A 57,934-nucleotide genomic window follows, 5' to 3' on the forward strand; every position below is an offset into this window, starting at 1 on the left:
CGAGGGGTGGCCCTGTAAAGCCGCTTTCTGCGAGACGAGAGACGAGAGGTGAGACAGACAGTGACCACGGTCGCTCAAACATCCACGACAGAAATAACAAAGAGAAAGAGGCCAAGTCCGAATCCGATGTGGCCATTCTTAGGCCGTCAAAGAAGTGTCTTCGTAGTGCAGACCTCAAGACACGGAGGCACGTCCGGAAACATTCATGACCAATGTCGTTACCAGCCAGCAAAGGCCAGCAAGGGAGGAGGCAAGCCAACCTGAATGGAAGACCCTTGTCTTTGTTCTTGGTCTGTCGCAGGCTCAAAATATTGACTGCTCAAAGACAAGAATAGCATGGTATAAGGGAGCGTTACGTCGTGGCCATGGTCACCCCGTCATGGTAGGTACCCAGCCTCTCGTGGACAAAGGAACGCGGACAAAGGACGCATGATTCCTGTCCGTCCCAACAGAGCTCGATGCCTGTTCTTAAAACAGCTACGTGAGAACAGGGGAAAGGTTGAAGGGAAGTCAAAGAAAGGCGAGTGCGTCACGTGATGTCGAGATCGAGTTACATCACGTGACTTTCAGAAGAAAACCTTCGACATCATCACCAGTTGGAAGAAAAAGATCTTATCACTGGCTTGGTATTGCCGTCTATCTATCATCATCCGCATTTTGAATTCCCAACCTTAGGAATCTATAGTCCTCGCGTCCACAGGATCCTCCAATCCCATGGCGAAGATGCCATTCCGTACTCGTCAAGGGGGGAATCTCATGGATGCTCATCAGAAAGTCAAGAAAAATTAAGACCTTAGCAAATAAAAAACCCGCAACCATGCATAACCCAATAACCGGGATCAACTTTTCGTGTAAGGCTCATAACAAAGGAAAAACGGTAAAAGGTAGGCAGGCGATGTTCGTTCCAGTCGGTGGTGTTGTTGAGGGTAGGCATGCGACAGCTCTATTCATCCTCATCGGAGAACACCTCCTCACCACGCTTCCGGCGGGCCATGCGCTCTGTAAACACAATCGAGTCAGTAAATAGGATCTTCAAGGGAGTTGTTTCGGGTGGGGGGGGGGGGGGGGGGGGGGGTAGATCACGGGGAGCAAACATACCCTTCTTCTTCTTCCGTGCCTCAGACGACGAAAGCTTGGCCTTCTTCTTGGTCGTGACAATCTTATTGCCCATAGCATCAAACTTCTCTTCCTCGTCCTCCTCCTCCTTGAGGCGGGGACCGGCGCCCTGGCCCTGGACCCAGTTGTGGCCAGAGGGCGTCATCTTGCCGTCCATAACGGCCCAGACCTCCTCCGTCAAGTCCTTGGTGAACTCGGCGCTGTGGGTAATGATAATGACACCACCACCAAACTTCTTCAGCGCCTTGGACAGGGCACCGAGAGAGTCACGGTCCAGGTAGTTGGTAGGCTCGTCGAGGACGATCAAGTGAGGACGCTGCCACGAGCAGGCAGAGAGGACGACCTTGACACGCTGGCCACCCGAGAGACCGCGCATGCGCGAGTGGGACACCAGCTCAGCGTCGAGGCCAAAGTTGGCGCAGTGGGCCTCAATCTCCTTGCGGACCAGAGGGCGGAACTGACCAGAGGCGAGGGCCTCCTTCATGTCGACCTCGGCCACCAGCTTCTGGTGGGAGACGATGACCTCGCCACGAGGCAGCCAGGCGTTGTCGGCAGTCATCATGGGCGTCCAGCGCTCGTTCTTCATGCCAATGTTCTCGCCGAGCGCGAAAGAGCACTCGTACTCGTAGCTGTTCTTGAACTTGCGGCGGGAGTGGATGCCAATGATGCGGCGCTGGCTGCCATCAATGGTGTAGATCTTGTCCATGGCCTTCTCGTCGGCCTCGGTGATGATCTTGTTGGCGCGGTCCATCGTCTCGCGATCCTCACCCGTCTGGAAACGCCACTGGATGTACTCGGAGGGCGTCTTGTCGAGGTGGTTATCAATGTGCGCGAAAGCGTGCTGCTTGATGTAGGCGATACGGATGTTCTCGTGCTGGTAAATCTCACCCGCGGTGGGGATGAGCTCACCAGTGAGCACGTTAATCAGCGTGGACTTGCCAGCGCCGTTGGGGCCGATGACGGCGATACGAGAGCCCAGCGAGCACTGGAAGGTAATGTCGGTGATCTGGGGCTTGTCGGTACCCGGGTATTGGAAGCTCATCTTGTTGGCACGGAGAATGGCCTTGGCCTTGGTCTTGACACCCTCAAGGAAGCCAGGCTCGGGGAAGGAGAACTCCATGTCCGAGGCACCGAGCTCGTGGTAGGACTTGGCCTGGGGGCACTTGCGGATGAACTCCTGCAGGTTGCCGCGGTAGCGCTTGAGCTTGAAGCGCTCGTAGTGGATGACGTGCTGGACGACGTTGTTAAGGAAGTGGGTGTCGTGCGAGACGATGATAGACGTGCAGGGGGAGTTGATGAGGTAATCCTCGAGCCACTTGACGTTCTTCACGTCGAGGTGATTGGTGGGCTCGTCAAGGAGCAGGATATCGGGAGCCTCGAAGACGGCACGGCACAGAGCCAGCTTCATCTTCCAACCACCGGACAGCGCGGTGATCTCGCCAGAAATCATGGCCGGGGTGAAGCCGAACTCGCCCAGCTTGGCCCGGACCTCCTCCTCGGCGGTGTCGACGCCAGCATCCTGCAGCTTCTTCATGGTCCAATCAATGGTAGTCATCTCGGTATCGGCGGAATCGAGGTCGTGCTCGACGAAGACCGTCTTGACCTCGCTCTGCTTGGGGAAGCCCTCCACCTGCTCGTTGTCGATGGCACGCATCAGGGTCGACTTGCCAGAGCCGTTGGGGCCGAGGAGGCCGTAGCGCTGGCCGCGCTTGAGGCGGAGGTGGGTCTGGTTGAGGAGAATCTTGGCACCGTAGGCGAGGGAGAAGGTGCAGTTGCAGAGGTCCTCGCCCTCCTCATCGTCCTCCTCCTCATCAGCGGCGCTGGCGGCGCCGGGCGAGGCACGCTTGCGGAAAGCCTCCACAACGTTCTCAGCATCGGCATCACCAACGACCACAGTCATGTAGGGCTTGAGGGCCTCGACCCAGATCATGTTCTCTGTGGCCTTCTCGTCGATGAGCTGGCCAGCAATGGCGGCGATGTGGGTAAGGACAGCCTCCATCTTCTGGGCGTTGGGGTACTTGGAGCCAAGAACCTCCTTGAGCTTGGCGAGAACGATGGGGACATGACCATCGTTGCGGGGCTCGGGGATGACGCCGTCCTGGATGTCACCGACACGGATGAGGGTATCCAGGGCCTGGCGAGTCTTCTCGCGGGCCTCGGGATCAGCCAGGTTGTCGAAGTTCTTCTGCAGGGCCGGCATCATCTTGGGAAGGAAAGGGGCAACGATGTTGGGGTCGTCGACGAGCTTGCACATGTTGTCGACGATGACGGCGGACTTACGCTTGATGGCAGTCTCGCGCTCGGCGAGACCACGGTCAAGCAGAGGGACCATCAGGGCCAGGGTAGGCTCCGTCACCTCGGTGACGAAAGTGGTGGCACCAAGCAAGTGAACGGTCTCGGGGACGTTCTCAGGCTTGGCAATACACTTGATGACCTCGGGAATGAAGCGCTCGATATCCCTGTTGACAACGAGCTGGCAAAGGCTCTCCATGGTCTTGTAGGCGCGCTCCTTGACTTCCTTCTTGGTGTCCCACATGGACTCGGAAATGACGGGAATCAGGTCCGCGACGCGGAACGAGGTGTGGGCGGGGGCAGTGCGAACAATGATGTCGATGATATCGAGAGCAGCCATCTTCTCGGGCCACTTCTGGGCGCTGGTGATGGAGTGCATGACAGCGGGAAGGATGGCCTTGATGGCATTGGGGTTGATAGCCTCGCCGATGGCCAGGGCAGCAGCCGTGGCGGCGGTCTTGACGGCGGTGATCTTGTCGCCGACAGCAGATAGGACGATGGGAAGGAGCTCAACGAGGTAGGGCTCAACGTGAGCAGAGACTTCGGAATGTTGAGCAATGGCGGCAACAGCCAGAGCAGCCTTCTCACGGGCGGCAGCATCCTTCTTGTTGGCAAACTGCTTCTTGATGGATTCGATGGTCCTGGAGAGTGATTCGGTTAGCCAATTATTCATGCAAGTCCCGAGTGGGCGTAAAAGCGGCGGCTGTTTGGAATGGATGGGTTGTGGGTATTGGGCTGGGCGCCAAGAAAATAAAAAGTACAAAGTGGTGCCGGAAGGAGTGCCACCCAAAGCAAATTGCCCGTGGCAACTATCGGGGAGAGGGGCGGAAAGTGAAAAGAGGGAAAAAAAAAAAAGACTCACTTAGTGGGGACATCCTGGTCCTCGATGCGACCGTTGATGAAAGAAGCCAGGGCAGCAGAGGCCTCCTTGGTTTCAGCAGCGTCCTTGGAGACGGTGAGCTTCTGCATGAGCTGGTCAAGGACCTTGATCGACTGGGCGTTCTCGGCCATTTTGACGGTTGGTGTGGGTGAGAATAGAAGGGTGTCGGTGTTTTGGTGAATTGTAATGTGTTCCGAGTGTCGACGGTTTGGTTGTGCCGGCGACTCTGGTGGAAATCTGAAGCGATCTAAGCGTCTATCGAGATCTAAGACAAATGCTTGACCGTTCCGATTCTATGCTCTATCGCAATGGAAAAGACGAAGAAAAGGTGGAAAAGATGAGGCCCGCAGAAAAAAACGATGGAGGGGTCGTTTTCTGCTCTATCGCGGCACTCGAGATTGGCTGAACCACCACCGAAGCAGATGGAACAAAGACCAAAGAAAGGTTTTGCGGAGATACGTCTGGAGGAAGACGAACAACCGGCAGTAGAGTTTCGGAAGAGAGGGTTGAGGAGGGAGGGAAGAGTTGAAGGAGGGAAAAAAAGGAAACAACGAAGGAAGGGCGGCGTGGAGGGTTTTTTATCTAGTCTTTCTTATCGGTGGCCAAAACCCCTCCCCCTCAACTTTTTTTTTTTTTTTTTTTTTACTTTTTTTGCCTCCCCCATTGTTTAAGTGGGGCCCTGTACTATAGCAGGGTACCTAGGCGACACACTAGCGTCGCGGCAAGGGTCAGGGCAAGGTTTGAGCCCCACTATAAAGAAAAATCAGCATCGATGTCTCCATTATGATTGGTCAGACAATTGTGTACCTTGGCCACGCCCCTTGCCATTTTCTCCATTCCGATTCACAGTTTTCGAATTTGCCTTCGTGCCCTGACCAGCTTTTTTTGTACCCCGAGAATCCTACCCTCACACACACACCGCCTTCCTGCATGGAGCGACCCCCTCGGTATCGAACGGCAATGGAGGGTGGGTGGTGTCCTCCAATGCGACGACATGATGAAACTCTCGTCGATTTTATGTGTTCTTTTCCTGCTCCACCCCCGGGACATATAGATTCTCGATTATTTTGCTACACTCTCGTGATATGAAAGAGACCCATGGCATTCTGCTACTCCGGGGTCCCGTGGGAACACCTGCCTACGCGGTACCCCATCTGCAATGTACCTACTTCGTAACTATCCGTCCCAACCTGTGCCGCTGTGCGCAATAGTGGCAGGCGCCAAGGATCACAACCAATTCCCGAGCCTGTTAGTGGATGGTGGGATCCGGCGCGGACTGTAATTCCATCTGATGATGGGATAGAGAGTGTAAAATATCCACGGAATTTAGATGTATTCTTTCCGCACGTACATGAGAATACCGTTCTTACTCTTGTGGAGGGCGAACCTCGGAGGGCTGTCAACCCTCCGTCATGCCTATTCTGTCAAATAGCATGAAAGAACATTGGTGGCTAGGCGATCCCGAAACACCATGATCCAAACATCCAGGAGATTTTTCAAGTCAAAAGGAGCCAAGCGGACGTTGTAGAGGGCGCGGCTTAGAATATCGACCAATGGAATAATCCTCACCAGGTATGGGCGGGGATATTATACCAGTTCCGGCCGGCTAAGACCAAAAAAAAAAAAAAAAAAAAAAAAAAAAAGAGAGAAAAGTGCGGAAAACGAAAAAAATATATTGTCCCCGGTGAGGATCGAACTCACGACCTTCAGATATCCAAATCTTGTGATTCAGTCATATGAAAATATGAGACTGACGCGCCACCGATTACGCCACGGAGACCTTATTCGTTGGAAGAGAGTATGTCTAGAGGCCTTAAGTGGCAAGGGGTAGCTCCCCTATTGCCACATCCCTTGTATTAATAATCCACAAATTCAACTTGTTGGATGACTCGGAACGCTGGAAGTTTCCCATGATAAATTACTTACGAATATTCGTATGTACGAATAGATGTTAGTAAAAGAAGAACATACCAGCTCATTCGAAAACAAGGCGGTGTAGGAACATGGAAGCTCGTGTGAGGGTGTCCCCAATCCGAGTCTACGTCTACCTGTTTTCCCTAATAATAGCCCACAGGACATCAAAAGTATCAAAACATGTAATTTCGGTATTGGACGTTGATTTTGGCAGGTAGAGACATGTACCAGGGTCCCATCGATTACCGGGACCGAGGGAGCAATGCACGACACCAAGCTACGACAGGTAGACCTTGCATGCAGTTCTAAGGCGGTGAGTGACTCAGGCCGTGGTTGGGTAACTTACCACGTAGATAGCTGCTCCGTACTACCCCAGGAATAGCTACCAGAAGACCATGGTGTGGCATCGCATATTCTGTGTCACACGGTGTACAGCAACTGACCAACCCAGGATGGCATCTACGAATAAGGATGAGTGTATTATGTACACCAAAGGCTGACAGGGCTGACTACTGTCTGAAAATAGCACAAGGAGAAATCCTGGCGCGGCCAACAAAGCACAAGTTTCTTCCAATGTTCTGGGCGAGTCGCTTCACTGCGGACCGACCGATAGTTCGAAGGGAGTCGGCATTCGAGACTCTGCCTTGAGGAGAAAGGTTCGATTTAGCGCGCTGTAGCTGCCTCTGAACACACCGAGGAGTGCAGCACGCCTCTGCATTGCAATTCGTTCCTCTGCCGTAAGCGTGGCGCGGTTGGAAGATGGTGGGGAACGCCCATTCCAACGCGACCACCAGTCCAGTCCACGTTGTGAGCGTCGTCTTTTTTTAGTGGTCGATCCGTTCATTGCCCTAAACTATTGTGTCGTTCCACGGGCTCGGAGGATGTGGGCATGGATGCGTGGGTCGGGATTTCTGATACTCGATGAAGGCTCTGGAACGTCAACGTCAAAGGTCGCTGGTGATGAAAGTGGATTGCTCCCATGTTCCCGCCGTCGCAGAATTCCGTTGGCCCCTTCGACGACGGCCTGGCAGGAATTCACAACACAGTATTATATCCGATTCGAAAATCATTCGGAACTGGGAGTACAAGGTAAGCTGTTGATTACTAATACTAAACGCGGAAAAATCGTGAGGTGGAGCCGTGTCGGATCGTTGCCGTTGCCACTGTGGGACCTTCCCACTCCTCGGGACCTCGCACAACGGCATACAACCTACACCTGCACACTTCGCACAAGCATGAATCATTTCTCTCGTGTGACATGGTGGAGAAGCATTCGTGTCGACATGATCCAATGACCTTACAAACCTGGAACGCGAGCTGGCCAGCTCTAGGCTAGTGGTTGTTACTTGACCAAGACCAAGAGTGAAAGCCTTGACGGGAGGCATCACCTCTTCCAGATTGGCTACTTGTCCATTTCGTGCCTTTCCGCTGATGGGAATCTCCATATCCATCAGAGATGGTGCTCGAGCATCATGCCGTCGGACCCTCGACGACTCGCGAGACCTTTCGATCAACTGCCCTGACATCGAACCGAAACCACCAAACCAAACTCGCCTGCCTACCCTAGCTCTGGAGCTCGATTCACCCCAATCAATTCAATCCGCCGTCTGCTGAAGATGCCGAAATTCGTTTCGAATGGCTGAGAGCCAAGCCGTGGCCCGTCGCTGCCTTGACCGACAGTCCTGCTCCCAGCCCACGCGGTGACCTGCCACGATCGAACACGTAACCTCCACGTTAGAGCGACTCCCAACGCGCGATAGAATGTGATCATGCGAATACCGGATGCCTCGTGCTCACGGGACATCATTGGCTTGTCGGTACAACAAAGCTTATATCCTCTCTATGCCTCGGACGGCGTAGAATTGCCACTGCTTCGAATGGCTCCTTCGGCCATCCCTTCTGCCAACCGCTTGTCCCTTCTCGGCTTCTCCATGGCGCGGAGTGTTGTCCTCCTGGACTGGTGCAATAATTGAGAGCTATTGCCCAATTCTTCCGGCGCTATATGCCAAGTGGCTTCCAGGTCTCAAGCCGGCGACAAGTACTCGGCGAGCCGAGTGGGATACAACGCCATATTCGACGGCGATGATTGCAATGCAGTGTGAAAATTGTCAAACTCATTTTCTCTCGACTGCGTCCCTGGCTCGGTCCTGGACACCAAAATCTCCGGATTTGGCATGGCTCTTTTATGTTTCTTCTCTTTGTTGGAACATTCCACCGAGCTGCTCAACAAGGAAACTCGTTCTTTATTCCAACGACCAAATGTGCCCTGGACCCTTGGTCTGCCAAAGCAGGGTGGTTTTCCTTTCTCTTTTTCTTTTTTTGATCAGTCTCGTTCCTCAGTTCCTCGACTTGATGGAGCCAGCTTCTGCAGTGCGCAGCCGAGGCCCAAGGCAGGGATTACCGAATCTACCATGGCTCCCTGGCTCAATCACGCAGTCTTTCAGCCTTGATAGTCTCGCGTGGCGACACTGCTTTGCACACCTACCGCATCTTGTGTCGAGTCCGTTTGGCAAAGACTGGTTCAGCACCCCGGTTGGCTGCTTTGTGCTCCTGTCTTTGTTTGTGCGCCTTTCGACATCCCATGCCCTCTTCTGGATATCATATAATCATGTCACGTCACCTCATAGCATCTCGGCCCTGGCAATCTGTAGTATCCTGCCTTCCACACCTCTCCTAATTTGCATCCCAGTTTCCCGACGACAACCAGTCCGTGCCAGTGCATCGCAACACAGCTTGACGAGATGGAGCTCGACTATGACTGGTGGCGGAATAAAACGGAAGAGTCGCCCCCGTCCTCGGAGGCCCAACAACAGAGGGAGGGCCTGTCCTACCAACCTTCCGCTCACGCCGGGTTCAATGAGGACCCGTTTTCCTATTTCAAGTTCCGGGACCGGTTTGGTTGTGTCCAGCTCAACTCGGAAAACTTTGACCCGCCCTTGAAAAAGAAGGACCCCACTGCGTCATGGCGCCACGTTCAGTACATACCAGAGTGGACAGACCCGGCTTGGCAGGACCCGAGTTTGTATGGGAGGGGAGAGGTGAAGGTGACGGTGCAGGAGAAGGGGAAGGAGCCGGCACAGGGGGGACAACAGGATCAGGAGAAAGAGAAGGAAACGGGAAAAACGGGAGACAGTCGGCCCTTGCGCAACATGGATCTACTGCGCATCATCAGACCAGCGCAACTGGCAAAAGATGCTGCGCGTAACCCGACCCCTTTCGCCAGGCGATTCGGCATCCACCCGGAACGAACAGACGGGCGGTCTCGTCTGTCGCCGACGAGCGATGTTAGGAGACAGCTCCCCCTCCCCGAAGGCTCAGGCCGACCGCCTACTTTTGTCACAGCGACCGCCGCCCTGGAACAGCTCAAGGAATTAGCCCGGGCGCAGGATCGAGAACCAGAGGACCTCCTGGAAGAGCTCGCCGAGCCGGCCAATTTCGCGAGACTCGGGAAAAACGACCAGTTCATGGTTCAGTTTCTCAAAGGCATCTACGATGATTATGACTGGCAATCCATCATCTTCCCCGAAATGACAACCGACGATGTACGTATGATTCTGTGCAAGGCGTCCTCCGTCGTACATGGGCCCTGGGGTCACCCACGTCTCATCAACCGCTAACTACCACGGCAGATTATTCGCGAGGACCTATTCACTATTGATAACCAGTTTCTGGGCCCCAACATCGACGTACCTTTACATCCGTAGGTTTTGAATCTGGTTCCTCAGTTCATGAACTTCACCCCTTTTTGATTGACAAGTGGTTAACTGGCTGCCAGTCTCGTCCAGCGGGAGAGATGGGTAGGCACTTTCGCTGGCCATACTACCACTCGCCCAAAATTCTTGTACAATATCGGAGGCCGAAAGGGCGTATTGGATCCACGAGTATGTTCAACCCCCGCGCCCAGCCGCATCCATCTGGCCTTCCCGTGCCATGCTAATATCGTGGCAGACGGACGATTTCGTATGGGAACGCATGCAGCCGGCCCTGAAACTGGTGACCAATATCATCCACCACGGCCTGATGCGTAACCGCACATGGGTCTCTTATATGAACGTGTTCCATCGAGAACGGGTCAGCGCGATGCGTGATCGCCGTCCCTTGGAACAGAGAACGAGGGACCCCGCGTGGACCTTCAGCACGAACAAAATAGAGTCCGACGACCTACCAGCCCATGCTGAAGACCTCGCGGAATTCATCAATCCTGTTGCACATACCTGGAGTCTGATGCAACGGCGCTTGATCATCCAGGTCGGCAGCATGTGGCATAGTGACTCGGGCGGAGATTCAAAAGGCCGTCAAATTCAGGGGTCGATGACCATAACTCAGAGGCTTAGCGGAATCTATATGCTGCTGAAAATCAACGCAGATGTCATATATCCCTTACTTGTCGAAGGATATAGCATCAGCGAGCAGGTCCAGTGTCAATTCAACTTTGCCAACACGTTCATACATGAACTTGCGGTTCGTCTCCCCGTCTTCGATCATGTCCGTCGGTTTTTCTTTTTCTTGGGCGCTTCATACTGACTTTTTGCCGGCCGGCGAGGATCTAGCATGCGGTGACCATGGCACATGTGATGTGGACTCACAACCCTGGCCCCAGGGTTTTCCCCATCACCCAGCTCCTGAAACCGTTCGCGGCGGACACATTAGAGTCCGTAGAGCGGTTTGGAAGGGCCATTTACGGGGAACGCGACGCACTGCGCGACCCAAAGCCCGAGCCATTCTGCGAGGACCTTCCTATTGCCGAAACCGGGTATTGGATACAGGGCCATGTGAGTAGAGGCAGGCCCCTTATGTTTGTGCTGCTGCGGCGAACTCGCTGACTCTTTTGTCTTCTTCCTTTTTCTTTTCAGCTCTTTGGCGGAAGCTCTTGGCCTCTTATCTGCCACGGCATCAATCCCCGGTTCCTATCGTCCGTCCCATCCGGCATGGCTATGGAGTTCGTCCCGAGGCGCAGTGGCTTGTCGACTGTCACTGCCGAACAGACAGCAGCGGACCCAAACAAAAACGTCCTCGCGTACCCCCCTTTGCCGTGGGAGGACGACCGCGTGCACATACGGGTATCCCAGCTGCGGGCCTACTTCAACCAGGACTTCTGGGCGGCTGAAGTCGCCAGGTACGGCCACGCGGCCCTTTTCTTTCGCACCGCTCGCAACACAAAGATCTATGCCTCGGACCCCGCGACCTATGCGTCGACCTATATGGCTGCCGCCATGGCTCGACACCAGTTGTCGAACGAGCTTTTTGTTCCCAAGAATTCCATCTCGTTCGTAAGACTGTTTCTGACAGTCCTCTTTGCGGAGCAATTTGAGGTGCACCTGATGCTCCAAAGATGGAACGCGGATCAGAAATCGAGGCGGTATCGGGATGAGGTCTTCAAGGCTCTGCTTATCGAGTGCCGCCTGCATGCCCTGGAACTGGCAATGTGTTCTCAGGATCTTCGCAAGGCGCAGGAGCTGTCTCCCGAGGAACATGAGAGATGGCGCAACGAGGCGTACGTGAATATGGTGGAGACTGTAGGGAGGTTCGAATCCCACGCCCAGGAGCATTTGAAGGAGACCTTTGTACAGTGGCCTCTCATGATGGCGTATATGGACGGCCGTTTTTCCGAGTTTTGGAACGACATCCGGCCACGTCTCGTGGCATCCAGGAGGCAATTAGAGCATCGACTACGGAAGGCCCACACGAACCTCATGAGGGAAGTGGCCACTTACCAGAATTTCCTCGGCGGGCTGTGGCGGATGAGCGACCAGCACCGAGCCCAGTTCCTCGCGCTTAGCACTCAAGGCTTTGGTGTTTATATCCGCGCATGGCTTACCAAGGTCAATGCGCACTGCGAGAACTTGATCCACATCAGCTCCCTGTCCCACGTGCGGGCGGTGGTCATGCCCATAGCGCACGAGTTTCTCCACGCCCGCGAGAAGATCCAGGCGTTGATGGAGTCGATGGTCGACCTGAACCGACGGCCGCCCGAGGACTGGGGCGAGAGTTTGTGTCTTCTGCCGAGGATTACGAGGTCCAAGAGGCCGACATCGATGCGGTGGCTCCGAACGGCCCAGAAGGAGATCAGACTGCTCAACAATGAGCAAATCCAGAATATTGACAGGTTGCTTCATGGGCTGCGGGGACAGGGCCACGCCGCAGCGGCGCTCGTCGATTCGAAGGTGACGGATCCTGTGGAAGCGGTCGGCCAGCTCGCCGAATACTGGGAATCGTCCGAGTACGCGTTCTTGGACAACCAGGAGCCGTTTCCCCCAAATTTTGGCATTGTCAATCCGGACGTGAATCCTCCGGCTTCGGATCCCCATGGTTCAGAGCCTCCTCTGAGTTTGCCTGCCCCAGGGCCATCTGCCTCGGGTATGTCCTCTTCGGCTTCACCTCCGGACGACGCTGCCCAAGACGACGCTGTCCAAGACGCCACTGCTCCGGACATCACTGCTCCAGACACTACTTCCCCGGATCCTTCAGCTCAAGACACTCCAGATCTAGTCGCCCCTGGTAAAAGTTCTGGGCAGCAAAAACACGGCGTCCACATTCCTCCCGGGCAAAAGAGGCTTTTCAAACTAAAGTCTCATGTCAAGGAGCTCCCGGGCCTCAACCACCCAGTCCTGCCCCACGCGCAGCCCTTTTCCGTCGGCCCCTCGGCGTCGCAAGATTCCCAGCCGACATACCCCAAACTCCCAACAGGTCTTTCGGGGAAATGGTCGGGCCCTCCCAGCGTACCAACACCCATTCCGCCGACAGTGCAGAGCCCCTGGCTAGACTACGGAACCAACGTACCTGCACACAGCGGGCTCTTCCCCCACCCATATGCCCTCAACGCCAGCGTGACCGATGACCTCGTGCATCAAGTGGCGCTGGTCGTGTATGGCGGTCAGGATTCATGGAATGTACCGGAGGATAACCCGGCGTTCCATACGCTGCAGGATAGTGAGGACGACACGAGCAGCTCGGGGAGCACTTCAAGCTCAGACTCGGATTCAGAGTTGGGCGACGGCTCGGATGGGGACTCGGATTCAGGTTCGGACGATGATGACGATGGCGGCGGTGACGAAGGGGGTGCTGTCACGGGTGCATCGGGCGACGCATCGAGCGGGGCCCCCGGACAAAATCAAGGGAGCAAGAGACGAAAGCGCGACGAGGATGACGAACCCGAGGGGAAGAAGAAGCGAAGAGTCAGTCCGAGTAGGAAACGCAAGCGTGATGACGATGGGTACCCAGGGGCGGGCAAGAAACAGAAAACTGCGAATCTGTTCTCTCCCGCAAGCTGGCCTTTCAAATGGCCGGTCATCAAGAAGACATAGAGCGTTTGGCGCCGGAGAAGAGGGTCAACGGCTTGGGTGTGCTGGGCTTGGGACTTGAGAATCTGGTTTGGTTTTCGTTTTTGCGTTTTTGCTTGTTTATTCTTTCGCCATACAATGCATCCGAGACTGTTTATTGTGTGGTCGTCACTGGTTCGTGATTCGGTGTTATACAGTAGAGCAGCGCAGTTTACCCTACATTGTGGTTCTTCACGAGTCATAGTTGCAGAGCAAATGTCACAATCCGCAGTCGTCTAGATAGATTCGACCGAACGTAGACTGAAGAGAATTGGTCCAAGTTCACTCTCGTTCAACTCACCTTGTAGCCTTGCTTGTCCTCGGGGCCGAGTCAGGGGTAATGCGAGAACCCGGAACAGACATATACAGGACATTGGAACACCAGCTCCGTTGCAATTCTTGCCGAACTCGTATAAGTAAACAAACTTCCATGGATCCATGTCCCATTCCAGAGGCGCCCTGGCAGGTGCATACACTCTGTCCAACCACTTGGTCGTACAGCGTGAAGGTGGGTGAAGATGCATGGGCCAGCTGCCTTGCCATGGAATATACCAGTAGACTTTGTATTCTCACACGCATCTTGGGCAAACCACGAAGCTTCGTTCTGTAAAGTATTCCGTGTAAAGTAACGCTGGACATCCGGGGGATCGCCAGCTCCTACGAAGTAGGCATAGACGCCCAACCGCCGCAAACGGCTAGACGCCTCAAGCCACATATACCCCGTTCTCTATTATGTCGACATAGGACTTGGATCCAATCGGTTTGTTTTGCATCTAGAGCCCACCTGTGCATGACTCGGACAGCCGAGGGTTTCGTGGCGGGGAGCTTGATCTTCCCCGTGAAGCTGTGAGGACTGAGAAGCTCACATACCCATTCGCGACAGAATCCAAATCGAACCTTACATTAAGTACACAGGGGAGTCTTGTGGTCTGGGGTCTCGAATACTATTGTTTATCTTTCGTTACCGATCGTTACTGTTGTCCTTGATACTATTGTGAACAGCATCCATCCTGGTATGACGACGCCTCTTATTCTCAATCACATCCTCGGACAATCTTCGAGTGCCATTAGCAAAAGCAAGCCAATTGAGTGCATGCCGGAAAGGGTGTTAATTTGATGTCTTCACTGAGGACAATGGAAGACGATTGACCTTAATGGAGACTCCAGTACCAAAACCTATATAGGAGGTTCGCCAGGGTCGAAGTATGCAGTCGATGACACGACATCAAGTGTCACAAACACGAACATCATAATACGGAACACATCATGGACTTCCTCCAGGCAAACCCCGTAGCTGTCAAGGAGCGACGATACAGGTTCTCAGTGGTCAAAGAGTTCCTCGACATCAATCCCGCCGCATTATCCCGAGACACAAAAGGACGGCTATGTATCACCCGCGAGCCCGACTTTCTGGCCCCCAAACTCATTACCAACAAAGGCGAAACCGAAAAGGAGAAACTGGACGCGTTGATAGAACACCACGGAGGACCCGAGAAGTGCAGACTGGTATACATCACGCGACATGGCGAATCGACGCACAACCTCCAAAAGGGAGACGTAGAGGCGGCCATCCGCAGCCACTACCCCAAAGACCGCGATCCACGCCTCACAGATCAGGGCGTACAGGAAGCCATAGCAGCAGGCGTCATGATCCGCGACTCGGAAGCGGGCAAGTTTGGCCTCCCGGGGGAAATCCACTGCAGCTCCCTGGCCAGGACAGTGCAGACGGCCATCTACGCGGCAGGCCAGTACGTGGATGTGAGCCGAGGGGAGCACCATAGAGTAAAAGTACACCCCACAGACGGCCTCCGTGAGTTCATGGCGCCGGGTCAGCTCCACGTATCGGACGGTCGGGGGACGAAGACGGCTCTGAGGAAACTCTTGCGCTCCATACCTGGAACGAATGAGATGATCCATGTTCTACCGCATGACTTGCCAGAAGATGACGATGTCGGGTTCACCGTAGGAGAATGCTATGTGAACGCCGACATTCGGCTAGGGGACGAGCTTCACCGGATATTGACCAGGACCGACACCTCCGGGGGTGCCATACACATCGTCACGCATAACCGGGCTATACAGTCCATTCTCCGCCTCCTCGGATACGCGCCTACGTCACCCGACTACCGCGTCTTTGAGTTCGAAAACGCCGCTACGGTTGCCCTGGTGGTCAGGTGGGAGGAGACGACGCTGGAAGAGAGAAAAGAGCGGAGGCGGTTCGACGAGGCGTTGCAAGCCCTCGAGTTGAGGCAGATCAGGAGGGAATACCTGGATAAGATGAATTCCGGGTTCCGCTCTATCAACACCAGCAGGGACAAAACGCAGTACGCGTGCGACTTGGAGAGGTTGGAGCAGTTGGCTGAAGTGGACGGCGGGGTTCAGTGGAGGGTCGACTGCCTCAAGGATGCTCTGAAGGGGACGTTTGCAGACGTGAGGCGATACCTGGGGGAGACGAAAAGTGCGAGTTCGTGCTCGGAGTATAGTTCGAGGAGCATTGACTCGTAGATGCCTTGTACTGAATTGAATATACCATATGCTGAGAAGACAAGCTTAGTTGCCCCTGAACCCCTGAGCCCCTGAATTCGGAATCCTGGCGTCATTCACTTGTCGTGGCCGGTGGGAGGGACGCGGGGCATATGCGCGCATTGTTTTCGTTGTCCGGCACTGAAATATTCCCCTGTTCGACCTGTATACCACTGGCCCAATTTTACCCTATAACACTCATAAAACATGTAATGCCATGCCTGCCAGGCCCGATTGTTCCGTCAACGCCGTGCTAGAAAGAAACCCATGCTCACTCGTAGTAATCAAGACTGGGACGGATCGCTCTTGGGCACACTGGGTAGCTCGGCAGCAACTGCATTCGCCTGCTCCGTCTCCTTCTTCTCTTCCGCCTTGGTCGTCTCGTCAGGCCCAACCGCCGCCTCGGTAGGCGGAAAGTATTTCCTATCCCCACGAGTGTTAATATGGAGCCACGTCTAGCAAGGAGGGGAAAACGCACGGCAGAGTCTGGTTATACGCCTGGACATCCTTCATCTCAAACGTGCAAAACACAATCTTGTCCATCTTGTACCCGTGAGGCCCATCCAGGAACTTTCTCGCCGCGGCAATGGCCACGGGCGCCGCCTCGTCGCTGGGGTACCCGTAGACGCCGGTGCTAATGGCGCTGAAAGCGATGCTCCGGCATTTGTTCTCGACGGCGAGCTCGAGGCTCCTGGTGTAGCAGCCCTCCAGCGCGGCGCGGGCGCGTTCGGGCGAGAGGGCGTCGTAGACGGGGCCGACGGCGTGGATGACGCGGTCGCAGGGGAGGTCGTAGGCGCGGGTGATCTTGGCGGAACCCGTCTCGCAGCCGCCCAGGGTGAAGCACTCGGCGAGGAGGCGGGGACCCGCGGCGCGGTGGATGGCGCCGTCCACGCCGCCTCCGCCCATCAGGGAGCGGTTGGCGGCATTGACGATGGCGCCGACGCGGAGCTGCGTAATGTCGCCGCGTATGAGGCCGACGCGGTCGTTGTGGGAAGCTTTCGGGGGGTGCAAGGGCGTCGCCGTGGGTGCTGTGAGCTTGCCCAGCTTGTAGAGGAGGCTGACGGACGGGATCTCGGAGAGGGAGATGGTACCCATTCTGGCGGTGCGGGCAATGGTCATGCGAGGAATAATGGGACGATGGATTCTTGTCAGCGAACGAAGTAGTGAAGTTTGAGAAGTAGGACGGGGAAGTCGGTAATTGAGAGATTGGGCAGCGGAGAGAGGCAGCTGAGAAGGTGGGAGCAGGAGAATGGACATGGGCACATATATAGGTAATCCAGGTATGACGAAATGGACTGGTAGCCACAATGTGGCACAGATGACACCTAGTGTGGCTTGATCCACAACTGGCGGAGATCCATTCCTGCTACGTGTGCCATTTGTGATGGCCCAAGCTCTTAATCTTATCGTTATCCTTATCTTATCATCTCAGGTGACTCAACTTGCCCCGCCATGTACAACGTACTCAGTCCTATTTTTGCCCTTGTCGACGGACGGTTGACCCCTCCATTTCCCCATCTCTCAAGGTGCAATCAAGCCAATTGCGCTCGACGAGTCTCTCGCGTCCACCTATTCATACTGAGTACACCACATACCAAGAGCAGACACTCCAACGACGAAGACCTCTCCATCCAAAGATAAACCAGCAAACACATACATCATGGCCGACGTGGCAGCTGTCGCCGAGCAGGCGGCCAAGCTCCATCTCGATGAGGAAACGGGCGACATGGTCAGCAAGAGCGAGCTGAAGAAACGCCAGGCCAAACGCGCCAAGAAGGCGGCCATTGCAAAGGCCAAGGAAGCAAAGGCGGCCGTCGCTTCGGCTGCCGGGGGATCCAACAAGAAGCCAGCCCCCAAGCCAGCCAAGGAAGAGGACGCCGTCATCGATTCCGAGGCCATGTTCAAGCAGGGCTTCCTCGACGACGTATTCAAGGAGCGCCCCATCAAGCCCGTCGTCACTCGATTCCCGCCCGAGCCCAATGGTTTCCTCCACATCGGCCACGCCAAAGCCATTGCCGTCAACTTTGGCTTTGCGAAATACCACGGTGGTGTCTGGTGCGAACACGTTCTTTTACCCCTCCTCCGGGTGAGCGTCGCCAATCACTAACACGATTTTCTCTCGCGTTTAGCTACCTTCGATACGATGATACGAACCCCGAAAAAGAAGAGGAAAAGTACTTCACCGCCATCGAGGACATGGTGCGCTGGTTGGGTTTCACCCCGCACAAGATCACCCACTCGAGCGACAACTTCCAGAAGCTGTACGACCTGGCCGAGAAACTGATTACCTTGGAGAAGGCGTACGTGTGCCACTGCAATGGTCCGTCTCAGCCCTCCACCCCTCCTTTTGTTTTCGTTGTTTTACGCCCCCTGGGCTGACGCTTAGTCGTATCGCACAGACACCGAAATTAAACTTCAGAGAGGAGGCGAAAAGGGCGCCACACCACGGTACCGCTGCGAGGACGCCAACCAGACAGTCGAGCAGAACTTGAAAAAGTTCAGGGACATGCGTGACGGGGTGTACAAGCCCAGGGAGGCGTTCCTGCGCATGAAAATGGACATTGAGGACGGCAATCCTCAGATGTGGGACTTGGCCGCGTACCGGATCAAGTCGGACACGCCGCATCACCGGACCGGCTGGGATTGGAAGATCTACCCCACGTACGACTTCACCCACGGCCTCTGCGATTCGTTCGAGGACATTACCCACAGCCTCTGTACCACCGAGTTTATCAACTCGCGCCAGTCGTATGAGTGGCTTAACAAGGTTCTGGGCGTCTACGAACCCATGCAGCGGGAGTATGGTCGCCTGTAAGTTCTCTGGTCCTTTCTTCACATGCCCTGTCATAAGACCATGCTGACCGCTTTCAGAAACATTACCGGCACCGTGCTATCCAAGCGTAAGATCCAGAAGCTCGTCGACGAAGGCCACGTCCGCGACTGGGACGATCCACGGCTGTTCACACTTGTGGCTCTGAGGAGGAGAGGTATACCGCCTCAGGCCATTATTGATTTCGTTTCTGAACTCGGCGTGGTAAGTTACCTTTTGCCACCTTTCTTGTGTTGATGTGCCCAAAAAGGGAAAAAAAAAGAAAAGGCTAACGTCATAAAGACAACCTCGACAACGACGATCCAGATCAAGCGGTTTGAACAGAGCATCCGGAGGTACCTCGAGCGCACCGTGCCCCGTCTCATGATGGTGTTGGACCCTATCCCCGTGGTGATTGAAGACGCCACCGAGACGCTTGACCTCGATCTCCCCTTCTCCCCCAAGGATCCGTCCATGGGGTCTCACAAGGTCAAGTTCACCCCCACCGTCTACATCGACCGGTCCGATTTCCGCGAGGTGGACAGCAAGGACTACTTCCGGCTGGCGCCTGGCAAGACGGTGGGCCTGATGAACGCGCCGTACCCCATCAAGGCGACGTCGTTCACCAAGGACGAAGCGACGGGCAAGATCACCGAGGTGCGGGCCGTGTTCGACAAGGAAGGGAAGAAGCCCAAGGCGTTCATCACCTGGGTCGGGACCGAGGGCTCCAAGAGGGTCGAGGCGCGAGTGCACAACTCGCTGTTCAAGAGCGAGCGGCCGGACGATGCCGAGGGCGGGTTCCTCAACGACATTAACCCGGAAAGCGAGGTGATTTACCCGGATGCCATTATTGAGAGCGGCATCGACGAGGTGAGACGGCGCGCGCCGTGGCCCGAGGCTGCTGGCGAGTGCGAAAAGGGCCGGACTGGACCCGAGGGTGTGCGGTTCCAGGCCATGCGTATTGCCTACTTTGTAAGTTGTCTCTTGTCTGTGATGGCGTGTCAACCAGGGATGGAATTCGAATTAACGAAACGACTAAATCAGGCTATGGACTCGGACTCGACAGACGACAAGATTATTCTCAACAAGATTGTCTCGTTGAAGGAAGACGCTGGGAAGAATTAGAGTGATGTAGAGAGAAAAGAAAAAGGGATGGATGCAAGTTTGGTGGAGCGTATACAAAGACATGAAGACGGTACGACAGATGATGATGATGATGGATAGATATGGCCATGATAGGACAGGGTAAGGGTATGTTACAGCTGCAACACTACTCCTTCATCGGCCATCCTTTGCCTAAGGGATGGGTCTACTGGTAGCTATATCCCTTACTTCTAGTGGTGTTGTGTAAGTGAACAAGATATTGAACAAGCAACGCCTTTAACCATCTCAGACTAACACGCACGCTGTAGTACCTGCACTGAACGCACAAGGAGGACCAGACACTCTGCACCATGACTTTGATCTCTTAGTATCTTGGTCGAAAGCTGAGAATTTACGTGAAAGCCTCTTACTTTGCATTCACCTAAGAAAGGAGTCAGCATACAAGTAGACCTATTACATCTCTCTTACCCTTGGTTCACAAATGCTGTGCATTCATGTTCAATGCGACGAGTCGTTAGGGGTAAGATTCCGCTGGGTTCCGCCACGGTATAGGTCATTACTGTAAAGCAATTCTTTTACAGGAACTAACTACCCTCTTGTTCTTTTCTTCTTCTCTTCCTTTAGTCTTCTTTTCTTCAGTATCTTGCTCCTGGACAAACCTCCTCTCCTTTCCTAGAAACAGAGAAAGCGGCATAAGAACATACGAGTCTTCCTCTCCCTTCAGAAACTTATTGCCGAGGAACAACAAGGTCAAACAAGCGTCGGAAAGCCTAGGACCCAAGATGCGCATCTACTATGGCTTCAATCTCTTCGGGGTCCCGTGGCTGCAGTGGTTGACCACCATGGGACCTCTACTCGCCCGTGACCCGGAGCCCATTCTCCCCAACCCCCTCTACGACAAGGCTTTCAATCCAGCCGAAGTGGCTTCGTTTGACAGACAGGCTGTTATCGATGGTCTCAAGCCGGCTCCCACCACGGGTCTCGCCTTGGTTCGGGATGCATTGGTGTTCAGTGAGCCAGCGGAGGATTCCATGGCCGCCATGTCCCCCGTCATGAATGAAGAGAATGAGCTCCTGCTCATCTGCTCTTCTGATACTAGTAAGTGTCTAAACCCGAGACTCCCAAAAAAAGTAAAAGAAAAGAGAAAAAGAATGCTGCTAACTTGTACCCTAGCCGACTGCAAGCTCTCCCACGAGCAAAGCTGCCCCATCAGCACGACCTTTTGCAACAGCCACTGCTGTCCCGAGGGCACATCCTGCTGCGGCACCGGCTGCTGCCCCAACGACGTCTCCATCTGCGACAATGCCAAGGGCGCCTTCTGCCCCAAAGGCCACCAATGTTTCGAAGGCCGCCACTGCTGCCCCGACGGCACGACCTACTGCGGAGGAGCCTGCGTCACGGGCCCCTGCTGCAGCGACGAGTTCTTCTGCCGCGGCGCCGGCGAGACGTGCTGCGGCGGACCGGCCAAGTACGTCCCCGAGCCCAACTGGCGCTACGGACCGTGGCGTACCGGCTACGGCGTCGGTTTCGGCCGCGACCAGGTCAACTCGCCTCTTGTCAAGACGGGGGGCTGGCGCTGCTGCAGCGGGTGTCAGGTCTGCCACGAGGGCAAGGAGTGTCGTTGGAGGCCCAAGTTTATGGGGTCGGAGGTTGAGCATCACCCTGCTAATCCGTTTACCGAGGAGGATATTGGTTGGGTGGGTGTCGTGCTCGTCAATTACGTCTTGGGCTTGCTGTTTTGAGCCCATCTTCCTTTCCTTTCTTTGGTCGTCGGGCGGCCTTAGATGGAGTGTCACTTGTGTGGCCGACCTTTAGTGGATGACAGGTTTGCTCGTCAAATATCAAGAAGGCGAGGAGAGACTGAGGACCAGGAATGCTGTGAAGGGATCTGCGGACTATGGAACGGAGAGGTGAAACGCAATTTGTCATGGCATTGGGCCATTCAAGGTCTGCTAATGTTTAATATTTAATCTAATAGTTGCCGACACTGGCAGTCATCAGGGAATGCGGAAGGGAAATTACGAAAATACAGCCTGTATGCAGACAGACAGAATCACAGATAGGACCAAATCTCACGACTCCTGATTATGCGACACGATTTAGCTGTAATGGTGATTTAGACGAGGTGTGAACATTGGTTCTGGCACTTGAGATCCTCAAGTGCTGGCTCGAACAATGTGGAATGGAAGTGTTGCGAAAGGAAAGAATAGGAAAGAAAAGAAAAAGAAAAGAAATAAAGTCTTGGGCGACCAACTAGTTCATCAGTAGCTTCACTGACGTCACAGGGACCGTCTCGAAAGGAGCTGATTAATAATCTTAAAAGGTTCCGAAGTACCTGAGATGAGCGGAGCTATTACGGACCACTGTGATTATATAATCGTCGTATCCCCCCGACTTTGCGATATCTTGCGGGGACCTTGGGCGTAAATGCCTGACAGCTCCCAAGCGTGGTGTGATCCACCGGAGCCTTTCCCTTTGTGGCGTCCTCCAAGAGTCTTTTCAGAACTTCGTTCCTCAAGGCATCCACCAAGAGCGGCAACATCACTTGTTGGGACTCCCTTTCTGTGAACAAGTATTTTGTTGTTCTCTCTTTATATCGCCAAAGGCTATCCATGTTCGAACCAGGCATCCGCAAGGACATCGCTTGCCGTAGCCCTTAGAGAAGGTTCGAATTTCAACAGCCGCTCGATCAATTTACCCACCTTGGCAATGTCATCCCTTGTGAAAGCAGAGTGCTTACAGTCGTCAAAGTAGGCTTCTTCCAACCACCCCTGAAGCGTATAGCTATCCTCTTCATCGCTATGGGACAAACCCTCTTGCATCGCTTGCCACTTTCCTTGCCATCGCGGCGGCAGCCCGTCAGTCGCAAACTCCATCATTTGTTGAACAAGTAGCGGAGGTGTTATCATGGTGACATCGAACGGGGGTTGACCAGTGACGAGTTCGAAAAGCTGTACCAGTTAGCGTTCGTCTCCCGTTGTGAGTTGAGATATTAGTTGGGTGACTTTACTAAACAGCCCGCGCTCCACATGTCGACCCGACGATCAAATGGGTCTCCGAATATGACCTCTGGTGCACGTACAGAGAGCGGCGTGTGCAGTGTACCCGGGACGCTATCCTTGAAGAACGTTTCTCCAAAGTCGATTACTTTTACAGTTGGCGATGATAGCAGTATGTCCTTCATTCGGAACGAGGCGGGTTGAACGATGTGCGACGGGACATTGCTCATCCAACATTCGCCATCAAGTCGAGTCACCGGGCTAGCATAAGGACTTCCCAACCTTTCAAAGAAGCCCCTTTCGTCCAACGACTCTAGACCGGGTACGGTGATGGCCAAGTTCCGGGTGTGAAGATCTAAGGACCCAAGTCAATACGATGCATTAGAAGGCGTAAGCACATACTTCGTATGGCGGGTAGACTTAGCTCCATGCCCAATATCGTGGCACGCGAGGAAGTCAAGTCCTTGCATGGCCTGGCTAGCAAAAGATTTTGCGAGGCTCGCTGAGAGTCTGTCATGCTTGCAGTACAATTCAACAATGTCCGCCACACTAGGGCCTAGAAGCTCCAGAACGAGGCAATCATGGGTCCCATTCGGGCCGGCGAGGGTAAAAGAATCCAGCATCTGATTGACATGGGACCACCCAGGATGGTGACGTGGAAGGGCGGACATTGCCCACAAGACTTGGAGCTCGCGGTTATGCTTCGTCTCGGAGACTACGATCTTGACGGCGACATATCGGTCTTTTCTAGATACAAGTTAGGAATAGAAGGTCTTCTTAGTCCGTGCCACATGGATCAATGTACTTGTGGTCTTTTGCGGCCCATGTGGTAGAATAGCTGCCCCATCCTAGCTTGTGAAGGACCTGGTACCGGCCATCCTGCAGGAAATCACCTAGGGCCCTAGGCCGAGAGGATGGTAGCCACCTGGCTGATATCGGTGCAGCGGCTCGGCGTTAATGCCGCAAGGGTATAGCTGCGCCGACATTCTGGAGCAAGAACGACGGAATATTAGTATCTTCGACTTGGAAACCCAAGTAAAAGTGGAAAGGGGGTGTCTAATCGTGCTCGATGTACAAAGCGACCTTGTCCACCTGAAGTGTACCATCTTGATCGGATGTCGTAAGTTGTAACGCTTTTGTGGGCGATAAGTCTGGGCAGCGTTGCTATTCGACCAGATCCGGTCGACCAATTCAGTCAATCAATCAATCAACTTGAGCCTTTTTTCACTCAATTCAATCAATCAACTTAAGGCCTTGTTTCGATCAACTCAATCGACTTGGTGATGTTATTCGGCATGGCGATAATCCGGTTCCGGACCAATAGAATCACGAGTCCGACCCCCACATTTCAGTCCAAGTCACGTGATTTATCATGTGATTAAACATGTGTCTGCACTTCCCACTTGTTGAACTGAATGAAGGAAAACCCACTGTTATTGGGTAATATTAAGTTATGGCCCTATATCGGAAGGATAATTATCCGGAGGGTATATCTTATAATATATTTAGACCTAGCATATAATTTTCCTTTATACACATAGAAGATAGATAATATAACGCTTTTACCTCTCTTTTAAGTGCTTAAGATATAGTATAATAGTTATAAGCCCGGGTAGTAGATAAACGCTAGTAACTTCTAACACGACTATCACTTTATAATTAAGTGCTTATCTTTCTTTTTTTAAGCAGCCTAATAGCTTTTTAACTCGGTACTAAGCCTCTAACCCCTTACTAAAAGCTTATTCGAAGATTATCGAAAATAGACTCGAAGGATTATAGTATATCGATACTACGCCTAGAGTCCACTAATTAATAGTCGGATGAGATCCTTAAGCTATAGAACGCAGCGCGCACCCTAGAAGTCTAGGAACTCGTGGATCCCGATAAACCCGATTACCTAGACGATATCCTAAAGCGTACTAAGCCAGAAACCCTTAATTAGATTTAAGAGCGTTTAACTACTAAGGATAATTAAGGAAGACTAATAGCTCCGGATAAGAATAAAGCCTATAAAAATATAAAGTCGGATATAAAGGTGCTATGATTAAAAACTAAGAAATTTAAGGTATAATAAAGTTACTTAATAAAGTCCGTTAACTAATCTACTAATCGGTTAAAACCATAGCGTATACTTAGGCCTAGAGTACCGCGATTTAGGTATTTAAGGATAAGTATAGTAATACCGTAGCTAAAAGCAGCACCAAAAACCGTATCGTAATCCAGAAAATATTCTCTAACCGATAACTAATTAAGGAGGTTAAAAAGATCTTCGCACTAAGCCCTCTTTACGCTAAGGAAAAAGTTAGATAAGTATATAATCGCTATCTTAAAGACGTATATCGTGCTAATACTAAGATTAATCCCTAGTATACCGAATAGGCAGCTTTTCTCTAATATATAAGATACTATAAAATAGCTAATATTAAAGGAATAACTACTATATATAACTTCCTTTAAGTAGTTAGATACCGGTTTAGCCTAGTATAGGCCGAATCTAAGCGTTAAAAGCTAGTCCTTAAGGAGATTAATAATAAAGGTATTTAAGACCTTCTAAGTTACGGTTATAAATTTCTAGCGATTTCTAAGGCCCTAGCTATTAATAGAACGCGTTATCGCGTATTTATTATACTAGGAGAAAGCTTAGATAAGGATAAAGACGGTAAAGGGAAACACAGGAAAGGTTCTCCTTATCCCTATAAGCGAACCTACTAATAGAAACCTAAGCAATACTTCCGCCTAGAGTATACTCTAACCGGGAAGAACGATAAGCCTAATTATATAATAAGCGAGCATAATATTAAGGAAATCCGGAAAGAGATCTAACGGCTAAAATAGAAGAATCTAAAGGATAACCTAGTAAAGAAAGGCTAGAGTCTAAGCTCGGAGAGTAAAGATACCGCTAAAGGAAGCTACCCTAGGAAAGTTATCGCGATAATCCTAGACCTAACGCTTCTCCACGATAAAAAGGAACCTCCTTTAGTCTTTTCCACGCTTAGAATTAGCGATTATCCGCTCTTAAAAAGCACTTTTCTTAATAATTACGGCGTAACTTATCTTATTAACTCGGTTAATCTACTTATTAAGGGATCGTTTATCCTATATAACGGTATAGTTAAATCAGGTATAACGGAATTTCCGATTATTAGGAAGGGTAAAAGGATCTTTAAGGGTTTATTAGATAAGGGACCAGGTACTTTAAAAGCAGACCTAAAGCTTAATAATATAGTCGTTATAAAGGGATTCTACACGAATATCGTTTCGGAAGCTTTACTATATAAAGTTAGTATCTAGTATTCTAAGTTTAACTATTTACTATACTATAATACGGCTAACGATAGCGTTATCTTACTAAAATGAATTTATCGATATAACATCACGATTCTAGAGTATAAACAGATTTCCCCTTACTCTTTTATTCCTATAATAATCTAAGATATAATTCTAATCAGTACCGACTTTATCTTTATACTTATTATAGTAATAGATCGGTTTTTAAGACTAAAGATTTATAGGCCCTTAGTAGATAACCTAAGACCCTAAGTCGATAAAGAATAACTATAGTACTTAAAAGCTGGCTATTTAGGTCCTAATACTCTAAAAGAGCTTATTCGTAATATAAGGAATATATTAATTAAGGGAATTAAGCGGATAGATTACGAGGTATATTTATATATATAGGCTATATAAGTCGTGTTATAGAGATAATCTAAGCACCGCTTACCTTAACCCTTTTAGCGTATTTATTAGGACCTCTAAAAGCTACCTAAGAGCTATAACGGTATATAATATCTCCTTATAGTAAAGGACGAATATAGCGGATAAATTTACGTAATACTAATTATATCTAAAGACGGCGTTATAATCTATAACGCTTTAATATCTATCGATAATTAGGTTATATAATAATTCTTAGTTCTAATCTATAAGATACGTAGTAATAATAAGCCCGCTATAATATATATATTAGGAAACACCTATTTCTAATAATAGCAGCGCTTTTAAGGAATCGAAGCTGAAGTTATACCTTTATACACCTATAAACTAAATAAAGGATCGGAATAAGCCGGATAAGAGGTGGTTAATAAGTCGAATATAATACTTATTAGAGTAGGATTACCTGAATTTATATAGCTAGAGAGTATAAAGGCAGCGGCGAAAATTATTAATATAAGTCCCTTAAAACGCCTAGGATAGAAATCCCTAATTAAGGTCCTAGACTTATAGTTTAGGAATAATACACTATTACCGATAAAAGAGTATACCGCCGACCTACGCCCTAATTAAAGTATATTACGCGTATATAGATACCGTGCTTACCCGCTAAAAAGGGATAAAGAGGCGGGAAGGGATAAGAAAGCGTATAAAGTTAAGCTAAGGGCTTATATTAGATACCTAGTAGGATATATCGCCTATAATATCTATAGGATCTGGATCCCTTAGCTCTAGAAGGTTATCTTAACGCGTAATATCCGTTTTAACGAGTATATATTTTATAACCTAAAGCTCGAAGAAGAATCGTAAATTAAAGAGGCAGAGATAAGAAAGTGGATTATACTCTTTAAAAAGGAGGAAAAGGACGAAAACACAGAATGTATCCCTTAAGTACTGCCTCTAAGGACGTTGAGCGTAACTGCTAGAGAATAAGTATAGTCCGCGGGTTTAAACTCGGGGGTAGAAGTAAAGGGAGTATTAGAAACGGACCCTAATACACGGCCTAAAAAAGATCCTAATATAGACACTTAGTATACACTATCACGAACTATAGCGACTAGACTTTAAATACTATAGGAAACACCTAACCGACTACGCGTATATAGGAATAGGAATAACCCGGATTATAATAAAAAAAACTAAGGATAATGCTCGAAACACCTAAGCCTAAGTATTAACTATACCCTTAAAAAATAATATAGCGGTCTATAGTAAGGACACTAAGCTTAACACGCTAGATACGCCTAGTCTAAAGCTTAACTTAGATCACTTAATGTATAAAGTAAATAATAGGAATACGTAGACTTCTTCTAAGGTTATAGCTACCCTCGAATAGAGTCACGGTATTACCCTATCGCTATTAATCCCTCTAATAAAGTCCGATACACTAAAACCTAAGATAAGTAAATAATATATAAAACTAACACGTTTAAGTATAAGGATCCGTGAACGCAGAGCTTAAGGGAAGGTAAAGATAATTAATCGGAGGATATATAAAGCTAAACTAAAAAAAGACGGAGCCCTGATTATATTCCTTATATTTAATTAATAGGAGGAATATAAAAAGGACCTATCCGCGTTTTTAGTATTCTTTTTAATGTTTCTTAGAATAATAGATCCTAAAAGGTCCGCTCGGATAAGTAAAGTAGCGAAAAAGTAAATAATAATAAGCCTAAGGCTTAACGGACGGATTTATCGGGATAACCTATAACCTCCGCTAAAGAATTAGTTAAAGATAACTTTATATCTAATAAGTGCTTAATTTAACGAAGTAGCGTATAAGGAAGTTAATAAACTAATCGAAAAACGTATATAAAGAGAAATTAACCGCGATAATATCAAAATAAGACCTTTTTTATAGAAATAGGTCTTTACCTATAAATTTAACTAAGACGGATATCTCGAGAGAGCTAAGGCACGTATCTATATAAGGGGCGATCTTTAAAATAGCTTTATAATTAAGGGTATATATATAGCGATACTCGTAGCACGCTTATTCCGTATAGTAATAACGCTCGCCGTGTAATTCGATCTCGAAATTAAATAACTCGATATTATAAACGCCTTTATCTACGCCGAATAAAGTAAGACTAGATAGTTAGTTACGTATAAGCTACCTAAGGGATTTAAGTAACTAGGAAAGTGCCTAGAGCTCGATAAAGCTCTATATAGCCTAAAAGACTCGCTAAGAGTCTGGTTTATAACCTTTTTAGCCACGTTAAAGGAGCTAGGAATAAAGGCTAGTTTAGAAGAACTATGCCTCTTTTTTACTCTAAAAAAGACGTTTTTATTATATTCTTCGTGGATAATATATTAGTCCTATTCTATAGAAATAACGCGTCTTAAGTATATAAAATTATAAACGGTATTAAAGGTCGATTCGAAGTATCGGATAAAGGAGATACCGAATTCTTCCTAGGCGTTAAAATTACACGAAATCGTGCCGAGTATAAGATTAGCCTATTACACGAGTTATATATTAAGAAAGTAGTATAGCGATTCGGGATAAACACTCTAAATATATATCCGATAATCCCGATCCCCGTTATGGATTATAAGAAAAGTACTAGTAAAATAACTAAACACTAAATAAAAAGATATTAGGAGAAGGTCGGATCAATGCTTTATATAGTAATTATAATTAGACCTAATATAGTATTTACGTCTTTTATTTTATCACGATTTCTTACTAACCCTATATAAAAATATAAAAAAGCCGTGGATTAAGTAATCCGCTATTTATTTATAACGCGTAACCTCTTAGTTTAATACGGTTTAAGTATAGGAGTATAGGTAATAGTAATCGCTAGCAACGCCTTTTTTATAGACGATATAAATACACGCTAATCGTTATAAGGTTTTCTAATAAGCCTTTTCCGAAAGGTGGTCTTATCGTTTAGAAGGCTAATCGCTAGGCCACGGTTATAACATCCATAACCAAGGCAGAACTACTCGCCTTAGAATAAGTCGCGAAGGAAATAATAGGACTAAAGCGTCTTTTCGCTAAGATAAGATTTAACCCGGAGTTACTAAAGAAAGGCGAAGCCGTTACTGTGCAGAACGGCTCGGGCAGTGTGATCTCGGACAAGTCTTCGATAACAGGAGTGCTTAAGACCACGAAGTGTATATAACTAAAATAATATATATAATAAGGAGACCTTTAGAAAAGGTTCCTGGAGGTGCGCGCTGCTCTGATTAGGGTAACGTAGCTTAAACGAAGTGAATATAATGATCGTGGTAAAACTTAGGGTTAAAAGGATGATGATTGTGTAGGATAATGAGTATCCTTTGTGTCTGGGTGGCGTCGCCACGTATATATAATGTATAAGATAAATGAAAAAAAGATACGCGTGTCCTATAATATTACGTGATATCCTAACGATATAGTACTAGGTCTCCGATCCACCCCTTTATAATCGGCCCTAGTTATCTTACTTATATCCTTATAGCTATAATAACTCTAGATATAATTAGGTTACCCTGATTAAGCTAAGTATAATCTAATAGAATTATTCTAAAACTTATTTACGCTTATAAAGAGTCCGTCCGCCGATTATATAATCCTCTTTCTTAGTATATGCTCGCTCCGTAGCGGCTATAACTATATCCTTATCCCACTTAATTCTAGTATTATATCGTAACTATCCTTCCTAGGGAATCGCGCGTAAAGGCGGTATATATAAAGAATTATTAACGGTAGCGTTATAAAGTATTATACGGTAGATACTGTTATATAAATAAACCTAGTCGTCCCGGGAGAATAAGCTAGGCCTAATCGGGCTAATATAAGAGTTTATAGGGCGAGGATTATATAGTCTATAGAATAAGTGACTACGAGATATCTCGATACCCTTATTTTACTCCTCTATATCCTTAATCTATTTACCCTAGATATTAATCTTCCTAGGCTATACTAAGACTTTCTTTAGCGATATCTAAATAATCTTATAACTATTTAAGTTAATGCTAGCGAACTTAGAAGGCTTAGAGGACTTAGGAGTTTTCTTAGGACTCTTTATAACCTTAGTGACCTTCTTAGGCGTGACCGGTGCCGAAGGCTTTTTAGAGATATTCTTAGGCGTTTTAGGACGTACCGGAATACTAGTATCTTTCTTAGGAGTACTCCTAAGTAGCGCCTAAGTTTTTTTCTTAGCCTAATTAAAGGAACTAGGGATAGCGGGCTTAGACTTAATAATAGGTTTATTAATAAGGGCAAAACCTATACTTTTAGGAGGAGGTGGCTAAGGGGATTAAGGAATCACCGGGACCGCTAATATCTTTTAATAACTAAAACCAAGGATCGCTTTAACATAAGATAGCCACTATTCCTTAATATAATAAGTATAAGCTATGCTATTATTCTTATAGTAACGTCCTTATATAAACCGGTGAATCTTAGAGCTTTAAGGGAATAAGTAGCCCTCTTAGATAACCGCTTATATCTACTTAATAACGAAGAGGCCGTATAAGTAATTATTAGTCTGATAAGGGCTAGGAATAATATAGAAACGGCGTATAAGACTAAAGACGGCCTTATTAGGTGTATTAATACTGCGTAGCTAACCTATAGCGTACTTAAATAATCGTAAAAGGCGATTTTTAGTATTACTAGTATTCTAAATACTATTATACCCGTATATACACTATATCTTTTAATCTATAATTAGATTAACGAAGTGGTTATCGAAGTAATAAATAATAGGGATAAGGCGACTTCTCTTAATATAGTTAATTGCCTTAAGCGGCTAAGGGGAGTAGATAGGCGTTCGATTATTTAATTCCTAATAAGGGGTAATATTAATTTAAGCCGCGGGACGGCTATCCCTTTATCTGCGCTTAAATATCGCACGTATTATATCTTCTAGACTACCCTTTTTTAGCCACCTCTTATTTATTAGGTCGTAATACATCCTAAATAATAACTATATTACCGGGTAAATATCTTTTAGTCTCTCGCTAAACGTGCTTATTATAGGAATATAAGGTAGTATTATATTAACCGTGGTAGCGTTAAGTTCGCTGTCCACCGCGTTCTTAAGAAGACGTTGGACTGTATATATATTATCTTTAGGCTGTTAGGGGAAACCTATAAAGGGGGCGGCGTTATCGGGGACATTAAATAAACAATACGGTAATCTTTATATAGGGAACACCTATTAGCTATTATTAGGGTTATTAATATAGCGGGGGCGTATAGTTTTATTAATAGTAACGCGGGTGGTAGGGATAATATTAGCGGTAAGGATAGGACCGGTAGGAGCCGGCTCCTAATAGTTAATAAGGGATATAGATATTCTTAATATCTCTGTTAGCCTAATTACGGTAACGTATAGGTGGAGGATATAAGGGAAATATATAAAGATAGCGGAGTAATAAGTGGTAAAGAAATAGCTAGCGGGGGTAAATTAGAAAAACGAACTTAACGATATAAGAAAAAAGAGGAAGAGAGGGAAAACGGGTTAACTAGAGGTGGTGATAGGGGATATATATCCTTTATCGATATCTGATATTTCTAGGCAATGCCTCCCTTATAAGACTAGCTTTAACTAGGGTTTTTATTACGGCTATTAGTTAAATAGGGTCGTGATTATTAAAGAAAGGGTAATCCCGATACTATTTATAGTTTTTAGATAAAGGTAACTTAGTAAATTAGGCGCGGGATCTAAATATAGAAGTCGGCTTACTATATAACCGATCTAATTAAACAAAAAGATTAGATAGTACCTTTTTTATTATACCTATAATCGCGATTATATAATAAAGCGATATAAGGAAGGTAATCGTGAATCACGCTTAAAGCCCGATCTTTTTTAGTAACTTAAAATAGGCTATTTATTTAACTACGCCTCCTTAAGTCACTAAAACTATAAATCGCTAGGCTATATTACCTATTATCAAGGGATATAAGGCGGAGGGCTGCTAGCTAGAGGCGTATTTTTTAGGTTCTGCGTCTTTATATTATTATACGATTCGATATCGTATCTCCCTCGAACTTTTTATTAATAATAATAAGATTATCGATATATCCGCTAAAGCTCTAATCACGGGGCTTAATAACTTTAGCTCTTATAAGCGTAAAAAAGCCGTGGCTTATTAAGAGTTAGTCTATCCTATACCATGCTTTTAGCCTAAGACACGACTTATCGTAAGTGCGGTTAATAAGTATAATGTTTTTATAATAGTCTAAGATATAATAGTAAGTTTTTTTTATGCTTTTTATCGTATTACCCTAATTAGGGTAAGCTAATATTATAGATATAGGTAAACTCGCACTTTATTTAGTATAAAGTGGCTAGTAAGGGTGGCGCGTTATATATCGAACTGGATTTTATAGGCTAAGTTATCTAAGGTCACTCTAAGGCTGTTATCGTAGGCTAGGTATAGGATAGCCTACTAAATCTTACTAATAGAGACGTGGAATAGGAGCTGTTTAAGAAGGTAAGGTCTAGTAATAGTTCTTCTTTATTTTATCGCTATATATTTATAGCTAAGGACCTCGCTAGTCCCTAGAGGGAGTATATTATAAAGACGGTGACCCGGGCTTATACGGTTAGAGCCTTGATTATTTAAGGGTTCGGGGTTATTAATAAGGTGCCGTGCTAGTGCTATAAGGAATAGTAGTCGGCTATAAGTGATCGGGTTAATAATAAGATTATTTATCCTTTCTTTAAGTATATATCGCTTTAACGTAATAATCGATTTCTAGACTATACTAACTACTATTTTTATAAGATAGCTTATATATATCGCGATAATAGGCTTCGGAAGCAGTTCTATTAGTCTGATTAGGAGGTCTTATAGCCGGATAATAACTATACAGGTATTAGTTACTCTGATCTATATACTAAAGACTTACTAGTGCTATTATAGTCCGTATATAACGATAAGATACGTTTATAGCTATTACCTTAATACGGCGTCTTTATAGTAAGCATTATTACTCTATACCGTGAAAGTGCTTAGTAGATTCGCGACGTTTATAAAGGAAGGGGTCTTAAACCGTGGGATTATATAATAGTATAGATCCCTGTGTTAGCGTATAAATATAAGGATAATCTTAAGAAGTTCTGTTATACTATTTAGAATAACCCGACGAAGAGGGATTAAGAAAAGACGGTGGAGTGGTATTATATTCCTTTTATCTTTAGGGCTTAGGTTTAGCGGTATAAGTCGGAAGTATACGGCCCTAGTAATAGCGACTATAAAAGTGAGCCGGAGTAAGATATAGATAGGTGATTTGGATAGTGATTACTATAATTAGGGTAACCTTAGTATAACTAGGATATTTTTATTTCGGTGCGCGGCGTAAACGGGTAAAGGAAAGGTAGATAAATAATAAATGTATTTAATGGATATATCTTTATGGTGTTTACTTAGTTAGTATGTATAAATAGAAAATAGTGATAGTAAAATATAAATAAAAGGAATTAATAAATAAAATAATAAGTGGAAGGGCGTATAATAGGGTAATTAGGGTAATAAAGGGTAAATAGGAAAGGAATAGGAAAAGGAGCGAGTTAAGGAGTCCTAAAAGTGGTGTTTTCGGTTTTAGGGGGTAATAGTTAGTTTTTAACGATAAGTAGATAGCGGTGCCTTATATATCCTTAGCCTTAATACTACACGTAAGACTCCTATTAAGTGTAGTATTACCACGATTAGGTTAACTAGGTGGGAAGTAATAGTAGGGAATAAAGTATAAGGTTCTAGTATAGTCCTTATACTCGCTTAGGTTAAAGTCAGGATCTTTAGGGATATAGACTTCGACTCTTCCTAACTATATCGCTTTCCGGAGCTCTGCTTCTAACCTTTTATAATACTCGCCTAGTATATCCCGAAGTCTCGCTAACCGTTATAGGAGTGCGTTAATAGTCTAATTAGGGGAACTAGCGTTATCTTAACGCTTATTATCCTCGGCCTTAGTATTTTTATTAGTAGATTCTCCTAGGAGGAGGGGTGCTTTAACTAGCTCTTTATCGATAAGGGCGCCGCGGGTAGGGTACGTAATTATTAGTTCCCTAGCATAGTCCTTTTCTAGTATCGTCTAGTCCTCGGGCTCCTAGTGTCCGTCTTCGTCCTGGATAAATTTCTTAGGCGGTTAGCGGTAAAGGTGACGCCCTAGAGCTCCTCCCCCGATAAAGTCGATAGCCTAAAGGTCTTATTATTCTAATTAGACGATATAATACGAAATAGCCTATTCTAGCGGTAGTCTAGCTTCTTATCGCGGCTTATATCGATAGCTAGCTTAGTATCGTGTATAAGGATAAGGTCGCTAACTCGGAGCCTTTATTTACGTAGGGTCCTGACTCTTAATTAGTTAATAGAGTCCGTTTTCTACTACTATTACTTATTAACTATATTAGTAGTAGTCCTTTAGTCGGCTTCTAACTAGGCGAAGGCCTTTAGGCGTAGTAATATCTTTTCCTCGGGGGTCTTAACGCGGCCTTAGTCGAGCACTCTCTAAGTAAGGCAGGTTATCTTAATAGGCGTGATAGCCTCGTAGCTATAAAGGAGGTAAAAGGGGGTTTTTCTAATAGATACTCGGATAGTTATACGGTCCGCGAATAAGACTATAGGTAGGATCTTATATAATATACCGCGGTAAATCTTCTGCTAGATAGTAAGCGTATAGGCGATAGGCTTATATCCTACCTTATTTAGACTATTAGCGTGGGGGTAATAGGTAAAGATAACCTTACGCTTTATTAGGTACGCCCGATTTAGCTTAATCACGCTACCCTTATTCTTAGGGCCTCTATCTATAATAATATATTAGTATAGTCTATACCGGTAGATAACGTCCTCCTATAAGAATATCGTGACGGCTTATAACGTGTTTTTTCGTCGTAGATAGGCTTTAACCTATCCCGTGAATATATATCGAGCTTTTATTAGGTAGTACCCGTTAAGATATTAGATATCGAGACTTACCTATATAAAGGGGAGGGCCTGTTAAGGCAGTTAAGTAGCGATTAGGGGATCCTCGCGTACTTTGCCTTAGCGGCTCTAATACTCGGCGTATACTTTAATAACCTCCTTAGTCTGTTTATAGATACCGTCCTAGGTGTATAAGGGGGTAAGCTTTTAGTACGTCCTATCCTTTACACGATAGCCTGACTCGTCGTGGGCTTTCCTGATTAGGGTAACCTAAGTCTTTTTATCGTTAATCCACCTTTTAGGAGTCGAATCTTTCTTAGTGACTCTTATTTATAGTAGACCGTCCTTTATAAAAACACGGGTAGATCGATTTTTAATATAGCGGGTGTTATAAGGGTCTATCCTAAAGGGTATCCGTAGGCTTATTAAATATAAGGCCACTTATTAAGAGAACTGGCTTTAGGTAATATCCGGGTCTAAAACGTTTTTAGCTAGGGTGGGGTTATTAAACCTTTTATCCGTATCTATAAGGAAGATTCGGCCGTTAATAAAGTCGTTAATATCTTCCTCCGTAGCGTTATTAGCCTGATTAGACGGAGTAGTAGGTATCCTTAAAAGTCTATTAGCCGTAGTATTCTTAGTTCCTTTTATATACTTAACCTTAAAGTTAAAGAGTCGGATCTAGGTAATCTACTAAGTAATAAGTGCGCTAGGTAGGTCTATAGTAAAGCCACTAAGCTAGGATACTAAGGCTTAAGTATCTGTTTCTAGTATAAAGCGGACTCTATAAAGATAGTTATAGAGTCGGCGAAGCACCTTTAATACTCCCCTTAGTTCTAGCTTACCGGTATCGTAGACCTTCTCCGCCGGGTTCTATCTACCGCTTTTATACCGGGTAATAGCTTTTTTTCTATCAATATACTAGCCTAAGATTCTACCCTAGCCCTTAATATATACGTCGATAATAATATAGATAATACTAGCCCTTTTACTATACTCGATAATAATTAGGACCGGTATAGAGGTTAGGGTAACCTTAAGAGTGTTTATAGCGTACTACTAAGGTTCGTTTTATAGGAAGGTGGAACTCTTTTTTAGTAGGTTTATTAGCGGCCCCGCGATAATAGCGAAGCGGTAGATCTAGATATAGTAGAAGGTGGCGAGACTAAGAAAAGAACGGACTTTAGAAATAGTCCGATACTTTTATTACTTAGTTAACTTAGTTACCTTAGCCTGCTTAGGGGAATAGCTATTAGTGCCGTATATATAGCCTATAATAATAGCCGCTTTTTAATACTATTAGCTTTTAGCGCTAGCTATAATGCCTTTAGCGAGCTTTATATTAAGAAGGACTCTATTAATATTACTAATATGCTTAGCTACGTAGCGGCGAATTTTAAGTCTAATTAGGGTATTATTATAGGTGGTGGTCGGCCCTTTAACTATAATATTATTAATAAAGGGTCGGTAGTATTAGGGAATAAGGTTATAGAGGATACGGGTTATAGTATATATAAATTAGGCTATTAAGTTAGTTACCCCTTATAAAAGGGTATATATTCTAAAAAATCCTAAAACCATAGCGAAGGTTATTAAATCCCTTAATTCCTTATCGAGGGTAACCTAGTCGTAGCCGGAGAAGAAATCTAGAAGGGAAACTATCTTATATATACCGAAGTCCTTAGAAAACTCGTTGGCCCTAGGCGGGATAAAGGTATCGCGTAGGGTGATAGCGTTAATCTTAGTGGCAGAGTTAATAAGGCGTATATTACTATCTTTCTTCTTTACAAGGAACTAAGGGTTTTAGTAGGCCGCGTGGCTTTCCTTAATAACCCCCTTATCCTTCCTATTCTTAATTATCTTAACGATAATAGACTCTAGGGCTCTAGGAATCGGGATCCTTTTCGCCTACTATGCCTTATACGGAACCACCTTAATTTTCTACGGCGGGGCAACTCTAGGGTCGAGTCTCCTATCCTCTTACTAATCCTACGCGAGGGTAGCTTTATGGTTTAGGAGGGTCTTTATTAAGAGCTCCTTTTTTATAGGTAGTAGATAGTCGGTAGAGTCTAAGATATCTTTAAGTCGCTTTTTTATAAGTCTTAAGCTAGGGGTAATCTTAGAGAACTTTAGGGTGATTAGGCTAATAAAACGGTTATTTTCCTGCTCCTATATATCCTCAGGGATTTCCGCTAAGATCTTCTGCTTTTAAAGGGGGTCGTTTTCGGGGACGGAATTATTAGACGGCGCGTTATTTATAGGGTGAATCTTAAGGGCTTTCGGCTTATATATAGTATAGATAGCCTAATTAGGCTCGTGATATACTTCCTTAATTAGGTCCTAGTGCTTTCTTTTTTTCGGGGTTTATAGCTTTTTTATAGCTATTATAGCGGCGCTAATAATACGCGCGTCTTTAGCCCTTAGGGCCGATAACGCTAATAACTAGTAAGACTTCTACGCTTCCGACTTAAAATTAGTATAAGTGATTTAGTGTGAATTAGGCTAATTAGGGTAACTATAATAAGGATTTATAGAAAAATATAGTGGTAGTAGAAGAAAACGGTGTTTATAGTATTATTAGGCTTTTTTATTATATTTCTTATACCCTCGGCCCTAATTCCGTGGTATCGCCCTTAAGGCTATATATACCCTTAGTAAAAGTGGCTTAATCTCCTTAGAGAACACGAAGGCTATTAGAGACGCTGTGTTAGTATCCCTAATCGTGTATTAAATCTTATCGCCCTCTTTTAGAATATCCGAAGGGTAATAGTTAGCCTTTTCCTTAATAGATAGCGAGGTAGCGGCCCTAGGCTAATAGGTAGGGTCGTTATCCTAGAGCTAATATTAATTAGCCTGATTAGACTAATCTTTATTAATTCGACGTCTTTTATTAGCCTTATAGTTTAGCTGGCTTTAGTTCCTTAGTATCTCCTTAATCTATTTATAATAGGCGATAGGTATAAGAATATAGGCGTTACTAAGCGTAAAGTCGGTATTAATCCACCTATCCCGGAAAGAAAAGGACGCTTTAGTCTTTTAGATCTATAGTATACTAAGCAGTATATCGGGCCTTAGACCGGGGAGGACTTAGAAGTTAAAAACGCCGCTTTACTCGCTAACCTATAAACGTTCCTTAAGGTATCTAGTACACGGTTACCCCTCCTAGTTATTAACGCCCTTAATTCTAATCTTAGTCTGGCTAATATAATATTCTAAACCGAAGCGTTTAATAGTGGCTATAGAAATAATATTAAAGGTGGCCCTTATATCGATAATAGCCTTAATAAAAACGTTAAGGTTATATATCACGGCACCCTTTTAAATAAGCCGGTATTTTAAGATTATATACCGGGTAATAACTAGGGGGTTATTAGTTTTAGGGACTGCCTTTTTCTTAATAATAGTAAGGGTACTTAAGCTAGTATTATCCGGTTAGGCGAATAAAACGGTGTATCCCTTTAACGAAGATGGAGGAGGGGGTATACTAAGGGGACCTTATCTATTAAGGAAGAAGGCTTTATTAGCGGTTAGACGAATAATCTCGCGTTATAGTTAACTAGTCTCGGCGGCGTGTATCCTCTTATTATTTCTTAGCTTTATATCCGGGTTAGTAAAAAAGTGGTACTAGACAGGAACCTTTATACGGAGGTTCCTGATTTACTTATCTAGGTCTAATTAAGCTTACTCTATATTATAAGGCTAATCCGCGGAGTAGCTAGGCTTATATTTACTAATAGTTTCTAGTTACTATTACTTATACTATATCGGCGCTTTATCTATATCTACTTCTTTATTAATAGTCTCCGTTATAAGTGGAGTCGGGACCCGGTAGCCTAGACTAGGGTTTAACTTTTATAGGGGTTATTTAATAACCTAATTAGGGAAACGGATAGCTTTAGGAGTGGCTTTAACGACTCTCCCGCTCCTAATCGTATAAAGAGGTTATAAGGGGGGCTGCTTTTTCCGAGTATCCTTTAACGCGGTATAGATATCGGCCTATTAATAATTAGATATAATAGATATAAAATTAACGCTAGAGCTCGCTATAGGAGCCTTAGCCTTCGCTTCTTCCTCTTTTAGCCTAGTATAATACTCTAACGTTACTTTTATAATATCTTTTATCTTAATAGGGAGGCTTCGGGAATTAGTGCTAATATAGTAGGCTTTAGCTAGGTCTTTATACTTCCCTTAAAGGCGCGTGCTAAGCTAATAAAGGATAGACCGCTAATACGGCTAGTCTTATTACTTAAGGTATATATCCTAGGGGCAGGGCTGCTACTTATTATTCTAGTCTAAGGCGAGGTAGTCGGGATACCTAAACCTAATTAGGTGCTAGGTTTTATCTAGCTATAGTACCGCGCACTGCTTATAGCGGTGACGCTCCTGTTTATAATAAAAGTAACGGAGGGGTAGTTTATTAATAGGGTGGTATTACGATAAGCCACCGGGATAGGGGTAAGAATTCTTATTCCTGTACCGCGGTAGCCTTTACCCGTATTATATATCGTCTTTATATATACCGATATTAGTCTGATTAGGGGTTATATAATAAGCTACTAAAACGGCGTCCTGCCTTTCCGAAGTGGATTACTTTACGGCGGCGTAGAACGGGGTCTTTAGGTAAGGGTCGGTAGCGAGGATCGCGTTAACCTTATCGGCTCTTACTTAACATAAGAGGGCTATGACTTAGGGAACCGCGTTCCTAATAACGCCTACACCGTTATAAACTATAAAGATAGCGTATTTCTCTAAAAGCTTTATTAACTTATATATATCGCTTTTTATCTATATAGCCAGCTTAGGTATTATAGTAGGCCTCTATAAAATAGTCGGCGTATATATTATCGGGTTAGCCTAATTAGGCTAAGGCGTAATAGCTAGTATTAGTTTAGTAGTTAGCGTAGGAGTAGGAATATCTATAATATTTACTACTTTATTAATAGGCCGCCCGTTAACTACCTAGACGTCTTCTACCTACTCTTTTAGTATATCCGATAGGTTATAATACCTATATAGCCGGTTTTTTAGGTTAATAAACTTATACTTTATCCGATTTATAAGCTATATATTAATATCTTAGTATAGGATACCGAGGAAGATATTATAAAGCTTATAGTCCTCGACGAAGGTGCTATTAACTTTATTAGCTCTTAATTTCTATACCATAACGCTTATTAATAGCCGTTTAACTTATTAGATTATTTTAACCTTTTTATGCTTATAAGTAAGTTATAGTTAGCGTATTTCGTCGGATAGGTTAAGCTACTAATCGGGGTCTAGGTAGGAGTATTTATTAATAAGCCGCTATTTTAGGTTCTTTTATCGGCCACCGGATACTTCGACTAATCGGATTATCTTATTAACCGTAGGACGGATATTAGCCTCTATAAATAGGCTAATATAGGAGATTTTATCGGCCTTATTAAGGCGGTTAAGCTTAGTATAGTCTTAATAATCCCTAAGGAAGGTGGATAGGGCTATCCTATTAAAGCGAGGGGCTCCCTTAGTAAAGGGGTTTAGGGGCGCGCGAGACGTAATAGTAGCTTTATCCCTCTTATTGTTATATAGGCTAATATACTAGTAGGTAGCCGCGAGCGTCTTTATAGTAAGGTTCGCCTTAAAGTTTTTTAGGATATTATTAGGGGGCGCGACCTTTATACTAGGAGCGTGGGCCTACTAGGGAGCGCTTAGTCCGGGGGAAATAGGGGGAACGGGGGGAATTAGCCCGCCGCTAGGGTTTAGGTTACCCTAACTAGGCGAAGGGGAAGCCGATACGGCTCCGTAGCCGGACGCCGGGGTAACCTAACTATAAGAGATAATCGTTAACGGGCCGATACCGGGGTCTGCGTCCCCTTACCTAAGCGAGGTGGTCGTAAAAGGAGGGTTAGCTATAGGAGCGGCGTTACCCTAATTAGGCGTAACCGTGGTTACTAGGGTTAGGATAGCCGTATATATACTATTATCGTTAGGCTTAGAGTCGCTATAAACTATAACCGTAGGGGGGGGGTCGCGATAGTTAGTCTATTATAAGGCTATTATATTATTAAAAGGGGGGGGTTAATCTATTATAGTTACTAGTTTAGGTAGATTAGGGGAATTAGGGTCTTTAAAAAAAAAGGGTTAAGAAATAAGAAGTAGTCGTGTATTAAGTCTATAAGTCTATAGATAATTTTACTTAGCAATAGGGGGTAAGAGGAGCCCTTTTCTTAGGGGCCCTAAAGGATATAATATAAGTATTCTCCGCTAAGGCTTAGGAGGGAACCTATTATAATTAGACTAATAGAGATACCTATAAGGAATAGGATAAGGTATCGCTAGCTATTATAGGAGATTAGTTTAAGTCGTATCCGGGATCTACTAATAGGTTTACTTAACCGCCGGGTCTATAAGGGCGCGGTATCTTAGGGCTCCTTAATAGGTTTTTCTAACTATCAGGGCCTTATATAACTAGATTTTCTTAAAATTCTCGGGGCTAGGGACTTACCGCTATTCGTATAGGCCTTTATTACCCTAATTATAATAAGGTTAACCCTACGCCGTTATTATTTTATACTTAGTGGGTTATAGTAAAAGATTTTTTTATATTTAGGCTTTACGGCCCCTAATAGTCTATATTCGTAACTTTTCCTATTCCGGTAAGGGAGCGTGCCCTTTATATCTATATCTATACTATATCCGGAATCTATTTTATAGTTAATCTATTCTTTATTCTATTCGTTATACCTTTTTCTTAGCTATCTCTCGCTTTTCTATCTACCTTTACCTTATCGGCGGTAAGGGCCTATCTCTCCGTCTATAGCTCTTATCTTATTTTTAGTAGGGAGGATCCGTCCCTGTTTTTTAGTTATTAGGTTTTATTAAGGCTACTTAGGGGGGCAGGTTTCCTAGGCTATTATTATAATCTCCGTTTTAATTTTAAATATTAATACTTTATTTTTAATCTTAGCCTTCTTAGCCGTATACTTCCCTTTTTATTTCCGTAATTAATATATAGTTTATTTAGGTAGGCCGGAACTCCCTTTAAGTGCTTTCGGTTACCCTAATTAGACGATTAGGACTTCCTAGGCACCGAATAGATCCGCCTCCGAGTATTAATTAAAGAAAGGCGAAGCCGTTACTATATAGAACGGCTCGGGTAGTATAATCTCGGATAAGTCTTCGATAATAGGAGTGCTTAAGACTATAAAGTGTATATAACTAAAATAACATATATAATAAGGAGACCTTTAGAAAAGGTTCCTAGAGGTGCGCGCTGCTCTGATTAGGGTAACGTAGCTTAAATAAAGTGAATATAATAATCGTGGTAAAACTTAGGGTTAAAAGGATAATGATTATGTAGGATAATAAGCATCCTCTGTGTCTAGGTGGCGTCGCCACGTATATATAATATATAAGATAAATGAAAAAAAGATGCGCGCGTCCTATAACGTTACGTGATATCCTAACGATATAGCACTGGGTCTCCGATCCACCCCTCTATATTACCTTAGGATATCTACTATAATAATATATAAACGATCCGACTTATAGTTAATAATAACTACCGGATTAAAACCCGTTTACGCTATGTTAATATATAGCGTATATAGGTCCGCTAGGAATATAAGAAAGGGGTATTCAGAGTGGTTTATCTTATTATAAAAGAGATACTAGCTAACGGTTTAACGAAGGCGCTCCTAAGGTAACGATTTAAGACCTTCCAAGCGCACCTTAATATAAAGGTACTCGGAGAGGGTAAGGATTAAATAAAGACTAAGAATACTAACGGAAATTAATTATCTAAGTTAACCCTATAATAAAGGAAAAGGGTATTATATAACCCTTAACGCTATATACTAAAAAAACCTCTACCGAGTAACGAATACTCGGATATAATAACTATATAAAATCACTCGTTTACCTCCTTACTATTAGCCAGAGTATTAGCGGCCTTAGTAGCGTTTTCTATTAACTTCCTTATTTATTCCTTAACTGCCTTTTAAACGGTATTAGTTAATACCGAGCCTAGACTATTTCCTAATACTCTATCGGAGCTTTTACTACCCTTATTAAGAGCTTTGTTTAGAATAAGTTCTAGGCTTAACTTATTAAAAAACTCCTTAAATTTATTAAATAAAATTAATTAAAACTTAATAGTCTTTTTAAGCTTATCTTCGAACTACTAAAAAGTTAGTAAGTAAGAAATAACGGTTATAAATCTTAGATAAGCACTTATACCTAGAACGTCTTAAACCCTTATATTATTTAAGCCACTAATAATTTTAATTAAGACACGCACTAAAAAGAATAAGTACGCCGGACTAAGTATAAGTTAGCGGTTATAAGTCTTAAAATAAAAAAAAAGGAGTAACTTATATAAGTTTATATATATAGCTACTACTATTATAAAGGGGTGGATCGGAGACCCAGTGCTATATCGTTAGGACATCACGTGACGTCATAAAACGCGCGTTTTTTCATTTATCTTATATATTATATATACGTGGCGACGCCACCTAGACACAGAGGATGCTTATCATCCTACACAATCATTATCCTTTTAACCCTAAGTTTTACTACGTTTATTATATTCACTTCGTTTAAGCTACGTTACCCTAATCAGAGCAGCACACACCTCCAGGAACCTCTTTTAAAGGTCTCCTTATTATATATATTATTTTAGTTATATACACTTCGTGGTCTTAAGCACTCCTATTATCGAAGACTTATCCGAGATTATACTGCCTAAGCCGTTCTATATAGTAACGGCTTCGCCTTTCTTTAATTAATGCTCGGAGGCAGATCTATTCGGTGCCTAGGAAGTCCTAATCGTCTAATTAGGGTAACCGAAAGCACTTAAGGGGAGTTCCGACCTACCTAAATAAACTACACGTTAATTACGGAAATAGGAAGGGAAGTATACGGCTAAGGGGCCGAGATTAAAATAAAGCATTAATATTTAAAATTAGTATTAAGATTACGATAATAGCCTAGGAAACCTACCCCCCCACGTAGCCTTAATAAAAACCCAGTAACTAGAAAACAGGGACGGATCCTCCCCACTAAAAATAAGATAAGAGCTATAGACGGAGAGACAGGCCCCTACCGCCGATAAGGTAGAGGTAGGAAGAAAAGCGAAAGATAGTTAAGAAAAAGGTATAATAAATAGAACGAAGAATAGATTAACTATAAGATAGATTCCGGATATAGTATAGATATAAATATAAAGGGCGCGCTCCCTTACTAGAATAGGAAAAGCTACGGATATAGACTATTAGGGGCTATAGAGCCTAGATATAAAAAAATCCTTTACTACGACCCTCTAAGTATAAAATAATAAAGGCGTAGGGTTAACCTTACTATAATCAGGGTAATAAAGGCCTATACGAATAGCGGTAAATCCCTAGCCCCGAGAATTTTAAGAAAATCTAGTTATATAAGGCCCTAACGGTTAGAAAAACCTATTAAGGAGCCCTAAGATACCGCGCCCTTATAGACCCGGCGGTTAGGTAAACCTACTAATAGATCCCGGATACGGCTTAAACTAATCTCCTATAACGGCTAGCAATACCTTATCCTATTCCTTATAGGTATCTCCGTTAGTCTAACTACGGTAGGTTCCCTCCTAAACCTTAGCGGAGAGTACTTATATTATATCCTTTAGGGCCCCTAAAAAAAGGGTTCCTCCCACCCCCTATCGCTAAATAGAATTATCCTTAGACTTATAGACTTAATACATAACTACTTCTTATTTCTTAACCCTTTCTTTCTTAAAGACCCTAATTCCCCTAATCTACCTAAACCTATTACTATAATAGATTAACCCCCCCCTTTTAATAATATAACAGCTTTATAATAAACCGACTATCACGACCCTCCCCCTACGGTTATAGTCCATAGCGACTCTAAGTCTAATAATAATAGCACGCACGCGGCTATCCTAACCCTAACGACTATAGTTACGCCTAATCAGGGTAACGCCGCTCCTACGGCTAACCCTCCTCTTACGACCGCCTCGCTTAGGCAAGGGGACGCAGACCCCGGTATCGGCCCGTTAACGACCATCGCTTACGGTTAGGGCGCCCCGGCGTCCGGCTACGGAGCCGTATCGGCCTTAGCTTCGCCTAGTCAGGGCAACCCGACCCCTATCAGCAGGCTAGCTCCCCCCGCTCCCCCTGTTTCCCCTATTCCCCCTATTTCCCCCGGACTAAGCGCTCCCTAATAGGCCCACGCTCCTAGTATAAAGGTCGCGCCCCCTAATAACGTCCTAAAGAACTTTAAGGTAAGCCTTACTATAAAGACGCTCGCGGCTATCTACTAGTATATTAGCCTATACGACGATAAGAAGACTCGAGCTACTATTACGTCTCGCGCGCCCCTAAACCCCTTCGCCGCGGGAGCCCCTCGCTTTAGTAAAAGGGCCCTATCCAACTTCCTTAGGGACTATAAAGACTATACTAAGCTTAACCGCCTTAGTAAGGCTAATAAGATCTCCTACGTTAGCCTATTCACGGAGCCTAGTATCCGTCCAGCGGTTAATAAGATAATCCGACTAGTTAAAGTATCCGGCGGCCGATAAAAGCACTTAAAGCAGCGGCTTATTAATAAATACTCTTACCTGGATCCCGACTAGCAGCTCGACCTATCCGACTAAGTACGCTAGTTACGACTTACTTATAAGCACGAAAAGGTTAAGACCGTCTAACAGGTTAAGCAGCTATTAATAAGCGTTATAGTTTAGAAGTCGAGAGTAGATAAGGTCGGCGGCACCTTTATTAAAGACTATAAGCTTTATAATATCTTCCTCGCTATCTTATATAGAGATATTAATATATAGCTCGCTAACCGGATAAAGTATAAGTTCGTTAACCTAAAGGACTAACTACGCAGGTATTACGATTTATCGGATATATTAAAAGAGTAGGCAGAAAACGTCTAGGTAGCTAATAAGCGGCCTATTAATAAAGTAACGAGTATTATAGATATTCCTACCCCTACGCTAACCACTAAACCGACACTAGCCGTTACGCCTTAGCCTAATTAAGCTAACCCGATAATATACGCGCCGACTATCTTATAAAGGCCTATTATAATACCTAAACCGGCCGTATAGATAAGGAGCGATATAAATAAGTTAACGGAACTTTTAGAGAAGTGCGCTATCTCTATAGTCTATAACGGTATAGGCGTTATTAGGAACGCGGTCCCCTAAGTTATAGCCCTCTCGCGCCGAGTAAGAGCCGATAAGGTTAACGCGATCCTGGCTACCGACCCCTACCTAAAAACCCTATTCTATGCCGCCCTAAAGCAGTCCACTTCGGAGAGGCAGGACGCCGCTCCGATAGCTTATTATATTACCCCTAATTAGACTAACGTCGGTATATATAAGGACGATATATAGTATAGGTAAGGGCTACCGCGGTATAGGAACAGGAATTCCTACCCCCGTTCCGGCGGTCTATTATAATACCACCCTATTAATAACTAAACCCCCCGTTACTTTTATTATAAATAGAAGCGTTACCGCTATAAGTAGTACGCGGTACTATAGCTAGATAAGACCCAGCACCTAGTCAGGTTCCGCTACCCCGACTACCTCGCCTTAGACTAAAATAATAAATAGCAGCCCTACCCCTAGGATATATACCTTAAGCAGTAAAACTAGCCGTACCGGCGGTCTATCCTCTACTAGCTTAGTATACGCCTTTAAGGGAAGTATAAAGACCTAGCTAAAGCCTACCACGTTAGTATTAACTCCGGAAGCCTCCCTATTAAGATAGAAGATATTATAAGAGTAATATTAGAATATTATACTAGGCTAAAAAAGGAAAAAGCGAAGGCTAAGGCTCCTATAGTAAGCACTAGCGTTAATTTCGTATCTATTACGTCCGATTATTAGTAGGCGGATATCTATACCGCGTCGAAGGATACTCGGAAAAAGTAGCCCCCCGCGTAGCCTCTATATATAACTAAGAGTAGGAGGATCATTAAACCCACTCCTAAGGTTATCCGTTTCCCTAATTAGGTTATTAAATAACGCCTATAAAAGTTAAACCCTAGTCCTAGCTACCGGGTACCAACCCTAATTATAGCCAAGGTCGTTAATAAAAAAATGAAGATAAATAAAGCGCCGATATAGCCCGACTAGTAATAACCTAAGGCCGTCGATAAAAGTAAAGGTAAGGCTAATACCTCCGCGGATAACCCTTACGACCTAAAGTAAACACGGAAAGACCTGGATAGGCAAATTAAGGATCTCCGGATTAAAATTCCCTTATAGTATCACCTTATTAGCGACCCAGATACAAGGCTAAGAAATAATAAAAGAATACGCGCCGCCAAGACTAATTAGCCTTAGCGTAAGATCGTTCACCTAACCGCTAATAAAGCCTTCTTCCTTAATAGATAAGGTCCCCCTAGTATACCTCCTCCCCCGCCTTTATCTAAGGGGTATACCGTCTTATTTACCCGACCTAATAACGCTAACTCGAATACCCTCACTATTATCGAAAAGGAGGCCGTCCCTAAGACTAATAACCCTCTAGTTATTACCCGATATATAGTCTTAAAGTACAGGCTTACTTATAAGGGTGCCCTGATATATAACCCCGATATTTTTATTAAGGCTATTATCGATATAGGGGCCACCTTTAATACTATCTTTATAGATACCGTAAAACGCTTTGGTTTAGAATATCGTATTAGCCAGACCGAGATCCGAATTAAGGATATTAATAACCGGGAGGGGTAACCGTATACTAAATACCTCGAGGAGCGTTTATAAGTCGGCGAGTAAAGTAGCGTTTTTAACTTCTAAGTTCTCCCCGGTCTAGGGCCTAATATACTACTTAGTATACCATAGATCTAGGAGACTAAAGCGTCGTTTTCTTTCCGGGATAGTTAGATCGATACCGACTTTATGCTTAGTAACGCCCGTATTCTTATACCTATCGCTTATCGCGAGTGGATTAAGGAGATACCGAGGAACTAAAGCTAGCCGAACTACGAAGCTAATAAGAGGCGTCGGATCGATAAGAATCGGTCTAATTAGGCTAATCACTATTAGCTCTAGGATAGCGACCCTACCTATTAGCCTAGGGCCGCTACCTCGCTATCTATTAAGGAAAAGGCTAACTATTACCCTTTAAACGTTTTAAAGGAGGGCGATAAGATTTAATACACGATTAGGGACGCCGACGCAGCGTCTTTAATGGCCTTCGTGTTCTTTAAGGAGATTAAGCCACTTTTACTAAGGGTATACGTGGCCTTAAGGGCGATACTATAAAATTAGGGCCGAGGGTATAGGAAATACGATAAGGAAGCCTAATAACACCATAAACACCGTTTTCTTCCTCCACCACTATATTTTTCTATAAGTCCTTATCGTAGTTACCCTAATTAGCCTAATTTATACTAAATTATATATACTAATTTTAAGTCGGAAGCGTGGAAGTCTTACTAGTCGTTAGCGTTATCGGCTCTAAGGGCCGAAGACGCGCGTATTACTAGCGCCGCCGTAGTGGCCGTAAAAAAGCTATAGACCGCGAAAAGGAAAAAGCACCAGGACCTAATCGAGGAGGCATACTATAGGCCTAATCAGGCTATCTATACTATATATAAGCCAAAAGCCCTTAAGATTCACCCTATTAACAACGCGCCGTCCGATAGTTCTATCCCCGAAGGCGACCCCCTTTAGAAGCAGAAGATCTTAGCGGAAATCCCCGAGGATATATAGGAATAGGAAGACGACCGTTTTATTAACCTAATTACCCTAAAGTTCTCTAAGATTACCCCTCGCTTAAGACTTACGGAAGAGCGACTTAAAGATATCTTAGACTCTACCGATTATCTACTACCTATAAAAAAGGAGCTCTTAACGAAGACCCTCCTAAACCGCGAAGCTACCCTCGTATAGGATTAGCAGGAATATAGGAGGCTTAACCCTAGAGTCGCCCCGCCATAGAAAATTAAGGTGGTTCCGTATAAGGTATAGTAAGCGAAAGGGATCCCTATCCTAAGAGCCCTCGAGTCTATTATTATTAAAATAATTAAGGATAGGAAGGATAAGGGGGTTATTAAGGAAAGCCACGCGGCCTACCGTAACCCCTAGTTCCTTATAAAGAAGAAAGACGGTAATATACGCCTTATTAACTCTACTACTAAGATTAACACTATTACCCTACGCGATACCTTTATCCTACCTAGGGCCGATAAGTTTTCCGAGGACTTCGGTATATATAAGATAGTTTCCCTTTTAGATTTCTTCTCCGGCTACGACCAGGTTACCCTCGATAAGGAATTAAGGGACTTAACGACCTTCGCTACGGTTTTAGGACTTTTTAGGATATACACCCTTCCGTAAAGGGCGACTAACTTAGTAGCCTAATTTATACGTGCTATAACCCGTATCCTATACGACCTTATTCCCTAATACTATCGACCCTTTATTAACGATATCGCGGTTAAAGGGCCAACTACCACCTATAACGATACCCTAATCAGGCCTAGAATTCGCCGCTACGTGGCCGAATATATTAGTAATATCGATAGAGTCCTTCTTAATATAAAGCTCGCTAGAGGCATTATAGCTAGCGCTAAAAGCTAATAGTATTAGAAAGCGGCTACTATTATAGGCTACGTGTACGGAACCGATAGTCGTTCCCCTAAGCAGGCTAAGGTGGCTAAGTTAACTAAATAGCAGATATACCGGATTATTTCCGAAGTCCGTTCTTTTCTTAGTCTTACCACCTTCTACTATATCTAGATCTACCGCTTCGCTATTATCGCGGGGCCGTTAATAGACCTACTAAAAAAGACTTCCGTCTTCCTATAAAGCAAGCCTTAGTAGTACGCTATAAACACTCTTAAGGTTACCCTAACCTCTATACTAGTTCTAATCACTATTAAGTACGGTAAAGGGGCCGGTATTATCTACGTAATCGTTAATATATATATCGAGGGCTAGGGCGGGATCTTAGGCTAGTATATCGATAGGAAAAGAGCTATCGCCCGGTATAAAAGCGGTAGATAGAACCCGGTAAAGAAGGTCTACGATACCGGTAAGCTAAAGCTAAGGGGAGTATTAAAGGTGCTCCGCCGACTTCGTAACTATCTTTATAGAGTCCGCTTTATACTAAAAACAGATACTTAAGCCTTAGTATCCTAGCTTAGTGGTTCTGCCACGGACCTACCCGGCGTACTTATTACTTAGTAGATTACCTGGATCCGACTCTTCGACTTCGAGGTTAAGTATATTAAGGGAACCAAGAACACTATAGCCGACAGACTTTTAAGGATACCTACTACTCCGTCTAATTAGGCTAATAACGCTACGGAGGGAGATATTAACGACTTTATTAATAGCCGAATTTTCCTTATAGATACGGATAAGAGGTTTAATAACCCTACCCTAGCCGAAAACGTTTTAGACCCGGATATCACCTAGAGCTAGTTCTCTTAATAAGTGGCCTCGTATTTAACGAGCCTACGGATACCCTCTAGAATAGACCCTCGTAACGCCCGCCGTGTCCGAGATCGGTTAACCCGTGTTTTTATAAAGGACGGTCTACTATAGATAAGGGTCACTAAGAAAGATTCGACTCCTAAGAGGTGGATTAACGATAAAGAGACTTAGGTTACCCTGATTAGGAGGGCCCACGACGAGTCAGGCTATTATATAAGGGATAGGATATACTAAAAGCTCGCCCCCTTATATACTTAGGACGGGATCTATAAGTAGACTAAGGAGGTTATCGAAGTATATACCGAGTATTAAAGCCGCCGAGGCAAAGTATATAAGGATCCCCTAATCGCCACTTAACTGCCTTAATAAGCCCTCCCCTTTATATAAGTAAGTCTCGATATCCAGTATCTTAACGGGTATTACTTAGTAAAGGCTCGATATATATTCACGGGATAGGTTAAAGCCCGTTTATTATAAAAGAACACGTCGCGAGCCATCGCGATATTCTTATAGGAAGATATTATCTACCGGCACGGGCTATACTAGTATATTATCGTGGACGGAGGTCCTAAGAATAAGGGTAGTATAATCGAACTAAATCGGGCGTACCTAATAAAGCGGAAGGTTATCTCTGCCTACTACCCCCGCGCTAATAGTCTAAATAAGGTAGGATATAAGCCTATCGCCTACACGCTAGCTATCTAGTAGAAGATTTACTATAATACGTTATATAAGATCCTGCCTATAGTCCTTTTCGCGGACCGCACGACTATCCGAGTATCTACCGGGAGGACCCCCTTTTACCTCCTCTATAGCTACGAAGCTATCACGCCTATAAAGACGACCTGCCTTACTTAGAGAATGCTTAACTAGGGCCGCGTTAAGACCCCTAAGGAAAAGATATTACTACGCCTAAGGGCCTTCGCCTAGTTAGAAGCCGACTAGAGGACTACTACCGATATAGTTAATAAGTAACGGTAGTAGAAGACGGACTCTATTAACCGTTTAAGAGTCAGGACCCTATATAAGCAAAGACTCTAAGTCGGCGACCTTATCCTTATACATAACACTAAGCTAGCTATCGATATAAGCCGCGATAAGAAGCTAGACTACCGCTAAAATAGCCTATTTCGTATTATATTATCTAATCAGGATAATAAGACCTTTAGGTTATCGACTTTATTAGGGGAAGAGCTCTAGGGCGTTACTTTTACCGCTAACCGCCTTAAGAAATTCATCCAGGATAAAAACGGATACTAGGAGCCGGAGGACTAGACGATACTAGAAAGGGACTACGCTAAAGAACTAATAATTATATACCCTGCCCGCGGCGTCCTTATCGATAAGGAGCTAGTTAAAGCACCCCTCCTCCTAGGTAAATCCACTAATAAAGATACTAGGGCCGAGGATAATAAGCGTTAAGATAACGCTAGTTCCCCTAATTAGACCGTTAATATACTCCTATAACGGTTAGTAAGACTTTAGGATATACTAAGCGAGTATTATAAGAGGTTAGAAGCGGAACTCCGGAAAGCGATATAGTCAGGAAGAGTTAAAGTCTATATCCCTAAAGATCCTGACTTTAACCTAAATAAGTATAAGGACTATACTAAGACCTTATACTTTATCCCTTATTATTACTTCCTACCTAGTTAACCTGATTATAGTAATACTATACTTAACAGGAGTCTTGCGTGTAGTATTAGGGCCGAGGATATATAAGGCACCGCTATCTGCTTATCGTCGAAAACTAACTACTACCCCCCCTAAAATAAAAATACCACCTTTAGGACTCCTCTACTCGCTTTTTTTCCTATTTCTTTCCTGTTTACCCTTTATTACCCTAATCACCCTATTCCACGCCCTTCCACTTATTATTTTATTTATTAATTCCTTTTATTTATATTTTACTATCACTATTTTCTATTTATACACACTAACTAAGTGGACACCGTAAAGATATATCCATTAAATATATTTATTATTTATCTATCTTTCCTTTACCCGTTTACGCCGCGCACCGAAATAAAAATATCCTAATTATACTAAGATTACCCTAATTATAGTAATCACTACCCGAATCACCTATCTATATCTTACTCCGGCTTACTCTTATAGTCGCTATTACTAGGGCCATACACTTCCGACTTATACCGCTAAACCTAAGCCCTAGAGATAAAAGGAATATAATACCACTCCACCGTCTTTTCTCGATCCCTCTTTATCGGGTTATTCTAAATAGTATAACAGAACTTCTCGAGATTATCCTTATATTTATACGCTAATATAGGGACCTATGCTATTATATAGTCCTACGGTTTAAGACCCCTTCCTCTATAAACGTCGCGTATCTACTAAGTACTTTCACGGTATAGAGTAATAGTGCTTACTACGAAAACGCTATATTAAGGCGATAGCCGTGGACGTATCTTATTATCGTATACGGACTATAGTAATACTAGTAAGTCCTTAGTACACGGATTAGCGTGACTAATACCTGTATAGTCACTATCTAGCTATAAGACCTCCTTATTAGACTAATAAAACTGCTTTCGGAGCTTATTATCACGATATATATAAGCTATCTCGTGAAAATAGCAGTTAGCGTAATCCGGAAATTAATTATTATATTAGAGCGATACGCACTTAAAGAAAGGATAAGTGATCTTATTATTAACCCGATCACTTATAGCCGACCACCGTTCCTTATAGCACTAGCACGGTACCTTATTAATAACCCCGAACCCTTAAATAATCAGGGCTCTAACTGTATAAGCCCGGGTCACTATCTTTATAATATACTCCCTTTATAAACCAGCGAGGTCCTTAGCCACGAATACACAGCGGCGAAACAAAGACGAACTATTACTAAACCTTACCTTCTTAAACAGCTCCTGTTCTATGTCTCTGTTAGCAAGATTCAGCAGGCTATCCTATACCCGGCCTATAATAGCAGCCTTAGAGTCGCCCTGGATAACCTAACCCACGAAATCCAGTTTAACGTACAAAGCGCTACCCTTACTAGCCACTTCGTACTAAATAAAATACGAGTTTGCCTAAATCTATAATATCAGCTTACCCTAATCAGGGCAATAAGATAAGAAGCGTAAAGAGAACTCACTACTATATCTTAGACTATCGTAAAAATATTATACTTATTAACCGCACCTACGATAAGTCGTGTCTTAGACCAGAAGCACGGCACAGGACGAACTAACTCTTAATAAGCCACGGCTTTCTTACGCTTATAAGAGCTAAGGTTATTAAGCCCCGTGATCAGAGCTTTAGCGGACATATCGATAATCTTATTACTATTATTAAAGAGAAGCTTATAGGAAACACGATATCGAATCGTATAATAATATAAAGACGTAGAGCCCGAAAGATACGCCTCTGGCCGGCAGCCCTCCGCCTTATATCCCTCGATAATAGGTGGCGTAGCCTAGCGGTTTATAGTTTTAGTAACTTAAGGAGGCGTAGTTAAATAAACAGCTTATTTTAAGTTACTAAAAAGATCAGGCTTTAAGCGTGATTCACGATTACCTTCCTTACGTCGCTTTATTATATAGTCGCGACTATAGGTATAATAAAAAAGGTGCTATCTAATCTTTTTATTTAATCAGATCGGTTATATAGTAAGCCGACTTCCGTATTTAGATCCCGCGCCTAATTCACTAAGTTACCTTTATCCGAAAACCATAAATAATATTAGGATTACCCTTTCTTTAATAATCACGACCCTATTTAACTAGTAGCCGTAATAGGAACTCCGGTTAAAGCTAGTCTTATAAAGGAGGCACTACTTAGAAATATTAGATATTAATAAAGGATATATATCCCCTATTACTAGCTCCAGTTAACCCGTTTTCCCTCTCTTCCTCTCTTTTCCCATATCGTTAAGTTCATTTTTCTAACTTACCCCCGCTATCTATTTCTTTACTATCTACTACCTCGCCGCCCTCACACATTTTTCCCTATATCCGCCACCTACACGTTACCGTGATCAGGCTAATAAAGATATTCAGAATATCTATATCCCCCACCTTTAACTACTAGGAGCCGGCTCCCGCCGGTCATATCCTTACCGCTAATATTATTCCCGCTACCCGTATCATTATCGATAAGACTATACGCCCCCGCTATATTAATAACCCTAATAATAGCCGATAGGTATTCCCTATATAAGGACTGCCGTACCGTTTATTTAACGTCCCCGATAACGCTACCCCCTTTATAGGTTTTCCCTAGTAGCCGGAAGATAATATACACGTAGTCTAACGCCTCCTTAAGAATGCTATAGACAGCGAGCTTAATACTATCACGGTTAATATAATACTGCCTTATATTCCTATAATAAGCATATTCGCCGAGAGGCCGCGGGATACTTACCCGGTAGTTTAGTCGTCTTTTAGGATATATTATAACCTAATAAATAAGAGATAGTTAGAGCGGGGCAGTCTAGAAGACATAATACGCGCTATATTCAAGCGCAGATAAGGAGATACCCGTCCTATAGCATAGATTAGTGTTACGCCTTACTAAGAGTTAAATAGCCGCACGGCGGTCTACTTATCTTAGCCGCTAAAGGTAATTAACCGTATTAAGAGAAGTCGCTTTATCCCTATTATTTATTACTTTAAGAATTACTTTATTAGTCTAATTATAGATTAAGAGATATAGTGTATATATAGGTATAATAGTATTTAGAATACTAGTAATACTAAGGACCGCCTTTTACGGTTATTTAAGTACGTTATAGGATAGTTACGTAGTATTAATGCACCTAATAAGGCCGTCTCTAGCCTTACCCGCCGTTTCTATATTATTCCCGGTCCTTATTAGACGGATAATTACTTATACGGCCTTTTTATTATTAAGTAGATATAAGCTATTATCTAAAAGGGCTACTTATTCCCTTAAAGCTCTAAGATTTACCGGTTTATATAAGGACGTTACTACGGAAGTAATAGCGTAGCTTATACTTATTATATTAAGGAAGAGTGGCTATCCTATATTAGAGTAATTCTCGGTTTTAGTTATTAGAAGACATTAACGGTCCCGGTAGTCCCTTAGTCCCCTCTACCACCACCTCCTAAGAGTATAGGTTTCACCCCTATTAATAAACCTATTATTAAGTCTAAGCCCGCTACCCCTAGTTCCTTTAATTAGGCTAAGAAAAAGACTCAGGCCCTAGTTACGAGTACTCCTAAATCATAGGAGCCTAAGAAAAATACTAGTATCCCGGTGCGTCCTAAGACACCTAAGGTTATCTCTAAGAAGCCCTCGGCACTAAGCACGCCTAAAAAGACCGCTAAGGTTATAAAGAGTCCTAAGAAGACTCCTAAGTCCTTTAAATCTTCTAAGTTTACTAGTATTAACCTAAATAGCTATAAGATTATTCAGATATCGCTAAAAAAGGTCTTAGTATAGCCTAGGAAGATTAATATCTAAGGTAAATAGGTTAAGGATATAAAGGAGCAGGATAAGGGCGTTAAGATATCTCGTAGTTATCTATTCTATAGACTATATAATCCTCGCCCTATAGACTCTTATATTAGTCCGATTAGACCTAGCTTATTCTCTCGAGATAATTAGGTTTATTTATATAATAGTATCTACTAGGTAATACTTCACGATACCGCCGTTAATAGTTCCTTATATATACCGCCTTTACGCGCGATTCCCTAGGAAGGATAGTTACGGTATAACGCTAGGATTAAGTAGGATAAGGATATAGTTACGGCCATTATAGAGCGAGTATATACCGAGAAGGAGGATTATATAGTTAGTGGACGGACTCTCCGTAAGCGTAAGTAAGTTTTAGGATAGTTTTACTGGATTATACTTAGCTTAATTAGGGTAACCTAATTATATTTAGAGTTATTATAGCCACGAGGGCGTGAGTAAGATAACTAGGGCCGATTATAAAGGGGTGGATCGGAGACCCAGTACTATATTATTAGGACATCACGTAACGTTATAAGACGCGCGTTTTTTTATTTATCTTATACATTATATATACGTAGCGACGCCACCCAGACACAAAGGATGCTTATTATCCTACACAATCATCATCCTTTTAACCCTAAGTTTTGCCACGTTCATTATATTCACTTCGTTCAAGCTACGTTACCCTGATCAGAGCAGCATACACCTCCAGGAACCTCTTTTAAAGGTCTCCTTATTATATATATTGTTTTGGTTATATACACTTCGTGGTCTTAAGCACTCCTATTATCGAAGACTTATCCGAGATCACACTGCCTAAGCCGTTCTGCACAGTAACGGCTTCGCCTTTCTTTACTATAACACTTACTATATTATTTTAATTATTTAGAATATATATAGTATTTATTAAACGACTTTTATTTACCCGATATAACACCGTGCACACACTAAACGTAAGGGGGATCGAATACGACCAGGATAAAGTTATCACTGCTTACTTTCGTCGCTTTACCCTTACCCTTATTATTCTTAGCCTTCTTAGAAGGCGAAAGGGAGGGGGCGGCCGAATCCTCTGATCCGGAGGGGGTAGCGGCGGCGGTATTAAATAGACCAGCCTCAGAATCGATAGCATTAATATTCCTCTTATTCTACTTAAAGTTAGAGTATAAAGCAAACTAAAAGAAAGCTTAACTTATATAAGGGGAATATTAAATAGTAATAGCCGGTTCGGGGGAGGCGGCGGGAAAGGGGGTAGAGGGACGGTCTATATCGTTTAAGCTAATAGGAGCGGGATCCTATATACCCGAGACCTAGGATTAGTCCCGAACTAAGCGATAAGCGCGACGATTAAATAGAAGCTAAGCAGATTACTTACTATAGTAAAGCTTGTTAAAGGTTTAATTAAGGCGGGAAATAGTTAAAAAGAATTAAAAATATTAAAAAGTAGGTAAAAACTAAGGATTTTAATAAAGGTAAAGGGAGAAAGATCGTTATAAATTAGGC

At 44.6% G+C, this 57,934-nt stretch overlaps 7 protein-coding genes and 1 non-coding gene across 9 annotated transcripts; 4 read left to right on the forward strand and 4 right to left on the reverse strand.

The window, feature by feature from the left end:
- Positions 1–539: 539 nt before the first annotated feature.
- ACRALDRAFT_2117701 (uncharacterized protein) lies at positions 540–4,831 on the reverse strand. Its single transcript, XM_071023775.1, has 3 exons — positions 4,271–4,831; positions 1,099–4,049; positions 540–999 (listed from the first exon to the last, which is right to left on the reverse strand). Exons 1-3 carry the CDS (start codon positions 4,417–4,419, stop codon positions 944–946), a joined length of 3,156 nt encoding a protein of 1,051 aa, XP_070880074.1. The 5' UTR covers positions 4,420–4,831; the 3' UTR covers positions 540–943.
- A 1,133-nt stretch (positions 4,832–5,964) lies between these two features.
- Positions 5,965–6,068, reverse strand: ACRALDRAFT_t53. Its single transcript has one exon. It is a non-coding gene; the product is annotated as a tRNA-Met (tRNA).
- Positions 6,069–8,943: 2,875 nt separating this feature from the next.
- On the forward strand, positions 8,944–13,644 carry ACRALDRAFT_1078481 (uncharacterized protein; the record flags this gene model as incomplete). Of its 2 annotated transcripts, XM_071018781.1 has the most annotated exons (6): positions 8,944–9,744; positions 9,832–9,902; positions 9,978–10,083; positions 10,151–10,695; positions 10,803–10,974; positions 11,056–13,644. In XM_071018781.1, the coding sequence occupies 6 exons, from the start codon at positions 8,944–8,946 to the stop codon at positions 13,504–13,506; spliced, it is 4,146 nt and encodes a 1,381-aa protein (XP_070880075.1). In that variant the 3' UTR covers positions 13,507–13,644. The 2 variants fall into 2 exon arrangements, with proteins under 2 accessions (XP_070880075.1, XP_070880076.1); XM_071018782.1 differs by lacking the exons at positions 8,944–9,744; positions 9,832–9,902; positions 9,978–10,083; positions 10,151–10,695 and having other exon boundaries at positions 10,765–10,974.
- Positions 13,645–14,787: 1,143 nt separating this feature from the next.
- ACRALDRAFT_1066564 (uncharacterized protein) lies at positions 14,788–16,026 on the forward strand (the record flags this gene model as incomplete). The annotated part of the gene is made up of 1 exon (XM_071017362.1): positions 14,788–16,026. The coding sequence occupies one exon, from the start codon at positions 14,788–14,790 to the stop codon at positions 16,024–16,026; it is 1,239 nt and encodes a 412-aa protein (XP_070880077.1).
- ACRALDRAFT_1059257 (uncharacterized protein) lies at positions 15,903–17,265 on the reverse strand. The gene is made up of 2 exons (XM_071016000.1): positions 16,523–17,265; positions 15,903–16,467 (listed from the first exon to the last, which is right to left on the reverse strand). Exons 1-2 carry the CDS (start codon positions 17,137–17,139, stop codon positions 16,329–16,331), a joined length of 756 nt encoding a protein of 251 aa, XP_070880078.1. The 5' UTR covers positions 17,140–17,265; the 3' UTR covers positions 15,903–16,328.
- A 297-nt stretch (positions 17,266–17,562) lies between these two features.
- ACRALDRAFT_1038002 (uncharacterized protein) lies at positions 17,563–20,427 on the forward strand. Its single transcript, XM_071015079.1, has 7 exons — positions 17,563–18,099; positions 18,174–18,364; positions 18,444–18,855; positions 18,916–19,078; positions 19,157–19,825; positions 19,898–20,200; positions 20,266–20,427. The coding sequence occupies exons 1-6, from the start codon at positions 17,705–17,707 to the stop codon at positions 19,976–19,978; spliced, it is 1,911 nt and encodes a 636-aa protein (XP_070880079.1). The 5' UTR covers positions 17,563–17,704; the 3' UTR covers positions 19,979–20,200; positions 20,266–20,427.
- A 312-nt stretch (positions 20,428–20,739) lies between these two features.
- On the forward strand, positions 20,740–21,699 carry ACRALDRAFT_1066561 (uncharacterized protein; the record flags this gene model as incomplete). Its single annotated transcript, XM_071017361.1, has 2 exons — positions 20,740–21,055; positions 21,131–21,699. The coding sequence occupies 2 exons, from the start codon at positions 20,740–20,742 to the stop codon at positions 21,697–21,699; spliced, it is 885 nt and encodes a 294-aa protein (XP_070880080.1).
- A 1,533-nt stretch (positions 21,700–23,232) lies between these two features.
- ACRALDRAFT_1059255 (uncharacterized protein) lies at positions 23,233–23,756 on the reverse strand. Its single transcript, XM_071015999.1, has one exon. It carries the CDS (start codon positions 23,625–23,627, stop codon positions 23,325–23,327), a length of 303 nt encoding a protein of 100 aa, XP_070880081.1. The 5' UTR covers positions 23,628–23,756; the 3' UTR covers positions 23,233–23,324.
- Positions 23,757–57,934: the final 34,178 nt, after the last annotated feature.

The sequence above is a fragment of the Sodiomyces alcalophilus genome (assembly GCF_042370955.1).
Source record: "Sodiomyces alcalophilus JCM 7366 unplaced genomic scaffold ACRALscaffold_1, whole genome shotgun sequence".
Taxonomy (NCBI): Eukaryota; Fungi; Ascomycota; class Sordariomycetes; order Glomerellales; family Plectosphaerellaceae; genus Sodiomyces; species Sodiomyces alcalophilus.

Bases quoted from the DNA above. Each gene is read 5' to 3' on its own strand.
- ACRALDRAFT_2117701 (XM_071023775.1), bottom strand. From the start codon at position 4,419: ATGGCCGAGAACGCCCAGTCGATCAAGGTCCTTGACCAGCTCATGCAG. The intron at 4,050-4,270 runs GTGAGTCTTTTT...ATCACTCTCCAG, and splicing joins GACCAGGATGTCCCCACTAA to GACCATCGAATCCATCAAGA. The intron at 1,000-1,098 runs GTATGTTTGCTC...TTGTGTTTACAG, and splicing joins GGCACGGAAGAAGAAGAAGG to AGCGCATGGCCCGCCGGAAG.
- ACRALDRAFT_1059257 (XM_071016000.1), bottom strand. From the start codon at position 17,139: ATGGGTACCATCTCCCTCTCCGAGATCCCGTCCGTCAGCCTCCTCTAC. The intron at 16,468-16,522 runs GTGCGTTTTCCC...TCGTGGGGATAG, and splicing joins GCGTATAACCAGACTCTGCC to GAAATACTTTCCGCCTACCG.
- ACRALDRAFT_1059255 (XM_071015999.1), bottom strand. From the start codon at position 23,627: ATGTCCGCCCTTCCACGTCACCATCCTGGGTGGTCCCATGTCAATCAG.
- ACRALDRAFT_1038002 (XM_071015079.1), top strand. From the start codon at position 17,705: ATGGCCGACGTGGCAGCTGTCGCCGAGCAGGCGGCCAAGCTCCATCTC. The intron at 18,365-18,443 runs GTCCGTCTCAGC...CGTATCGCACAG, and splicing joins GTACGTGTGCCACTGCAATG to ACACCGAAATTAAACTTCAG. The intron at 18,856-18,915 runs GTAAGTTCTCTG...GACCGCTTTCAG, and splicing joins CAGCGGGAGTATGGTCGCCT to AAACATTACCGGCACCGTGC.